Source organism: Leptodactylus fuscus, chromosome 4 (assembly GCF_031893055.1).
Source record: "Leptodactylus fuscus isolate aLepFus1 chromosome 4, aLepFus1.hap2, whole genome shotgun sequence".
In the NCBI taxonomy this organism is placed as follows: domain Eukaryota; kingdom Metazoa; phylum Chordata; class Amphibia; order Anura; family Leptodactylidae; genus Leptodactylus; species Leptodactylus fuscus.
This window is the reverse complement of record NC_134268.1, coordinates 2,317,598-2,389,686: the sequence shown is the minus strand read 5'-3', so window position 1 is coordinate 2,389,686 and position 72,089 is coordinate 2,317,598. Positions and strand designations below refer to the sequence as shown.

Genomic DNA, 72,089 nt, shown 5'->3' with positions numbered 1-72,089 from the left:
ACTTTGCAGTGCAGATGACAATGTGAGGACCGTGCAGTGTATAGGACAGTGGAGCTGACAAACTGAGGACTGTGCAGTGCAGATGCCAATGTGAAGACCGTGCAGTGTATAGTACAGTGTAGCTGAAAAACTGAGGACTGTGCGGTTAAGATGACAATGTGAGGACCGCGCAGTGTATAGGACAGTGGAGCTGACAAACTGAGGACTGTGTGGTGCAGATGACAATGTGAGGACAGCGCAGTGTATAGGACAGTGGATCTGACAAACAGAGGACTGTGCAGTGCAGATGACAATGTGAGGACAGCGCAGTCTATAGGACAGTGGAGCTGACAAACTGAGGACTGTGCAGTGCAGATGACAATGTGAGGACCGTGCAGTGTATAGGACAGTGGAGCTGACAAACTGAGGACTGTGCAGTGCAAATGACAATGTGAGGACAGCGCAGTGTATAGGACAGTGGAGCTGACAAACTGAGGACTGTGCAGTGCAGATGACAATGTGAGGACCGTGCAGTGTATAGGACAGTGGAGCTGACAAACTGAGGACTGTGGAGTGCAGATGACAATGTGAGGACCGTGCAGTGTATAGGACAGTGGAGCTGACAAACTGAGGACTGTGCAGTGCAGATGACAATGTGAAGACCGTGCAGTGTATAGTACAGTGTAGCTGAAAAACTGAGGACTGTGCGGTTAAGATGACAATGTGAGGACCGCGCAGTGTATAGGACAGTGGAGCTGACAAACTGAGGACTGTGTGGTGCAGATGACAATGTAAGGACAGCGCAATGTATAGGACAGTGGAGCTGACGAACTGAGGACTGGGCAGTGCAGATGACAATGTGAGGACCGTGCAGTGTATAGGACAGTGGAGCTGACAAACAGAGGACTGTGCAGTGCAGATGACAATGTGAGGACCGTGCAGTGTATAGGACAGTGGAGCTGACAAACTGAGGACTGTGCAGTGCAGATGACAATGTGAGGACAGCGCAGTGTATAGGACAGTGTAGCTGACAAACTGAGGACTGTGCGGTGAAGATGACAATGTGAGGACCGCGCAGTGTATAGGACAGTGGAGCTGACAAACTGAGGACTGTACAGTACAGATGACAATGTGAGGACCATGCAGTGTATAGGATAGTGGAGTTGACAGACTGAATACTGTGAAGTGGAGATGACAATGTGAGGACCGTGCAGTGTATAGGACAGTGGAGCTGAAAAACTGAGGACTGTGCAGTGCTGATGACAATGTGAATACCGTGCAGTGTATAGGACTGTGGTGCTGACAAACTGAGGACTGTGCAGTGCAGATGACAATGTGAGGACCGTGCAGTGTATAGGACAGTGAAGCTGACCAACTGAGGACTGTGCAGTGGAGATGACAATATGAGGACGGTGCAGTGTATAGGACAGTGGAGCTGAAAAACTGAGGACTGTGCAGTGCAGATGACAATGTGAAGACCGTGCAGTGTATAGGACAGTGGAGCTGAAAAACTGAGGACTGTGCAGTGCAGATGACAATGTGAGGACCGTGCAGTGTATAGGACAGTGGAGCTGACAAACAGAGGACTGTGCAGTGCAGATGACAATGTGAGGACTGTGCAGTGTATAGGACAGTGGAGCTGACAAACAGAGGACTGTGCAGTGCAGATGACAATGTGAGGAACATGCAGTGTATAGGACAGTGGAGCTGACAAACTGAGGACTGTGCAGTGCAGATGACAATGTGAGGACAGCGCAGTGTATAGGACAGTGGAGCTGACAAACTGAGGACTGTGCAGTGCAGATGACAATGTGAGGACCGTGCAGTGTAAAGGACAGTGGAGCTGACAAACTGAGGACTGTGCAGTGCAGATGACAATGTGAGGACCGTGCAGTGTATAGGACAGTGGAGCTGACAAACTGAGGACTGTGCAGTGGAAATGACAAGGTGAGGACCGTGCAGTGTATAGGACAGTGGTGCTGACAAACTGAGGACTGTGCAGTGGAGATGACAATGTGAAGACCGTGCAGTGTATAGGACAGTGGAGCTGACAAACTGTGGACTGTGCAGTGGAGATGACAATGTGAGGACCGTGCAGTGTATAGGACAGTGGAGCTGACAAACTGTGGACTGTGCAGTGGAGATGACAATGTGAAGACCGTGCAGTGTATAGGACAGTGGTGCTGACAAACTGAGGACTGTGCAGTGCAGATGACAATGTGAGGACCGTGCAGTGTATAGGACAGTGAAGCTGACAAACTGAGGACTGTGCAGTGGAGATGACAATATGAGGACGGTGCAGTGTATAGGACAGTGGAGCTGACAAACTGAGGACTGTGCAGTGGAGATGACAATGTGAGGAACGTGCAGTGTATAGGACAGTGGAGCTGACAAACTGAGGACTGTGCAGTGGAGATGACAATGTGAGGACCGTGCAGTGTATAGGACAGTGGAGCTCAAAAACTGAGGACTGTGCAGTGCAGATGACAATGTGAAGACCTTGCAGTGTATAGGACAGTGGAGCTGAAAAACTGAGGACTGGGCAGTGCAGATGACAATGTGAGGACCGTGCAGTGTATAGGACAGTGGAGCTGACAAACAGAGGACTGTGCAGTGCAGATGACAATGTGAGGACCGTGCAGTGTATAGGACAGTGGAGCTGACAAACTGAGGACTGTGGAGTGCAGATGACAATGTGAGGACCGTGCAGTGTATAGGACAGTGGAGCTGACAAACTGAGGACTGTGCAGTGCAGATGACAATGTGAAGACCGTGCAGTGTATAGTACAGTGTAGCTGAAAAACTGAGGACTGTGCGGTTAAGATGACAATGTGAGGACCGCGCAGTGTATAGGACAGTGGAGCTGACAAACTGAGGACTGTGTGGTGCAGATGACAATGTAAGGACAGCGCAATGTATAGGACAGTGGAGCTGACAAACTGAGGACTGGGCAGTGCAGATGACAATGTGAGGACCGTGCAGTGTATAGGACAGTGTAGCTGACAAACTGAGGACTGTGTGGTGCAGATGACAATGTGAGGACAGCGCAGTGTATAGGACAGTGGAGCTGACAAACTGAGGACTGTGTGGTGCAGATGACAATGTAAGGACAGCGCAATGTATAGGACAGTGGAGCTGACAAACTGAGGACTGGGCAGTGCAGATGACAATGTGAGGACCGTGCAGTGTATAGGACAGTGGAGCTGACAAACTGAGGACTGTGCAGTGCAGATGACAATGTGAGGAACATGCAGTGTATAGGACAGTGGAGCTGACAAACTGAGGACTGTGCAGTGCAGATGACAATGTGAGGACAGCGCAGTGTATAGGACAGTGGAGCTGACAAACTGAGGACTGTGCAGTGCAGATGACAATGTGAGGACCGTGCAGTGTATAGGACAGTGGAGCTGACAAACTGAGGACTGTGCAGTGCAGATGACAATGTGAGGACCGTGCAGTGTATAGGACAGTGGAGCTGACAAACTGAGGACTGTGCAGTGGAAATGACAAGGTGAGGACCGTGCAGTGTATAGGACAGTGGTGCTGACAAACTGAGGACTGTGCAGTGGAGATGACAATGTGAAGACCGTGCAGTGTATAGGACAGTGGAGCTGACAAACTGTGGACTGTGCAGTGGAGATGACAATGTGAGGACCGTGCAGTGTATAGGACAGTGGAGCTGACAAACTGTGGACTGTGCAGTGGAGATGACAATGTGAAGACCGTGCAGTGTATAGAACAGTGGTGCTGACAAACTGAGGACTGTGCAGTGCAGATGACAATGTGAGGACCGTGCAGTGTATAGGACAGTGAAGCTGACAAACTGAGGACTGTGCAGTGCAGATGACAATGTGAGGACCGTGCAGTGTATAGGACAGTGGAGCTTAAAAACTGAGGACTGTGGAGTGCAGATGACAATGTGAAGACCGTGCAGTGTATAGGACAGTGGTGCTGACAAACTGAGGACTGTGCAGTGCAGATGACAATGTGAGGACCGTGCAGTGTATAGGACAGTGAAGCTGACAAACTGAGGACTGTGCAGTGGAGATGACAATATGAGGACAGTGCAGTGTATAGGACATTGGAGCTCAAAAACTGAGGACTGTGCAGTGCAGATGACATTGTGAGGACCGTGCAGTGTAAAGGACAGTGGAGCTGACAAACAGAGGACTGTGCAGTGCAGCTGACAATGTGAGGACCGTGCAGTGTATAGGACAGTGGAGCTGACAAACTGAGGACTGTGCAGTGCAGATGACAATGTGAGGACAGCGCAGTGTATAGGACAGTGGAGCTGACAAACTGAGGACTGTGCAGTGCAGATGACAATGTGAGGACCGTGCAGTGTATAGGACAGTGGAGCTGACAAACTGAGGACTGTGCAGTGCAGATGACAATGTGAGGACCGTGCAGTGTGTAGGACAGTGGAGCTGACAAACTGAGGACTGTGCGGTGCAGATGACAATGTGAAGACCGTGCAATGTATAGTACAGTGTAGCTGAAAAACTGAGGACTGTGCGGTTAAGATGACAATGTGAGGACCGCGCAGTGTATAGGACAGTGGAGCTGAGAAACTGAGGACTGTGCGGTGCAGATGACAATGTGAGGACAGCGCAGTGTATAGGACAGTGGATCTGACAAACTGAGGACTGTGCAGTGCAGATGACAATGTGAGGACCATGCAGTGTATAGGACAGTGGAGCTGACAGACTGAGGACTGTGCAGTGCAGATGACAATGTGAGGACCATGCAGTGTATAGGACAGTGGAGCTTACAAACTGAGGACTGTGCAGTGCAGATGACAATGTGAGGACCGTGCAGTGTATAGGACAGTGGAGCTGACAGACTGAGGACTGTGCAGTGCGGATGACAATGTGAGGACCATGCAGTGTATAGGACAGTGGAGCTTACAAACTGAGGACTGTGCAGTGCAGATGACAATGTGAGGACAGCGCAGTGTATAGGACAGTGGAGCTGACAAACTGAGGACTGTGCAGTGCAGATGACAATGTGAGGACCGTGCAGTGTATAGGACAGTGGAGCTGACAAACTGAGGACTGTGCAGTGCAGATGACAATGTGAGGACAGCGCAGTGTATAGGACAGTGGAGCTGACAAACTGAGGACTGTGCAGTGCAGATGACAATGTGAGGACCGTGCAGTGTATAGGACAGTGGAGCTGACAAACTGAGGACTGTGGAGTGCAGATGACAATGTGAGGACCGTGCAGTGTATAGGACAGTGGAGCTGACAAACTGAGGACTGTGCGGTGCAGATGACAATGTGAAGACCGTGCAGTGTATAGTACAGTGTAGCTGAAAAACTGAGGACTGTGCGGTTAAGATGACAATGTGAGGACCGCGCAGTGTATAGGACAGTGGAGCTGACAAACTGAGGACTGTGCGGTGTAGATGACAATGTAAGGACAGCGCAATGTATAGGACAGTGGAGCTGACAAACTGAGGACTGTGTGGTGCAGATGACAATGTGAGGACAGCGCAGTGTATAGGACAGTGGATCTGACAAACTGAGGACTGTGCAGTGCAGATGACAATGTGAGGACCATGCAGTGTATAGGACAGTGGAGCTGACAGACTGAGGACTGTGCAGTGCAGATGACAATGTGAGGACCATGCAGTGTATAGGACAGTGGAGCTTACAAACTGAGGACTGTGCAGTGCAGATGACAAAGTGAGGACCGTGCAGTGTATAGGACAGTGGAGCTGACAGACTGAGGACTGTGCAGTGCAGATGACAATGTGAGGACCATGCAGTGTATAGGACAGTGGAGCTTACAAACTGAGGACTGTGCAGTGCAGATGACAATGTGAGGACAGCGCAGTGTATAGGACAGTGGAGCTGACAAACTGAGGACTGTGCAGTGCAGATGACAATGTGAGGACCGTGCAGTGTATAGGACAGTGGAGCTGACAAACTGAGGACTGTGCAGTGCAAATGACAATGTGAGGACAGCGCAGTGTATAGGACAGTGGAGCTGACAAACTGAGGACTGTGCAGTGCAGATGACAATGTGAGGACCGTGCAGTGTATAGGACAGTGGAGCTGACAAACTGAGGACTGTGGAGTGCAGATGACAATGTGAGGACCGTGCAGTGTATAGGACAGTGCAGCTGACAAACTGAGGACTGTGCAGTGCAGATGACAATGTGAAGACCGTGCAGTGTATAGTACAGTGTAGCTGAAAAACTGAGGACTGTGCGGTTAAGATGACAATGTGAGGACCGCGCAGTGTATAGGACAGTGGAGCTGACAAACTGAGGACTGTGCAGTGCAAATGACAATGTGAGGACCGTACAGTGTATAGGACAGTGGAGCTGACAAACAGAGGACTGTGCAGTGCAGATGACAATGTGAGGACCGTGCAGTGTATAGGACAGTGGAGCTGACAAACTGAGGACTGTGGAGTGCAGATGACAATGTGAGGACCGTGCAGTGTATAGGACAGTGGAGCTGACAAACAGAGGACTGTGCAGTGCAGATGACAATGTGAGGACCGTGCAGTGTATAGGACAGTGGAGCTGACAAACTGAGGACTGTGTGGTGCAGATGACAATGTAAGGACAGCGCAATGTATAGGACAGTGGAGCTGACAAACTGAGGACTGGGCAGTGCAGATGACAATGTGAGGACCGTGCAGTGTATAGGACAGTGGAGCTGACAAACAGAGGACTGTGCAGTGCAGATGACAATGTGAGGACCGTGCAGTGTATAGGACAGTGGAGCTGACAAACTGAGGACTGTGGAGTGCAGATGACAATGTGAGGACCGTGCAGTGTATAGGACAGTGGAGCTGACAAACAGAGGACTGTGCAGTGCAGATGACAATGTGAGGACCGTGCAGTGTATAGGACAGTGGAACTGACAAACAGAGGACTGTGCAGTGCAGATGACAATGTGAGGACCGTGCAGTGTATAGGACAGTGGAGCTGACAAACTGAGGACTGTGTGGTGCAGATGACAATGTGAGGACAGCGCAGTGTATAGGACAGTGTAGCTGACAAACTGAGGACTGTGCGGTGAAGATGACAATGTGAGGACCGCGCAGTGTATAGGACAGTGGAGCTGACAAACTGAGGACTGTACAGTACAGATGACAATGTGAGGACCATGCAGTCTATAGGATAGTGGAGTTGACAGACTGAGGACTGTGAAGTGGAGATGACATTGTGAGGACCGTGCAGTGTATAGGACAGTGGAGCTGAAAAACTGAGGACTGTGCAGTGCAGATGACAATGTGAATACCGTGCAGTGTATAGGACTGTGGTGCTGACAAACTGAGGACTGTGCAGTGCAGATGACAATGTGAGGACCGTGCAGTGTATAGGACAGTGAAGCTGACAAACTGAGGACTGTGCAGTGGAGATGACAATATGAGGACGGTGCAGTGTATAGGACAGTGGAGCTGAAAAACTGAGGACTGTGCAGTGCAGATGACAATGTGAAGACCGTGCAGTGTATAGGACAGTGGAGCTGACAAACTGAGGACTGTGCAGTGCAGATGACAATGTGAGGACTGTGCAGTGTATAGGACAGTGGAGCTGACAAACAGAGGACTGTGCAGTGCAGATGACAATGTGAGGAAAATGCAGTGTATAGGACAGTGGAGCTGACAAACTGAGGACTGTGCAGTGCAGATGACAATGTGAGGACCGTGCAGTGTATAGGACAGTGGAGCTGACAAACTGAGGACTGTGCAGTGCAGATGACAATGTGAGGACCGTGCAGTGTATAGGACAGTGGAGCTGACAAACTGAGGACTGTGCAGTGCAGATGACAATGTGAGGACAGCGCAGTGTATAGGACAGTGGAGCTGACAAACTGAGGACTGTGCAGTGCAGATGACAATGTGAGGACCGTGCAGTGTATAGGACAGTGGAGCTGACAAACTGAGGACTGTGCAGTGGAGATGACAATGTGAGGACCGTGCAGTGTATAGGACAGTGGAGCTGACAAACTGTGGACTGTGCAGTGGAGATGACAATGTGAAGACCGTGCAGTGTATAGGACAGTGGTGCTGACAAACTGAGGACTGTGCAGTGCAGATGACAATGTGAAGACCGTGCAGTGTATAGGACAGTGAAGCTGACAAACTGAGGACTGTGCAGTGGAGATGACAATATGAGGACGGTGCAGTGTATAGGACAGTGGAGCTCAAAAACTGAGGACTGTGCAGTGCAGATGACAATGTGAAGACCGTGCAGTGTATAGGACAGTGGAGCTGAAAAACTGAGGACTGGGCAGTGCAGATGACAATGTGAGGACCGTGCAGTGTATAGGACATTGGAGCTGACAAACAGAGGAATGTGCAGTGCAGATGACAATGTGAGGACCGTGCAGTGTATAGGACAGTGGAGCTGACAAACAGTGGACTGTGCAGTGCAGGTGACAATGTGAGGACCGTGCAGAGTATAGGACAGTGGAGCTGACAAACTGAGGACTGTGCAGTGCAGAAGACAATGTGAGGACAGTGCAGTGTATAGGACAGTGGAGCTTGCAAACTGAGGACTGTGCGGTGAAGATTACAATGTGAGGACCGCGCAGTGTATAGGACAGTGGAGCTGACAAACTGAGGACTGTGCGGTGAAGATGACAATGTGAGGACCGCGCAGTGTATAGGACAGTGGAGCTGACAAACTGAGGACTGTGCGGTGCAGATGACAATGTGAGGACTGCGCAGTGTATAGGACAGTGGAGCTGACAAACTGAGGACTGTGCGGTGCAGATGACAATGTGAGGACATCGCAGTGTATAGGACAGTGGAGCTGACAAACTGAGGACTGTGTGGTGCAGGTGACAATGTGAGGACAGCGCAGTGTATAGGACAGTGGAGCTGACAAACTGAGGACTGTGCAGTGCAGATGACAATGTGAGGACCATGCAGTGTATAGGACAGTGGAGCTTACAAACTGAGGACTGTGCAGTGCAGATGACAATGTGAGGACAGCGCAGTGTATAGGACAGTGGAGCTGACAAACTGAGGACTGTGCAGTGCAGATGACAATGTGAGGACCGTGCAGTGTATAGGACAGTGGAGCTGACAAACTGAGGACTGTGCAGTGCAAATGACAATGTGAGGACAGCGCAGTGTATAGGACAGTGGAGCTGACAAACTGAGGACTGTGCAGTGCAGATGACAATGTGAGGACCGTGCAGTGTATAGGACAGTGGAGCTGACAAACTGAGGACTGTGGAGTGCAGATGACAATGTGAGGACCGTGCAGTGTATAGGACAGTGGAGCTGACAAACTGAGGACTGTGCAGTGCAGATGACAATGTGAAGACCGTGCAGTGTATAGTACAGTGTAGCTGAAAAACTGAGGACTGTGCGGTTAAGATGACAATGTGAGGACCGCGCAGTGTATAGGACAGTGGAGCTGACAAACTGAGGACTGTGTGGTGCAGATGACAATGTAAGGACAGCGCAATGTATAGGACAGTGGAGCTGACAAACTGAGGACTGGGCAGTGCAGATGACAATGTGAGGACCGTGCAGTGTATAGGACAATGGAGCTGACAAACAGAGGACTGTGCAGTGCAGATGACAATGTGAGGACCGTGCAGTGTATAGGACAGTGGAACTGACAAACAGAGGACTGTGCAGTGCAGATGACAATGTGAGGACCGTGCAGTGTATAGGACAGTGGAGCTGACAAACTGAGGACTGTGCAGTGCAGATGACAATGTGAGGACAGCGCAGTGTATAGGACAGTGTAGCTGACAAACTGAGGACTGTGCGGTGAAGATGACAATGTGAGGACCGCGCAGTGTATAGGACAGTGGAGCTGACAAACTGAGGACTGTACAGTACAGATGACAATGTGAGGACCATGCAGTGTATAGGATAGTGGAGTTGACAGACTGAGGACTGTGAAGTGGAGATGACAATGTGAGGACCGTGCAGTGTATAGGACAGTGGAGCTGAAAAACTGAGGACTGTGCAGTGCAGATGACAATGTGAATACCGTGCAGTGTATAGGACTGTGGTGCTGACAAACTGAGGACTGTGCAGTGCAGATGACAATGTGAGGACCGTGCAGTGTATAGGACAGTGAAGCTGACCAACTGAGGACTGTGCAGTGGAGATGACAATATGAGGACGGTGCAGTGTATAGGACAGTGGAGCTGAAAAACTGAGGACTGTGCAGTGCAGATGACAATGTGAAGACCGTGCAGTGTATAGGACAGTGGAGCTGAAAAACTGAGGACTGTACAGTGCAGATGACAATGTGAGGACCGTGCAGTGTATAGGACAGTGGAGCTGACAAACTGAGGACTGTGCAGTGCAGATGACAATGTGAGGACAGCGCAGTGTATAGGACAGTGGAGCTGACAAACTGAGGACTGTGCAGTGCAGATGACAATGTGAGGACCGTGCAGTGTATAGGACAGTGGAGCTGACAAACTGAGGACTGTGGAGTGCAGATGACAATGTGAGGACCGTGCAGTGTATAGGACAGTGGAGCTGACAAACTGAGGACTGTGCGGTGCAGATGACAATGTGAAGACCGTGCAGTGTATAGTACAGTGTAGCTGAAAAACTGAGGACTGTGCGGTTAAGATGACAATGTGAGGACCGCGCAGTGTATAGGACAGTGGAGCTGACAAACTGAGGACTGTGCGGTGTAGATGACAATGTAAGGACAGCGCAATGTATAGGACAGTGGAGCTGACAAACTGAGGACTGTGTGGTGCAGATGACAATGTGAGGACAGCGCAGTGTATAGGACAGTGGATCTGACAAACTGAGGACTGTGCAGTGCAGATGACAATGTGAGGACCATGCAGTGTATAGGACAGTGGAGCTGACAGACTGAGGACTGTGCAGTGCAGATGACAATGTGAGGACCATGCAGTGTATAGGACAGTGGAGCTTACAAACTGAGGACTGTGCAGTGCAGATGACAAAGTGAGGACCGTGCAGTGTATAGGACAGTGGAGCTGACAGACTGAGGACTGTGCAGTGCAGATGACAATGTGAGGACCATGCAGTGTATAGGACAGTGGAGCTTACAAACTGAGGACTGTGCAGTGCAGATGACAATGTGAGGACAGCGCAGTGTATAGGACAGTGGAGCTGACAAACTGAGGACTGTGCAGTGCAGATGACAATGTGAGGACCGTGCAGTGTATAGGACAGTGGAGCTGACAAACTGAGGACTGTGCAGTGCAAATGACAATGTGAGGACAGCGCAGTGTATAGGACAGTGGAGCTGACAAACTGAGGACTGTGCAGTGCAGATGACAATGTGAGGACCGTGCAGTGTATAGGACAGTGGAGCTGACAAACTGAGGACTGTGGAGTGCAGATGACAATGTGAGGACCGTGCAGTGTATAGGACAGTGCAGCTGACAAACTGAGGACTGTGCAGTGCAGATGACAATGTGAAGACCGTGCAGTGTATAGTACAGTGTAGCTGAAAAACTGAGGACTGTGCGGTTAAGATGACAATGTGAGGACCGCGCAGTGTATAGGACAGTGGAGCTGACAAACTGAGGACTGTGCAGTGCAAATGACAATGTGAGGACCGTACAGTGTATAGGACAGTGGAGCTGACAAACAGAGGACTGTGCAGTGCAGATGACAATGTGAGGACCGTGCAGTGTATAGGACAGTGGAGCTGACAAACTGAGGACTGTGGAGTGCAGATGACAATGTGAGGACCGTGCAGTGTATAGGACAGTGGAGCTGACAAACAGAGGACTGTGCAGTGCAGATGACAATGTGAGGACCGTGCAGTGTATAGGACAGTGGAGCTGACAAACTGAGGACTGTGTGGTGCAGATGACAATGTAAGGACAGCGCAATGTATAGGACAGTGGAGCTGACAAACTGAGGACTGGGCAGTGCAGATGACAATGTGAGGACCGTGCAGTGTATAGGACAGTGGAGCTGACAAACAGAGGACTGTGCAGTGCAGATGACAATGTGAGGACCGTGCAGTGTATAGGACAGTGGAGCTGACAAACTGAGGACTGTGGAGTGCAGATGACAATGTGAGGACCGTGCAGTGTATAGGACAGTGGAGCTGACAAACAGAGGACTGTGCAGTGCAGATGACAATGTGAGGACCGTGCAGTGTATAGGACAGTGGAACTGACAAACAGAGGACTGTGCAGTGCAGATGACAATGTGAGGACCGTGCAGTGTATAGGACAGTGGAGCTGACAAACTGAGGACTGTGTGGTGCAGATGACAATGTGAGGACAGCGCAGTGTATAGGACAGTGTAGCTGACAAACTGAGGACTGTGCGGTGAAGATGACAATGTGAGGACCGCGCAGTGTATAGGACAGTGGAGCTGACAAACTGAGGACTGTACAGTACAGATGACAATGTGAGGACCATGCAGTCTATAGGATAGTGGAGTTGACAGACTGAGGACTGTGAAGTGGAGATGACATTGTGAGGACCGTGCAGTGTATAGGACAGTGGAGCTGAAAAACTGAGGACTGTGCAGTGCAGATGACAATGTGAATACCGTGCAGTGTATAGGACTGTGGTGCTGACAAACTGAGGACTGTGCAGTGCAGATGACAATGTGAGGACCGTGCAGTGTATAGGACAGTGAAGCTGACAAACTGAGGACTGTGCAGTGGAGATGACAATATGAGGACGGTGCAGTGTATAGGACAGTGGAGCTGAAAAACTGAGGACTGTGCAGTGCAGATGACAATGTGAAGACCGTGCAGTGTATAGGACAGTGGAGCTGACAAACTGAGGACTGTGCAGTGCAGATGACAATGTGAGGACTGTGCAGTGTATAGGACAGTGGAGCTGACAAACAGAGGACTGTGCAGTGCAGATGACAATGTGAGGAAAATGCAGTGTATAGGACAGTGGAGCTGACAAACTGAGGACTGTGCAGTGCAGATGACAATGTGAGGACCGTGCAGTGTATAGGACAGTGGAGCTGACAAACTGAGGACTGTGCAGTGCAGATGACAATGTGAGGACCGTGCAGTGTATAGGACAGTGGAGCTGACAAACTGAGGACTGTGCAGTGCAGATGACAATGTGAGGACAGCGCAGTGTATAGGACAGTGGAGCTGACAAACTGAGGACTGTGCAGTGCAGATGACAATGTGAGGACCGTGCAGTGTATAGGACAGTGGAGCTGACAAACTGAGGACTGTGCAGTGGAGATGACAATGTGAGGACCGTGCAGTGTATAGGACAGTGGAGCTGACAAACTGTGGACTGTGCAGTGGAGATGACAATGTGAAGACCGTGCAGTGTATAGGACAGTGGTGCTGACAAACTGAGGACTGTGCAGTGCAGATGACAATGTGAAGACCGTGCAGTGTATAGGACAGTGAAGCTGACAAACTGAGGACTGTGCAGTGGAGATGACAATATGAGGACGGTGCAGTGTATAGGACAGTGGAGCTCAAAAACTGAGGACTGTGCAGTGCAGATGACAATGTGAAGACCGTGCAGTGTATAGGACAGTGGAGCTGAAAAACTGAGGACTGGGCAGTGCAGATGACAATGTGAGGACCGTGCAGTGTATAGGACATTGGAGCTGACAAACAGAGGAATGTGCAGTGCAGATGACAATGTGAGGACCGTGCAGTGTATAGGACAGTGGAGCTGACAAACAGTGGACTGTGCAGTGCAGGTGACAATGTGAGGACCGTGCAGAGTATAGGACAGTGGAGCTGACAAACTGAGGACTGTGCAGTGCAGAAGACAATGTGAGGACAGTGCAGTGTATAGGACAGTGGAGCTTGCAAACTGAGGACTGTGCGGTGAAGATTACAATGTGAGGACCGCGCAGTGTATAGGACAGTGGAGCTGACAAACTGAGGACTGTGCGGTGAAGATGACAATGTGAGGACCGCGCAGTGTATAGGACAGTGGAGCTGACAAACTGAGGACTGTGCGGTGCAGATGACAATGTGAGGACTGCGCAGTGTATAGGACAGTGGAGCTGACAAACTGAGGACTGTGCGGTGCAGATGACAATGTGAGGACATCGCAGTGTATAGGACAGTGGAGCTGACAAACTGAGGACTGTGTGGTGCAGGTGACAATGTGAGGACAGCGCAGTGTATAGGACAGTGGAGCTGACAAACTGAGGACTGTGCAGTGCAGATGACAATGTGAGGACCATGCAGTGTATAGGACAGTGGAGCTTACAAACTGAGGACTGTGCAGTGCAGATGACAATGTGAGGACAGCGCAGTGTATAGGACAGTGGAGCTGACAAACTGAGGACTGTGCAGTGCAGATGACAATGTGAGGACCGTGCAGTGTATAGGACAGTGGAGCTGACAAACTGAGGACTGTGCAGTGCAAATGACAATGTGAGGACAGCGCAGTGTATAGGACAGTGGAGCTGACAAACTGAGGACTGTGCAGTGCAGATGACAATGTGAGGACCGTGCAGTGTATAGGACAGTGGAGCTGACAAACTGAGGACTGTGGAGTGCAGATGACAATGTGAGGACCGTGCAGTGTATAGGACAGTGGAGCTGACAAACTGAGGACTGTGCAGTGCAGATGACAATGTGAAGACCGTGCAGTGTATAGTACAGTGTAGCTGAAAAACTGAGGACTGTGCGGTTAAGATGACAATGTGAGGACCGCGCAGTGTATAGGACAGTGGAGCTGACAAACTGAGGACTGTGTGGTGCAGATGACAATGTAAGGACAGCGCAATGTATAGGACAGTGGAGCTGACAAACTGAGGACTGGGCAGTGCAGATGACAATGTGAGGACCGTGCAGTGTATAGGACAATGGAGCTGACAAACAGAGGACTGTGCAGTGCAGATGACAATGTGAGGACCGTGCAGTGTATAGGACAGTGGAACTGACAAACAGAGGACTGTGCAGTGCAGATGACAATGTGAGGACCGTGCAGTGTATAGGACAGTGGAGCTGACAAACTGAGGACTGTGCAGTGCAGATGACAATGTGAGGACAGCGCAGTGTATAGGACAGTGTAGCTGACAAACTGAGGACTGTGCGGTGAAGATGACAATGTGAGGACCGCGCAGTGTATAGGACAGTGGAGCTGACAAACTGAGGACTGTACAGTACAGATGACAATGTGAGGACCATGCAGTGTATAGGATAGTGGAGTTGACAGACTGAGGACTGTGAAGTGGAGATGACAATGTGAGGACCGTGCAGTGTATAGGACAGTGGAGCTGAAAAACTGAGGACTGTGCAGTGCAGATGACAATGTGAATACCGTGCAGTGTATAGGACTGTGGTGCTGACAAACTGAGGACTGTGCAGTGCAGATGACAATGTGAGGACCGTGCAGTGTATAGGACAGTGAAGCTGACCAACTGAGGACTGTGCAGTGGAGATGACAATATGAGGACGGTGCAGTGTATAGGACAGTGGAGCTGAAAAACTGAGGACTGTGCAGTGCAGATGACAATGTGAAGACCGTGCAGTGTATAGGACAGTGGAGCTGAAAAACTGAGGACTGTACAGTGCAGATGACAATGTGAGGACCGTGCAGTGTATAGGACAGTGGAGCTGACAAACAGAGGACTGTGCAGTGCAGATGACAATGTGAGGACTGTGCAGTGTATAGGACAGTGGAGCTGACAAACAGAGGACTGTGCAGTGCAGATGACAATGTGAGGAACATGCAGTGTATAGGACAGTGGAGCTGACAAACTGAGGACTGTGCAGTGCAGATGACAATGTGAGGACAGCGCAGTGTTAGGACAGTGGAGCTGACAAACTGAGGACTGTGCAGTGCAGATGACAATGTGAGGACCGTGCAGTGTATAGGACAGTGGAGCTGACAAACTGAGGACTGTGCAGTGCAGATGACAATGTGAGGACCGTGCAGTGTATAGGACAGTGGAGCTGACAAACTGAGGACTGTGCAGTGGAAATGACAAGGTGAGGACCGTGCAGTGTATAGGACAGTGGTGCTGACAAACTGAGGACTGTGCAGTGGAGATGACAATGTGAAGACCGTGCAGTGTATAGGACAGTGGAGCTGACAAACTGTGGACTGTGCAGTGGAGATGACAATGTGAGGACCGTGCAGTGTATAGGACAGTGGAGCTGACAAACTGTGGACTGTGCAGTGGAGATGACAATGTGAAGACCGTGCAGTGTATAGGACAGTGGTGCTGACAAACTGAGGACTGTGCAGTGCAGATGACAATGTGAGGACCGTGCAGTGTATAGGACAGTGAAGCTGACAAACTGAGGACTGTGCAGTGGAGATGACAATATGAGGACGGTGCAGTGTATAGGACAGTGGAGCTCAAAAACTGAGGACTGTGCAGTGCAGATGACAATGTGAAGACCGTGCAGTGTATAGGACAGTGGAGCTGACAAACAGAGGACTGTGCAGTGCAGATGACAATGTGAGGACAGCGCAGTGTATAGGACAGTGGAGCTGACAAACAGAGGACTGTGCAGTGCAGCTGACAATGTGAGGACCGTGCAGTGTATAGGACAGTGGAGCTGACAAACTGAGGACTGTGCAGTGCAGATGACAATGTGAGGACAGCGCAGTGTATAGGACAGTGGAGCTGACAAACTGAGGACTGTGCAGTGCAGATGACAATGTGAGGACCGTGCAGTGTATAGGACAGTGGAGCTGACAAACTGAGGACTGTGCAGTGCAGATGACAATGTGAGGACCGTGCAGTGTGTAGGACAGTGGAGCTGACAAACTGAGGACTGTGCGGTGCAGATGACAATGTGAAGACCGTGCAATGTATAGTACAGTGTAGCTGAAAAACTGAGGACTGTGCGGTTAAGATGACAATGTGAGGACCGCGCAGTGTATAGGACAGTGGAGCTGAGAAACTGAGGACTGTGCGGTGCAGATGACAATGTGAGGACAGCGCAGTGTATAGGACAGTGGATCTGACAAACTGAGGACTGTGCAGTGCAGATGACAATGTGAGGACCATGCAGTGTATAGGACAGTGGAGCTGACAGACTGAGGACTGTGCAGTGCAGATGACAATGTGAGGACCATGCAGTGTATAGGACAGTGGAGCTTACAAACTGAGGACTGTGCAGTGCAGATGACAATGTGAGGACCGTGCAGTGTATAGGACAGTGGAGCTGACAGACTGAGGACTGTGCAGTGCGGATGACAATGTGAGGACCATGCAGTGTATAGGACAGTGGAGCTTACAAACTGAGGACTGTGCAGTGCAGATGACAATGTGAGGACAGCGCAGTGTATAGGACAGTGGAGCTGACAAACTGAGGACTGTGCAGTGCAGATGACAATGTGAGGACCGTGCAGTGTATAGGACAGTGGAGCTGAAAAACTGAGGACTGTGCAGTGCAGATGACAATGTGAGGACAGCGCAGTGTATAGGACAGTGGAGCTGACAAACTGAGGACTGTGCAGTGCAGATGACAATGTGAGGACCGTGCAGTGTATAGGACAGTGGAGCTGACAAACTGAGGACTGTGGAGTGCAGATGACAATGTGAGGACCGTGCAGTGTATAGGACAGTGGAGCTGACAAACTGAGGACTGTGCAGTGCAGATGACAATGTGAGGACCGTGCAGTGTATAGGACAGTGGAGCTGACAAACTGAGGACTGTGCAGTGGAAATGACAAGGTGAGGACCGTGCAGTGTATAGGACAGTGGTGCTGACAAACTGAGGACTGTGCAGTGGAGATGACAATGTGAAGACCGTGCAGTGTATAGGACAGTGGAGCTGACAAACTGTGGACTGTGCAGTGGAGATGACAATGTGAGGACCGTGCAGTGTATAGGACAGTGGAGCTGACAAACTGTGGACTGTGCAGTGGAGATGACAATGTGAAGACCGTGCAGTGTATAGGACAGTGGTGCTGACAAACTGAGGACTGTGCAGTGCAGATGACAATGTGAGGACCGTGCAGTGTATAGGACAGTGAAGCTGACAAACTGAGGACTGTGCAGTGGAGATGACAATATGAGGACGGTGCAGTGTATAGGACAGTGGAGCTCAAAAACTGAGGACTGTGCAGTGCAGATGACAATGTGAAGACCGTGCAGTGTATAGGACAGTGGAGCTGAAAAACTGAGGACTGGGCAGTGCAGATGACAATGTGAGGACCGTGCAGTGTATAGGACAGTGGAGCTGACAAACAGAGGACTGTGCAGTGCAGATGACAATGTGAGGACCGTGCAGTGTATAGGACAGTGGAGCTGACAAACTGAGGACTGTGGAGTGCAGATGACAATGTGAGGACCGTGCAGTGTATAGGACAGTGGAGCTGACAAACTGAGGACTGTGCAGTGCAGATGACAATGTGAGGACCGTGCAGTGTATAGGACAGTGAAGCTGACAAACTGAGGACTGTGCAGTGGAGATGACAATATGAGGACAGTGCAGTGTATAGGACATTGGAGCTCAAAAACTGAGGACTGTGCAGTGCAGATGACATTGTGAGGACCGTGCAGTGTAAAGGACAGTGGAGCTGACAAACAGAGGACTGTGCAGTGCAGCTGACACTGTGAGGACCGTGCAGTGTATAGGACAGTGGAGCTGACAAACTGAGGACTGTGCAGTGCAGATGACAATGTGAGGACAGCGCAGTGTATAGGACAGTGGAGCTGACAAACTGAGGACTGTGCAGTGCAGATGACAATGTGAGGACCGTGCAGTGTATAGGACAGTGGAGCTGACAAACTGAGGACTGTGCAGTGCAGATGACAATGTGAGGACCGTGCAGTGTGTAGGACAGTGGAGCTGACAAACTGAGGACTGTGCGGTGCAGATGACAATGTGAAGACCGTGCAATGTATAGTACAGTGTAGCTGAAAAACTGAGGACTGTGCGGTTAAGATGACAATGTGAGGACCGCGCAGTGTATAGGACAGTGGAGCTGAGAAACTGAGGACTGTGCGGTGCAGATGACAATGTGAGGACAGCGCAGTGTATAGGACAGTGGATCTGACAAACTGAGGACTGTGCAGTGCAGATGACAATGTGAGGACCATGCAGTGTATAGGACAGTGGAGCTGACAGACTGAGGACTGTGCAGTGCAGATGACAATGTGAGGACCATGCAGTGTATAGGACAGTGGAGCTTACAAACTGAGGACTGTGCAGTGCAGATGACAATGTGAGGACCGTGCAGTGTATAGGACAGTGGAGCTGACAGACTGAGGACTGTGCAGTGCGGATGACAATGTGAGGACCATGCAGTGTATAGGACAGTGGAGCTTACAAACTGAGGACTGTGCAGTGCAGATGACAATGTGAGGACAGCGCAGTGTATAGGACAGTGGAGCTGACAAACTGAGGACTGTGCAGTGCAGATGACAATGTGAGGACCGTGCAGTGTATAGGACAGTGGAGCTGAAAAACTGAGGACTGTGCAGTGCAGATGACAATGTGAGGACAGCGCAGTGTATAGGACAGTGGAGCTGACAAACTGAGGACTGTGCAGTGCAGATGACAATGTGAGGACCGTGCAGTGTATAGGACAGTGGAGCTGACAAACTGAGGACTGTGGAGTGCAGATGACAATGTGAGGACCGTGCAGTGTATAGGACAGTGGAGCTGACAAACTGAGGACTGTGCGGTGCAGATGACAATGTGAAGACCGTGCAGTGTATAGTACAGTGTAGCTGAAAAACTGAGGACTGTGCGGTTAAGATGACAATGTGAGGACCACGCAGTGTATAGGACAGTGGAGCTGACAAACTGAGGACTGTGCGGTGTAGATGACAATGTAAGGACAGCGCAATGTATAGGACAGTGGAGCTGACAAACTGAGGACTGTGTGGTGCAGATGACAATGTGAGGACAGCGCAGTGTATAGGACAGTGGATCTGACATACTGAGGACTGTGCAGTGCAGATGACAATGTGAGGACCATGCAGTGTATAGGACAGTGGAGCTGACAGACTGAGGACTGTGCAGTGCAGATGACAATGTGAGGACCATGCAGTGTATAGGACAGTGGAGCTTACAAACTGAGGACTGTGCAGTGCAGATGACAATGTGAGGACCGTGCAGTGTATAGGACAGTGGAGCTGACAGACTGAGGACTGTGCAGTGCAGATGACAATGTGAGGACCATGCAGTGTATAGGACAGTGGAGCTTACAAACTGAGGACTGTGCATTGCAGATGACAATGTGAGGACCATGCAGTGTATAGGACAGTGGAGCTGACAAACTGAGGACTGTGCAGTGCAAATGACAATGTGAGGACAGCGCAGTGTATAGGACAGTGGAGCTGACAAACTGAGGACTGTGCAGTGCAGATGACAATGTGAGGATTGTGCAGTTTATAGGACAGTGGAGCTGACAAACTGAGGACTGTGCAGTGCAGATGACAATGTGAGGACCGTGCAGTGTATAGGACAGTGGAGCTGACAAACTGAGGACTGTGCAGTGCAGATGACAATGTGAAGACCGTGCAGTGTATAGTACAGTGTAGCTGAAAAACTGAGGACTGTGCGGTTAAGATGACAATGTGAGGACCGCGCAGTGTATACGACAGTGGAGCTGACAAACTGAGGACTGTGTGGTGCAGATGACAATGTAAGGACAGCGCAATGTATAGGACAGTGGAGCTGACAAACTGAGGACTGGGCAGTGCAGATGACAATGTGAGGACCGTGCAGTGTATAGGACAGTGTAGCTGACAAACTGAGGACTGTGTGGTGCAGATGACAATGTGAGGACAGCGCAGTGTATAGGACAGTGGATCTGACAAACTGAGGACTGTGCAGTGCAGATGACAATGTGAGCACCATGCAGTGTATAGGACAGTGGAGCTGACAGACTGAGGACTGTGCAGTGCAGATGACAATGTGAGGACCATGCAGTGTATAGGACAGTGGAGCTTACAAACTGAGGACTGTGCAGTGCAGATGACAATGTGAGGACCGTGCAGTGTATAGGACAGTGGAGCTGACAAACTGAGGACTGTGCAGTGCAGATGACAATGTGAGGACAGCGCAGTGTATAGGACAGTGGAGCTGACAAACTGAGGACTGTGCAGTGCAGATGACAATGTGAGGACCGTGCAGTGTATAGGACAGTGGAGCTGACAAACTGAGGACTGTGGAGTGCAGATGACAATGTGAGGACCATGCAGTGTATAGGACAGTGGAGCTGACAAACTGAGGACTGTGCGGTGCAGATGACAATGTGAAGACCGTGCAGTGTATAGTACAGTGTAGCTGAAAAACTGAGGACTGTGCGGTTAAGATGACAATGTGAGGACCGCGCAGTGTATAGGACAGTGGAGCTGACAAACTGAGGACTGTGCGGTGTAGATGACAATGTAAGGACAGCGCAATGTATAGGACAGTGGAGCTGACAAACTGAGGACTGTGAGGTGCAGATGACAATGTGAGGACATCGCAGTGTATAGGACAGTGGATCTGACAAACTGAGGACTGTGCAGTGCAGATGACAATGTGAGGACCATGCAGTGTATAGGACAGTGGAGCTGACAGACTGAGGACTGTGCAGTGCAGATGACAATGTGAGGACCATGCAGTGTATAGGACAGTGGAGCTTACAAACTGAGGACTGTGCAGTGCAGATGACAATGTGAGGACCGTGCAGTGTATAGGACAGTGGAGCTGACAGACTGAGGACTGTGCAGTGCAGATGACAATGTGAGGACCATGCAGTGTATAGGACAGTGGAGCTTACAAACTGAGGACTGTGCAGTGCAGATGACAATGTGAGGACAGCGCAGTGTATAGGACAGTGGAGCTGACAAACTGAGGACTGTGCAGTGCAGATGACAATGTGAGGACCGTGCAGTGTATAGGACAGTGGAGCTGACAAACTGAGGACTGTGCAGTGCAAATGACAATGTGAGGACAGCGCAGTGTATAGGACAGTGGAGCTGACAAACTGAGGACTGTGCAGTGCAGATGACAATGTGAGGACCGTGCAGTGTATAGGACAGTGGAGCTGACAAACTGAGGACTGTGCAGTGCAGATGACAATGTGAGGACCGTGCAGTGTATAGGACAGTGGAGCTGACAAACTGAGGACTGTGCAGTGCAGATGACAATGTGAAGACCGTGCAGTGTATAGTACAGTGTAGCTGAAAAACTGAGGACTGTGCGGTTAAGATGACAATGTGAGGACCGCGCAGTGTATACGACAGTGGAGCTGACAAACTGAGGACTGTGTGGTGCAGATGACAATGTAAGGACAGCGCAATGTATAGGACAGTGTAGCTGACAAACTGAGGACTGTGTGGTGCAGATGACAATGTGAGGACAGCGCAGTGTATAGGACAGTGGATCTGACAAACTGAGGACTGTGCAGTGCAGATGACAATGTGAGGACCATGCAGTGTATAGAACAGTGGAGCTGACAGACTGAGGACTGTGCAGTGCAGATGACAATGTGAGGACCATGCAGTGTATAGGACAGTGGAGCTTACAAACTGAGGACTGTGCAGTGCAGATGACAATGTGAGGACCGTGCAGTGTATAGGACAGTGGAGCTGACAGACTGAGGACTGTGCAGTGCAGATGACAATGTGAGGACCATGCAGTGTATAGGACAGTGGAGCTTACAAACTGAGGACTGTGCAGTGCAGATGACAATGTGAGGACAGCGCAGTGTATAGGACAGTGGAGCTGACAAACTGAGGACTGTGCAGTGCAGATGACAATGTGAGGACCGTGCAGTGTATAGGACAGTGGAGCTGACAAACTGAGGACTGTGCAGTGCAAATGACAATGTGAGGACAGCGCAGTGTATAGGACAGTGGAGCTGACAAACTGAGGACTGTGCAGTGCAGATGACAATGTGAGGACCGTGCAGTGTATAGGACAGTGGAGCTGACAAACTGAGGACTGTGGAGTGCAGATGACAATGTGAGGACCGTGCAGTGTATAGGACAGTGCAGCTGACAAACTGAGGACTGTGCAGTGCAGATGACAATGTGAAGACCGTGCAGTGTATAGTACAGTGTAGCTGAAAAACTGAGGACTGTGCGGTTAAGATGACAATGTGAGGACCGCGCAGTGTATAGGACAGTGGAGCTGACAAACTGAGGACTGTGCAGTGCAAATGACAATGTGAGGACCGTGCAGTGTATAGGACAGTGGAGCTGACAAACAGAGGACTGTGCAGTGCAGATGACAATGTGAGGACCGTGCAGTGTATAGGACAGTGGAGCTGACAAACTGAGGACTGTGGAGTGCAGATGACAATGTGAGGACCGTGCAGTGTATAGGACAGTGGAGCTGACAAACAGAGGACTGTGCAGTGCAGATGACAATGTGAGGACCGTGCAGTGTATAGGACAGTGGAGCTGACAAACTGAGGACTGTGTGGTGCAGATGACAATGTAAGGACAGCGCAATGTATAGGACAGTGGAGCTGACAAACTGAGGACTGGGCAGTGCAGATGACAATGTGAGGACCGTGCAGTGTATAGGACAGTGGAGCTGACAAACAGAGGACTGTGCAGTGCAGATGACAATGTGAGGACCGTGCAGTGTATAGGACAGTGGAGCTGACAAACTGAGGACTGTGGAGTGCAGATGACAATGTGAGGACCGTGCAGTGTATAGGACAGTGGAGCTGACAAACAGAGGACTGTGCAGTGCAGATGACAATGTGAGGACCGTGCAGTGTATAGGACAGTGGAACTGACAAACAGAGGACTGTGCAGTGCAGATGACAATGTGAGGACCGTGCAGTGTATAGGACAGTGGAGCTGACAAACTGAGGACTGTGTGGTGCAGATGACAATGTGAGGACAGCGCAGTGTATAGGACAGTGTAGCTGACAAACTGAGGACTGTGCGGTGAAGATGACAATGTGAGGACCGCGCAGTGTATAGGACAGTGGAGCTGACAAACTGAGGACTGTACAGTACAGATGACAATGTGAGGACCATGCAGTCTATAGGATAGTGGAGTTGACAGACTGAGGACTGTGAAGTGGAGATGACATTGTGAGGACCGTGCAGTGTATAGGACAGTGGAGCTGAAAAACTGAGGACTGTGCAGTGCAGATGACAATGTGAATACCGTGCAGTGTATAGGACTGTGGTGCTGACAAACTGAGGACTGTGCAGTGCAGATGACAATGTGAGGACCGTGCAGTGTATAGGACAGTGAAGCTGACAAACTGAGGACTGTGCAGTGGAGATGACAATATGAGGACGGTGCAGTGTATAGGACAGTGGAGCTGAAAAACTGAGGACTGTGCAGTGCAGATGACAATGTGAAGACCGTGCAGTGTATAGGACAGTGGAGCTGAAAAACTGAGGACTGTGCGGTGCAGATGACAATGTGAGGACCGTGTAGTGTATAGGACAGTGGAGCTGACAAACTGAGGACTGTGCAGTGCAGATGACAATGTGAGGACTGTGCAGTGTATAGGACAGTGGAGCTGACAAACAGAGGACTGTGCAGTGCAGATGACAATGTGAGGAAAATGCAGTGTATAGGACAGTGGAGCTGACAAACTGAGGACTGTGCAGTGCAGATGACAATGTGAGGACCGTGCAGTGTATAGGACAGTGGAGCTGACAAACTGAGGACTGTGCAGTGCAGATGACAATGTGAGGACCGTGCAGTGTATAGGACAGTGGAGCTGACAAACTGAGGACTGTGCAGTGCAGATGACAATGTGAGGACAGCGCAGTGTATAGGACAGTGGAGCTGACAAACTGAGGACTGTGCAGTGCAGATGACAATGTGAGGACCGTGCAGTGTATAGGACAGTGGAGCTGACAAACTGAGGACTGTGCAGTGGAGATGACAATGTGAGGACCGTGCAGTGTATAGGACAGTGGAGCTGACAAACTGTGGACTGTGCAGTGGAGATGACAATGTGAAGACCGTGCAGTGTATAGGACAGTGGTGCTGACAAACTGAGGACTGTGCAGTGCAGATGACAATGTGAAGACCGTGCAGTGTATAGGACAGTGAAGCTGACAAACTGAGGACTGTGCAGTGGAGATGACAATATGAGGACGGTGCAGTGTATAGGACAGTGGAGCTCAAAAACTGAGGACTGTGCAGTGCAGATGACAATGTGAAGACCGTGCAGTGTATAGGACAGTGGAGCTGAAAAACTGAGGACTGGGCAGTGCAGATGACAATGTGAGGACCGTGCAGTGTATAGGACATTGGAGCTGACAAACAGAGGAATGTGCAGTGCAGATGACAATGTGAGGACCGTGCAGTGTATAGGACAGTGGAGCTGACAAACAGTGGACTGTGCAGTGCAGGTGACAATGTGAGGACCGTGCAGAGTATAGGACAGTGGAGCTGACAAACTGAGGACTGTGCAGTGCAGAAGACAATGTGAGGACAGTGCAGTGTATAGGACAGTGGAGCTTGCAAACTGAGGACTGTGCGGTGAAGATTACAATGTGAGGACCGCGCAGTGTATAGGACAGTGGAGCTGACAAACTGAGGACTGTGCGGTGAAGATGACAATGTGAGGACCGCGCAGTGTATAGGACAGTGGAGCTGACAAACTGAGGACTGTGCGGTGCAGATGACAATGTGAGGACTGCGCAGTGTATAGGACAGTGGAGCTGACAAACTGAGGACTGTGCGGTGCAGATGACAATGTGAGGACATCGCAGTGTATAGGACAGTGGAGCTGACAAACTGAGGACTGTGTGGTGCAGGTGACAATGTGAGGACAGCGCAGTGTATAGGACAGTGGAGCTGACAAACTGAGGACTGTGCAGTGCAGATGACAATGTGAGGACCATGCAGTGTATAGGACAGTGGAGCTTACAAACTGAGGACTGTGCAGTGCAGATGACAATGTGAGGACAGCGCAGTGTATAGGACAGTGGAGCTGACAAACTGAGGACTGTGCAGTGCAGATGACAATGTGAGGACCGTGCAGTGTATAGGACAGTGGAGCTGACAAACTGAGGACTGTGCAGTGCAAATGACAATGTGAGGACAGCGCAGTGTATAGGACAGTGGAGCTGACAAACTGAGGACTGTGCAGTGCAGATGACAATGTGAGGACCGTGCAGTGTATAGGACAGTGGAGCTGACAAACTGAGGACTGTGGAGTGCAGATGACAATGTGAGGACCGTGCAGTGTATAGGACAGTGGAGCTGACAAACTGAGGACTGTGCAGTGCAGATGACAATGTGAAGACCGTGCAGTGTATAGTACAGTGTAGCTGAAAAACTGAGGACTGTGCGGTTAAGATGACAATGTGAGGACCGCGCAGTGTATAGGACAGTGGAGCTGACAAACTGAGGACTGTGTGGTGCAGATGACAATGTAAGGACAGCGCAATGTATAGGACAGTGGAGCTGACAAACTGAGGACTGGGCAGTGCAGATGACAATGTGAGGACCGTGCAGTGTATAGGACAATGGAGCTGACAAACAGAGGACTGTGCAGTGCAGATGACAATGTGAGGACCGTGCAGTGTATAGGACAGTGGAACTGACAAACAGAGGACTGTGCAGTGCAGATGACAATGTGAGGACCGTGCAGTGTATAGGACAGTGGAGCTGACAAACTGAGGACTGTGCAGTGCAGATGACAATGTGAGGACAGCGCAGTGTATAGGACAGTGTAGCTGACAAACTGAGGACTGTGCGGTGAAGATGACAATGTGAGGACCGCGCAGTGTATAGGACAGTGGAGCTGACAAACTGAGGACTGTACAGTACAGATGACAATGTGAGGACCATGCAGTGTATAGGATAGTGGAGTTGACAGACTGAGGACTTTGAAGTGGAGATGACAATGTGAGGACCGTGCAGTGTATAGGACAGTGGAGCTGAAAAACTGAGGACTGTGCAGTGCAGATGACAATGTGAATACCGTGCAGTGTATAGGACTGTGGTGCTGACAAACTGAGGACTGTGCAGTGCAGATGACAATGTGAGGACCGTGCAGTGTATAGGACAGTGAAGCTGACCAACTGAGGACTGTGCAGTGGAGATGACAATATGAGGACGGTGCAGTGTATAGGACAGTGGAGCTGAAAAACTGAGGACTGTGCAGTGCAGATGACAATGTGAAGACCGTGCAGTGTATAGGACAGTGGAGCTGAAAAACTGAGGACTGTACAGTGCAGATGACAATGTGAGGACCGTGCAGTGTATAGGACAGTGGAGCTGACAAACAGAGGACTGTGCAGTGCAGATGACAATGTGAGGACTGTGCAGTGTATAGGACAGTGGAGCTGACAAACAGAGGACTGTGCAGTGCAGATGACAATGTGAGGAACATGCAGTGTATAGGACAGTGGAGCTGACAAACTGAGGACTGTGCAGTGCAGATGACAATGTGAGGACAGCGCAGTGTTAGGACAGTGGAGCTGACAAACTGAGGACTGTGCAGTGCAGATGACAATGTGAGGACCGTGCAGTGTATAGGACAGTGGAGCTGACAAACTGAGGACTGTGCAGTGCAGATGACAATGTGAGGACCGTGCAGTGTATAGGACAGTGGAGCTGACAAACTGAGGACTGTGCAGTGGAAATGACAAGGTGAGGACCGTGCAGTGTATAGGACAGTGGTGCTGACAAACTGAGGACTGTGCAGTGGAGATGACAATGTGAAGACCGTGCAGTGTATAGGACAGTGGAGCTGACAAACTGTGGACTGTGCAGTGGAGATGACAATGTGAGGACCGTGCAGTGTATAGGACAGTGGAGCTGACAAACTGTGGACTGTGCAGTGGAGATGACAATGTGAAGACCGTGCAGTGTATAGGACAGTGGTGCTGACAAACTGAGGACTGTGCAGTGCAGATGACAATGTGAGGACCGTGCAGTGTATAGGACAGTGAAGCTGACAAACTGAGGACTGTGCAGTGGAGATGACAATATGAGGACGGTGCAGTGTATAGGACAGTGGAGCTCAAAAACTGAGGACTGTGCAGTGCAGATGACAATGTGAAGACCGTGCAGTGTGTAGGACAGTGGAGCTGACAAACTGAGGACTGGGCAGTGCAGATGACAATGTGAGGACCGTGCAGTGTATAGGACAGTGGAGCTGACAAACAGAGGACTGTGCAGTGCAGATGACAATGTGAGGACCGTGCAGTGTATAGGACAGTGGAGCTGACAAACTGAGGACTGTGGAGTGCAGATGACAATGTGAGGACCGTGCAGTGTATAGGACAGTGGAGCTGACAAACTGAGGACTGTGCAGTGCAGATGACAATGTGAGGACCGTGCAGTGTATAGGACAGTGAAGCTGACAAACTGAGGACTGTGCAGTGGAGATGACAATATGAGGACAGTGCAGTGTATAGGACATTGGAGCTCAAAAACTGAGGACTGTGCAGTGCAGATGACATTGTGAGGACCGTGCAGTGTAAAGGACAGTGGAGCTGACAAACAGAGGACTGTGCAGTGCAGCTGACAATGTGAGGACCGTGCAGTGTATAGGACAGTGGAGCTGACAAACTGAGGACTGTGCAGTGCAGATGACAATGTGAGGACAGCGCAGTGTATAGGACAGTGGAGCTGACAAACTGAGGACTGTGCAGTGCAGATGACAATGTGAGGACCGTGCAGTGTATAGGACAGTGGAGCTGACAAACTGAGGACTGTGCAGTGCAGATGACAATGTGAGGACCGTGCAGTGTGTAGGACAGTGGAGCTGACAAACTGAGGACTGTGCGGTGCAGATGACAATGTGAAGACCGTGCAATGTATAGTACAGTGTAGCTGAAAAACTGAGGACTGTGCGGTTAAGATGACAATGTGAGGACCGCGCAGTGTATAGGACAGTGGAGCTGAGAAACTGAGGACTGTGCGGTGCAGATGACAATGTGAGGACAGCGCAGTGTATAGGACAGTGGATCTGACAAACTGAGGACTGTGCAGTGCAGATGACAATGTGAGGACCATGCAGTGTATAGGACAGTGGAGCTGACAGACTGAGGACTGTGCAGTGCAGATGACAATGTGAGGACCATGCAGTGTATAGGACAGTGGAGCTTACAAACTGAGGACTGTGCAGTGCAGATGACAATGTGAGGACCGTGCAGTGTATAGGACAGTGGAGCTGACAGACTGAGGACTGTGCAGTGCGGATGACAATGTGAGGACCATGCAGTGTATAGGACAGTGGAGCTTACAAACTGAGGACTGTGCAGTGCAGATGACAATGTGAGGACAGCGCAGTGTATAGGACAGTGGAGCTGACAAACTGAGGACTGTGCAGTGCAGATGACAATGTGAGGACCGTGCAGTGTATAGGACAGTGGAGCTGAAAAACTGAGGACTGTGCAGTGCAGATGACAATGTGAGGACAGCGCAGTGTATAGGACAGTGGAGCTGACAAACTGAGGACTGTGCAGTGCAGATGACAATGTGAGGACCGTGCAGTGTATAGGACAGTGGAGCTGACAAACTGAGGACTGTGGAGTGCAGATGACAATGTGAGGACCGTGCAGTGTATAGGACAGTGGAGCTGACAAACTGAGGACTGTGCAGTGCAGATGACAATGTGAGGACCGTGCAGTGTATAGGACAGTGGAGCTGACAAACTGAGGACTGTGCAGTGGAAATGACAAGGTGAGGACCGTGCAGTGTATAGGACAGTGGTGCTGACAAACTGAGGACTGTGCAGTGGAGATGACAATGTGAAGACCGTGCAGTGTATAGGACAGTGGAGCTGACAAACTGTGGACTGTGCAGTGGAGATGACAATGTGAGGACCGTGCAGTGTATAGGACAGTGGAGCTGACAAACTGTGGACTGTGCAGTGGAGATGACAATGTGAAGACCGTGCAGTGTATAGGACAGTGGTGCTGACAAACTGAGGACTGTGCAGTGCAGATGACAATGTGAGGACCGTGCAGTGTATAGGACAGTGAAGCTGACAAACTGAGGACTGTGCAGTGGAGATGACAATATGAGGACGGTGCAGTGTATAGGACAGTGGAGCTCAAAAACTGAGGACTGTGCAGTGCAGATGACAATGTGAAGACCGTGCAGTGTATAGGACAGTGGAGCTGAAAAACTGAGGACTGGGCAGTGCAGATGACAATGTGAGGACCGTGCAGTGTATAGGACAGTGGAGCTGACAAACAGAGGACTGTGCAGTGCAGATGACAATGTGAGGACCGTGCAGTGTATAGGACAGTGGAGCTGACAAACTGAGGACTGTGGAGTGCAGATGACAATGTGAGGACAGTGCAGTGTATAGGACAGTGGAGCTGACAAACTGAGGACTGTGCAGTGCAGATGACAATGTGAGGACCGTGCAGTGTATAGGACAGTGAAGCTGACAAACTGAGGACTGTGCAGTGGAGATGACAATATGAGGACAGTGCAGTGTATAGGACATTGGAGCTCAAAAACTGAGGACTGTGCAGTGCAGATGACATTGTGAGGACCGTGCAGTGTAAAGGACAGTGGAGCTGACAAACAGAGGACTGTGCAGTGCAGCTGACAATGTGAGGACCGTGCAGTGTATAGGACAGTGGAGCTGACAAACTGAGGACTGTGCAGTGCAGATGACAATGTGAGGACAGCGCAGTGTATAGGACAGTGGAGCTGACAAACTGAGGACTGTGCAGTGCAGATGACAATGTGAGGACCGTGCAGTGTATAGGACAGTGGAGCTGACAAACTGAGGACTGTGCAGTGCAGATGACAATGTGAGGACCGTGCAGTGTGTAGGACAGTGGAGCTGACAAACTGAGGACTGTGCGGTGCAGATGACAATGTGAAGACCGTGCAATGTATAGTACAGTGTAGCTGAAAAACTGAGGACTGTGCGGTTAAGATGACAATGTGAGGACCGCGCAGTGTATAGGACAGTGGAGCTGAGAAACTGAGGACTGTGCGGTGCAGATGACAATGTGAGGACAGCGCAGTGTATAGGACAGTGGATCTGACAAACTGAGGACTGTGCAGTGCAGATGACAATGTGAGGACCATGCAGTGTATAGGACAGTGGAGCTGACAGACTGAGGACTGTGCAGTGCAGATGACAATGTGAGGACCATGCAGTGTATAGGACAGTGGAGCTTACAAACTGAGGACTGTGCAGTGCAGATGACAATGTGAGGACCGTGCAGTGTATAGGACAGTGGAGCTGACAGACTGAGGACTGTGCAGTGCGGATGACAATGTGAGGACCATGCAGTGTATAGGACAGTGGAGCTTACAAACTGAGGACTGTGCAGTGCAGATGACAATGTGAGGACAGCGCAGTGTATAGGACAGTGGAGCTGACAAACTGAGGACTGTGCAGTGCAGATGACAATGTGAGGACCGTGCAGTGTATAGGACAGTGGAGCTGAAAAACTGAGGACTGTGCAGTGCAGATGACAATGTGAGGACAGCGCAGTGTATAGGACAGTGGAGCTGACAAACTGAGGACTGTGCAGTGCAGATGACAATGTGAGGACCGTGCAGTGTATAGGACAGTGGAGCTGACAAACTGAGGACTGTGGAGTGCAGATGACAATGTGAGGACCGTGCAGTGTATAGGACAGTGGAGCTGACAAACTGAGGACTGTGCGGTGCAGATGACAATGTGAAGACCGTGCAGTGTATAGTACAGTGTAGCTGAAAAACTGAGGACTGTGCGATTAAGATGACAATGTGAGGACCACGCAGTGTATAGGGCAGTGGAGCTGACAAACTGAGGACTGTGCGGTGTAGATGACAATGTAAGGACAGCGCAATGTATAGGACAGTGGAGCTGACAAACTGAGGACTGTGTGGTGCAGATGACAATGTGAGGACAGCGCAGTGTATAGGACAGTGGATCTGACATACTGAGGACTGTGCAGTGCAGATGACAATGTGAGGACCATGCAGTGTATAGGACAGTGGAGCTGACAGACTGAGGACTGTGCAGTGCAGATGACAATGTGAGGACCATGCAGTGTATAGGACAGTGGAGCTTACAAACTGAGGACTGTGCAGTGCAGATGACAATGTGAGGACCGTGCAGTGTATAGGACAGTGGAGCTGACAGACTGAGGACTGTGCAGTGCAGATGACAATGTGAGGACCATGCAGTGTATAGGACAGTGTAGCTTACAAACTGAGGACTGTGCAGTGCAGATGACAATGTGAGGACCATGCAGTGTATAGGACAGTGGAGCTGACAAACTGAGGACTGTGCAGTGCAAATGACAATGTGAGGACAGCGCAGTGTATAGGACAGTGGAGCTGACAAACTGAGGACTGTGCAGTGCAGATGACAATGTGAGGATTGTGCAGTGTATAGGACAGTGGAGCTGACAAACTGAGGACTGTGCAGTGCAGATGACAATGTGAGGACCGTGCAGTGTATAGGACAGTGGAGCTGACAAACTGAGGACTGTGCAGTGCAGATGACAATGTGAAGACCGTGCAGTGTATAGTACAGTGTAGCTGAAAAACTGAGGACTGTGCGGTTAAGATGACAATGTGAGGACCGCGCAGTGTATACGACAGTGGAGCTGACAAACTGAGGACTGTGTGGTGCAGATGACAATGTAAGGACAGCGCAATGTATAGGACAGTGGAGCTGACAAACTGAGGACTGGGCAGTGCAGATGACAATGTGAGGACCGTGCAGTGTATAGGACAGTGTAGCTGACAAACTGAGGACTGTGTGGTGCAGATGACAATGTGAGGACAGCGCAGTGTATAGGACAGTGGATCTGACAAACTGAGGACTGTGCAGTGCAGATGACAATGTGAGCACCATGCAGTGTATAGGACAGTGGAGCTGACAGACTGAGGACTGTGCAGTGCAGATGACAATGTGAGGACCATGCAGTGTATAGGACAGTGGAGCTTACAAACTGAGGACTGTGCAGTGCAGATGACAATGTGAGGACCGTGCAGTGTATAGGACAGTGGAGCTGACAGACTGAGGACTGTGCAGTGCAGATGACAATGTGAGGACCATGCAGTGTATAGGACAGTGGAGCTTACAAACTGAGGACTGTGCAGTGCAGATGACAATGTGAGGACAGCGCAGTGTATAGGACAGTGGAGCTGACAAACTGAGGACTGTGCAGTGCAGATGACAATGTGAGGACCGTGCAGTGTATAGGACAGTGCAGCTGACAAACTGAGGACTGTGCAGTGCAAATGACAATGTGAGGACAGCGCAGTGTATAGGACAGTGGAGCTGACAAACTGAGGACTGTGCAGTGCAGATGACAATGTGAGGACCGTGCAGTGTATAGGACAGTGGAGCTGACAAACTGAGGACTGTGGAGTGCATATGACAATGTGAGGACCGTGCAGTGTATAGGACAGTGCAGCTGACAAACTGAGGACTGTGCAGTGCAGATGACAATGTGAAGACCGTGCAGTGTATAGGACAGTGGAGCTGACAAACTGAGGACTGTGTGGTGCAGATGACAATGTAAGGACAGCGCAATGTATAGGACAGTGGAGCTGACAAACTGAGGACTGTGCGGTTAAGATGACAATGTGAGGACCGCGCAGTGTATAGGACAGTGGAGCTGACAAACTGAGGACTGTGTGGTGCAGATGACAATGTAAGGACAGCGCAATGTATAGGACAGTGGAGCTGACAAACTGAGGACTGGGCAGTGCAGATGACAATGTGAGGACCGTGCAGTGTATAGGACAGTGGAGCTGACAAACAGAGGACTGTGCAGTGCAGATGACAATGTGAGGACCGTGCAGTGTATAGGACAGTGGAGCTGACAAACTGAGGACTGTGGAGTGCAGATGACAATGTGAGGACCGTGCAGTGTATAGGACAGTGGAGCTGACAAACAGAGGACTGTGCAGTGCAGATGACAATGTGAGGACCGTGCAGTGTATAGGACAGTGGAACTGACAAACAGAGGACTGTGCAGTGCAGATGACAATGTGAGGACCGTGCAGTGTATAGGACAGTGGAGCTGACAAACTGAGGACTGTGTGGTGCAGATGACAATGTGAGGACAGCGCAGTGTATAGGACAGTGTAGCTGACAAACTGAGGACTGTGCGGTGAAGATGACAATGTGAGGACCGCGCAGTGTATAGGACAGTGGAGCTGACAAACTGAGGACTGTACAGTACAGATGATAATGTGAGGACCATGCAGTCTATAGGATAGTCGAGTTGACAAACTGAGGACTGTGCAGTGCAGATGACAATGTGAGGACCGTGCAGTGTATAGGACAGTGAAGCTGACAAACTGAGGACTGTGCAGTGGAGATGACAATATGAGGACGGTGCAGTGTATAGGACAGTGGAGCTGAAAAACTGAGGACTGTGCAGTGCAGATGACAATGTGAAGACCGTGCAGTGTATAGGACAGTGGAGCTGAAAAACTGAGGACTGTGCGGTGCAGATGACAATGTGAGGACCGTGCAGTGTATAGGACAGTGGAGCTGACAAACAGAGGACTGTGCAGTGCAGATGACAATGTGAGGACTGTGCAGTGTATAGGACAGTGGAGCTGACAAACAGAGGACTGTGCAGTGCAGATGACAATGTGAGGAAAATGCAGTCTATAGGACAGTGGAGCTGACAAACTGAGGACTGTGCAGTGCAGATGACAATGTGAGGACAGCGCAGTGTATAGGACAGTGGAGCTGACAAACTGAGGACTGTGCAGTGCAGATGACAATGTGAGGACCGTGCAGTGTATAGGACAGTGGAGCTGACAAACTGAGGACTGTGCAGTGCAGATGACAATGTGAGGACCGTGCAGTGTATAGGACAGTGGAGCTGACAAACTGAGGACTGTGCAGTGGAAATGACAAGGTGAGGACCGTGCAGTGTATAGGACAGTGGTGCTGACAAACTGAGGACTGTGCAGTGGAGATGACAATGTGAAGACCGTGCAGTGTACAGGACAGTGGAGCTGACAAACTGTGGACTGTGCAGTGGAGATGACAATGTGAGGTCCGTGCAGTGTATAGGACAGTGGAGCTGACAAACTGTGGACTGTGCAGTGGAGATGACAATGTGAAGACCGTGCAGTGTATAGGACAGTGGTGCTGACAAACTGAGGACTGTGCAGTGCAGATGACAATGTGAAGACCGTGCAGTGTATAGGACAGTGAAGCTGACAAACTGAGGACTGTGCAGTGGAGATGACAATATGAGGACGGTGCAGTGTATAGGACAGTGGAGCTCAAAAACTGAGGACTGTGCAGTGCAGATGACAATGTGAAGACCGTGCAGTGTATAGGACAGTGGAGCTGAAAAACTGAGGACTGGGCAGTGCAGATGACAATGTGAGGACCGTGCAGTGTATAGGACATTGGAGCTGACAAACAGAGGACTGTGCAGTGCAGATGACAATGTGAGGACCGTGCAGTGTATAGGACAGTGGAGCTGACAAACAGTGGACTGTGCAGTGCAGGTGACAATGTGAGGACCGTGCAGAGTATAGGACAGTGGAGCTGACAAACTGAGGACTGTGCAGTGCAGAAGACAATGTGAGGACAGTGCAGTGTATAGGACAGTGGAGCTTGCAAACTGAGGACTGTGCGTTGAAGATTACAATGTGAGGACCGCGCAGTGTATAGGACAGCGGAGCTGACAAACTGAGGACTGTGCGGTGAAGATGACAATGTGAGGACCGCGCAGTGTATAGGACAGTGGAGCTGACAAACTGAGGACTGTGCGGTGCAGATGACAATGTGAGGACTGCGCAGTGTATAGGACAGTGGAGCTGACAAACTGAGGACTGTGCGGTGCAGATGACAATGTGAGGACAGCGCAGTGTATAGGACAGTGGAGCTGACAAACTGAGGACTGTGTGGTGCAGGTGACAATGTGAGGACAGCGCAGTGTATAGGACAGTGGAGCTGACAAACTGAGGACTGTGCAGTGCAGATGACAATGTGAGGACCATGCAGTGTATAGGACAGTGGAGCTGACAAACTGAGGACTGTGCAGTGCAAATGACAATGTGAGGACAGCGCAGTGTATAGGACAGTGGAGCTGACAAACTGAGGACTGTGCAGTGCAGATGACAATGTGAGGACCGTGCAGTGTATAGGACAGTGGAGCTTACAAACTGAGGACTGTGCAGTGCAGATGACAATGTGAGGACAGCGCAGTGTATAGGACAGTGGAGCTGACAAACTGAGGACTGTGCAGTGCAGATGACAATGTGAGGACCGTGCAGTGTATAGGACAGTGGAGCTGACAAACTGAGGACTGTGCAGTGCAAATGACAATGTGAGGACAGCGCAGTGTATAGGACAGTGGAGCTGACAAACTGAGGACTGTGCAGTGCAGATGACAATGTGAGGACCGTGCAGTGTATAGGACAGTGGAGCTGACAAACTGAGGACTGTGGAGTGCAGATGACAATGTGAGGACCGTGCAGTGTATAGGACAGTGGAGCTGACAAACTGAGGACTGTGCAGTGCAGATGACAATGTGAAGACCGTGCAGTGTATAGTACAGTGTAGCTGAAAAACAGAGGACTGTGCGGTTAAGATGACAATGTGAGGACCGCGCAGTGTATAGGACAGTGGAGCTGACAAACTGTGGACTGTGCAGTGGAGATGACAATGTGAAGACCGTGCAGTGTATAGGACAGTGGTGCTGACAAACTGAGGACTGTGCAGTGCAGATGACAATGTGAGGACCGTGCAGTGTATAGGACAGTGAAGCTGACAAACTGAGGACTGTGCAGTGGAGATGACAATATGAGGACGGTGCAGTGTATAGGACAGTGGAGCTGAAAAACTGAGGACTGTGCAGTGCAGATGACAATGTGAAGACCGTGCAGTGTATAGGACAGTGGAGCTGAAAAACTGAGGACTGTGCAGTGCAGATGACAATGTGAGGACCGTGCAGTGTATAGGACAGTGGAGCTGACAAACAGAGGACTGTGCAGTGCAGATGACAATGTGAGGACTGTGCAGTGTATAGGACAGTGGAGCTGACAAACAGAGGACTGTGCAGTGCAGATGACAATGTGAGGAACATGCAGTGTATAGGACAGTGGAGCTGACAAACTGAGGACTGTGCAGTGCAGATGACAATGTGAGGACAGCGCAGTGTATAGGACAGTGGAGCTGACAAACTGAGGACTGTGCAGTGCAGATGACAATGTGAGGACCGTGCAGTGTATAGGACAGTGGAGCTGACAAACTGAGGACTGTGCAGTGCAGATGACAATGTGAGGACCGTGCAGTGTATAGGACAGTGGAGTTGACAAACTGAGGACTGTGCAGTGGAAATGACAAGGTGAGGACCGTGCAGTGTATAGGACAGTGGTGCTGACAAACTGAGGACTGTGCAGTGGAGATGACAATGTGAAGACCGTGCAGTGTATAGGACAGTGGAGCTGACAAACTGTGGACTGTGCAGTGGAGATGACAATGTGAGGACCGTGCAGTGTATAGGACAGTGGAGCTGACAAACTGTGGACTGTGCAGTGGAGATGACAATGTGAAGACCGTGCAGTGTATAGGACAGTGGTGCTGACAAACTGAGGACTGTGCAGTGCAGATGACAATGTGAGGACCGTGCAGTGTATAGGACAGTGAAGCTGACAAACTGAGGACTGTGCAGTGGAGATGACAATATGAGGACGGTGCAGTGTATAGGACAGTGGAGCTCAAAAACTGAGGACTGTGCAGTGCAGATGACAATGTGAAGACCGTGCAGTATATAGGACAGTGGAGCTGAAAAACTGAGGACTGGGCAGTGCAGATGACAATGTGAGGACCGTGCAGTGTATAGGACAGTGGAGCTGACAAACAGAGGACTGTGCAGTGCAGATGACAATGTGAGGACCGTGCAGTGTATAGGACAGTGGAGCTGACAAACTGAGGACTGTGGAGTGCAGATGACAATGTGAGGACCGTGCAGTGTATAGGACAGTGGAGCTGACAAACTGAGGACTGTGCAGTGCAGATGACAATGTGAAGACCGTGCAGTGTATAGTACAGTGTAGCTGAAAAACTGAGGACTGTGCGGTTAAGATGACAATGTGAGGACCGCGCAGTGTATAGGACAGTGGAGCTGACAAACTGAGGACTGTGTGGTGCAGATGACAATGTAAGGACAGCGCAATGTATAGGACAGTGGAGCTGACAAACTGAGGACTGGGCAGTGCAGATGACAATGTGAGGACCGTGCAGTGTATAGGACAGTGTAGCTGACAAACTGAGGACTGTGTGGTGCAGATGACAATGTGAGGACAGCGCAGTGTATAGGACAGTGGATCTGACAAACTGAGGACTGTGCAGTGCAGATGACAATGTGAGGACCATGCAGTGTATAGGACAGTGGAGCTGACAGACTGAGGACTGTGCAGTGCAGATGACAATGTGAGGACCGTGCAGTGTATAGGACAGTGAAGCTGACAAACTGAGGACTGTGCAGTGGAGATGACAATATGAGGACGGTGCAGTTTATAGGACAGTGGAGCTCAAAAACTGAGGACTGTGCAGTGCAGATGACAATGTGAAGACCGTGCAGTGTATAGGACAGTGGAGCTGAAAAACTGAGGACTGGGCAGTGCAGATGACAATGTGAGGACCGTGCAGTGTATAGGACAGTGGAGCTGACAAACAGAGGACTGTGCAGTGCAGATGACAATGTGAGGACCGTGCAGTGTATAGGACAGTGGAGCTGACAAACTGAGGACTGTGGAGTGCAGATGACAATGTGAGGACCGTGCAGTGTATAGGACAGTGGAGCTGACGAACTGAGGACTGTGCAGTGCAGATGACAATGTGAAGACCGTGCAGTGTATAGTACAGTGTAGCTGAAAAACTGAGGACTGTGCGGTTAAGATGACAATGTGAGGACCGCGCAGTGTATAGGACAGTGGAGCTGACAAACTGAGGACTGTGTGGTGCAGATGACAATGTAAGGACAGCGCAATGTATAGGACAGTGGAGCTGACAAACTGAGGACTGGGCAGTGCAGATGACAATGTGAGGACCGTGCAGTGTATAGGACAGTGTAGCTGACAAACTGAGGACTGTGTGGTGCAGATGACAATGTGAGGACAGCGCAGTGTATAGGACAGTGGATCTGACAAACTGAGGACTGTGCAGTGCAGATGACAATGTGAGGACCATGCAGTGTATAGGACAGTGGAGCTGACAGACTGAGGACTGTGCAGTGCAGATGACAATGTGAGGACCATGCAGTGTATAGGACAGTGGAGCTTACAAACTGAGGACTGTGCAGTGCAGATGACAATGTGAGGACCGTGCAGTGTATAGGACAGTGGAGCTGACAGACTTAGGACTGTGCAGTGCAGATGACAATGTGAGGACCATGCAGTGTATAGGACAGTGGAGCTTACAAACTGAGGACTGTGCAGTGCAGATGACAATGTGAGGACAGCGCAGTGTATAGGACAGTGGAGCTGACAAACTGAGGACTGTGCAGTGCAGATGACAATGTGAGGACCGTGCAGTGTATAGGACAGTGGAGCTGACAAACTGAGGACTGTGCAGTGCAAATGACAATGTGAGGACAGCGCAGTGTATAGGACAGTGGAGCTGACAAACTGAGGACTGTGCAGTGCAGATGACAATGTGAGGACCGTGCAGTGTATAGGACAGTGGAGCTGACAAACTGAGGACTGTGGAGTGCAGATGACAATGTGAGGACCGTGCAGTGTATAGGACAGTGGAGCTGACAAACTGAGGACTGTGCAGTGCAGATGACAATGTGAAGACCGTGCAGTGTATAGTACAGTGTAGCTGAAAAACTGAGGACTGTGCGGTTAAGATGACAATGTGAGGACCGCGCAGTGTATAGGACAGTGGAGCTGACAAACTGAGGACTGTGTGGTGCAGATGACAATGTAAGGACAGCGCAATGTATAGGACAGTGGAGCTGACAAACTGAGGACTGGGCAGTGCAGATGACAATGTGAGGACCGTGCAGTGTATAGGACAGTGGAGCTGACAAACAGAGGACTGTGCAGTGCAGATGACAATGTGAGGACCGTGCAGTGTATAGGACAGTGGAACTGACAAACAGAGGACTGTGCAGTGCAGATGACAATGTGAGGACCGTGCAGTGTATAGGACAGTGGAGCTGACAAACTGAGGACTGTGCAGTGCAGATGACAATGTGAGGAACATGCAGTGTATAGGACAGTGGAGCTGACAAACTGAGGACTGTGCAGTGCAGATGACAATGTGAGGACAGCGCAGTGTATAGGACAGTGGAGCTGACAAACTGAGGACTGTGCAGTGCAGATGACAATGTGAGGACCGTGCAGTGTATAGGACAGCGGAGCTGACAAACTGAGGACTGTGCAGTGCAGATGACAATGTGAGGACCGTGCAGTGTATAGGACAGTGGAGCTGACAAACTGAGGACTGTGCAGTGGAAATGACAAGGTGAGGACCGTGCAGTGTATAGGACAGTGGTGCTGACAAACTGAGGACTGTGCAGTGGAGATGACAATGTGAAGACCGTGCAGTGTATAGGACAGTGGAGCTGACAAACTGTGGACTGTGCAGTGGAGATGACAATGTGAGGACCGTGCAGTGTATAGGACAGTGGAGCTGACAAACTGTGGACTGTGCAGTGGAGATGACAATGTGAAGACCGTGCAGTGTATAGGACAGTGGTGCTGACAAACTGAGGACTGTGCAGTGCAGATGACAATGTGAGGACCGTGCAGTGTAAAGGACAGTGAAGCTGACAAACTGAGGACTGTGCAGTGGAGATGACAATATGAGGACGGTGCAGTGTATAGGACAGTGGAGCTCAAAAACTGAGGACTGTGCAGTGCAGATGACAATGTGAAGACCGTGCAGTGTATAGGACAGTGGAGCTGAAAAACTGAGGACTGGGCAGTGCAGATGACAATGTGAGGACCGTGCAGTGTATAGGACAGTGGAGCTGACAAACAGAGGACTGTGCAGTGCAGATGACAATGTGAGGACCGTGCAGTGTATAGGACAGTGGAGCTGACAAACAGTGGACTGTGCAGTGCAGATGACAATGTGAGGACCGTGCAGAGTATAGGACAGTGGAGCTGACAAACTGAGGACTGTGCAGTGCAGATGACAATGTGAGGACAGTGCAGTGTATAGGACAGTGGAGCTTGCAAACTGAGGACTGTGCGGTGAAGATGACAATGTGAGGACCGCGCAGTGTATAGGACAGTGGAGCTGACAAACTGAGGACTGTGCGGTGCAGATGACAATGTGAGGACAGCGCAGTGTATAGGACAGTGGAGCTGACAAACTGAGGACTGTGCGGTGCAGATGACAATGTGAGGACTGCGCAGTGTATAGGACAGTGGAGCTGACAAACTGAGGACTGTGCGGTGCAGATGACAATGTGAGGACAGCGCAGTGTATAGGACAGTGGAGCTGACAAACTGAGGACTGTGTGGTGCAGGTGACAATGTGAGGACAGCGCAGTGTATAGGACAGTGGAGCTGACAAACTGAGGACTGTGCAGTGCAGATGACAATGTGAGGACCATGCAGTGTATAGGATAGTGGAGCTGACAGACTGAGGACTGTGCAGTGCAGATGACAATGTGAGGACCGTGCAGTGTATAGGACAGTGGAGCTGACAAACTGAGGACTGTGCAGTGCAGATGACAATGTGAGGACCGTGCAGTGTATAGGACAGTGGAGCTGACAAACTGAGGACTGTGCAGTGGAGATGAAAATGTGAGGACCGTGCAGTGTATAGGACAGTGGAGCTGACAAACTGAGGACTGTGCAGTGGAGATGACAATGTTAAGACCGTGCAGTGTATAGGACAGTGGAGCTGACAAACTGAGGACTGTGCAGTGGAGATGACAATGTGAGGACCGTGCAGTGTATAGGACAGTGGAGCTGAAAAACTGAGGACTGTGGAGTGCAGATGACAATGTGAAGACCGTGCAGTGTATAGGACAGTGGAGCTGACAAACAGAGGACTGTGCAGTGCAGATGACAATGTGAGGACCGTGCAGTGTATAGGACAGTGGAGCTGACAAACTGAGGACTGTGCAGTGCAGATGACAATGTGAGGACCGTGCAGTGTATAGGACAGTGGAGCTGACAAACTGAGGACTGTGCAGTGCAGATGACAATGTGAGGACAGCGCAGTGTATAGGACAGTGGAGCTGACAACCTGAGGACTGTGCGGTGAAGATGACAATGTGAGGACCACGCAGTGTATAGGACAGTGGAGCTGACAAACTGAGAACTGTGCAGTGTAGATGACAATGTGAGGATCGTGCAGTGTATAGGACAGTGGAGCTGACAAACTGAGGACTGTGCAGTGGAGATGACAATGTGAGTACCGTGCAGTGTATAGGACAGTGGAGCTGAAAAACTGAGGACTGTGCAGTGGAGATGACAATGTGAAGACCGTGCAGTGTATAGGACAGTGGAGCTTAAAAACTGAGGACTGTGCAGTGCAGATGACAATGTCAAGACCGTGCATTGTATAGGACAGTGGAGCTGAAAAACTGAGGACTGTGCAGTGCAGATGACAATGTGAGGACCGTGCAGTGTATAGGACAGTGGAGCTGACAAACTGAGGACTGTGCAGTGCAGATGACAATGTGAGGACCGTGCAGTGTATAGAACAGTGGAGCTGACAAACTGAGAACCGTGCAGTGTATAGGACAGTGAAGCTAACAAACTGAGGACTGTGCAATGCAGATGACAATCTGAGGACCATGCAGTGTATAAGACAGTGGAGCTGAAAAACTGAGGACTGTGCAGTGCAGATGACAATGTGAAGACCGTGCAGTGTACAGGACAGTGGAGCTGACAGATTGAGGACTGTGCAGTGCAGATGAGAATGTGAGGACCGTGCAGTGTATAGGATAGTGGAGCTGACAAACTGAGGACTGTGCAGTGCAGATGACAATGTGAGGACAGTGCAGTGTATAGGACAGTGGAGCTGACAAACTGAGGACTGTGCAGTGCAGATGACAATGTGAGGACCGTCTAGTGTATAGGACAGTGGAGCTGACAATCTAAGGACTGTGCAGTGCAGATGACAATGTGAGGACCGTGCAGTGTATAGGACAGTGGAGCTGACAAACTGAGGACTGTGCAGTGCAGATGACAATGTGAGGACAGCGCAGTGTATAGGACAGTGGAGCTGACAAACTGAGGACTGTGCAGTGCAGATGACAATGTGAGGACAGCGCAGTGTATAGAACAGTGGAGCTGACAAACTGAGAACTGTGCAGTGCAGATGACAATGTGAGGACTGTGCAGTGTATAGGACAGTGGAGCTGACAAACTGAGAACTGTGCAGTGCAGATGACAATGTGAGGACTGTGCAGTGTATAGGACAGTGGAGCTGACAGACTGAGGACTGTGCAGTGCAGATGACAATGTGAGGACCGTGCAGTGTATAGGACAGTGGAGCTGACAGACTGAGGACTGTGCAGTGCAGATGACAATGTGAGGACTGTGCAGTGTATAGGACAGTGGAGCTAACAAACTGAGGACTGTGCAGTGCAGATGAGAATGTGAGGACAGCGCAGTGTATAGGACAGTGGAGCTGACAAACTGAGGACTGTGCAGTGCAGATGACAATGTGAGGACAGCGCAGTGTATAGAACAGTGCAAATGACAATGTTGGCCAGAAATCAGAAACAAGAGCAATTTTGTTTTACAGATTTTAATAGTGCTATTTATTGCAGTTACTATAACATTTGTTCTCGGTCCCAGACCAGATACTGGATGAAGAGTCAGAAGGCAGCGATTTAGTGGCAGTAGACCTGCGCCCAATGATGATGGATCCTCCCATGATAAGTACTGTTTCTGCATTTAGTCAGTCACACACCCATCCCTTCTGTCCAGGAATCTCACACCATAGTACAGTATCATTTACTGAGTCCCTGGTATAAAGAGTGCAGCTGGAGGTCACTGACTGCACCTCTGGTATAAATAGTGCACTCCGCTAGGCTGGAGATCACTGACTGCGCCCCTGTATAAATAGTGCAGCTGGAGGTCATTGACTGTGCCCCTCGTATAGAGAGTGCACTCCGCTAGGTTGGAGGGGACAATGTGTGAGTCCATTTATTGCCAGAAGACAGAGGCGCTGTCAGAGACTAGCTGTTACTATTACATGGTAATAACATTGTCACTACTATAGGGCATTCTGGCTGTCACTCTGATTTGGCTGTCAGTTCTCTGGCTGTCATCACTGTAGCTCCACCATGATGGGGTTCTCTGGCTATCATTACTGTAGCTCCACCATGATGGGGGTTCTCTGGCTGTCATCACTGTAGCTCCACCATTATGGGAGTTCTCTGGCTATCATTACTGTAGCTCCACCATGATGGGAGTTCTCTGGCTGTCATTACTGTAGCGCCACCATGATGGGGTTCTCTGGCTGTCATCACTGTAGCTCCACCATGATGGGGGTTCTCTGGCTGTCATCACTGTAGCTCCACCATGATGGGGGTTCTCTGGCTGTCATCACTGTAGCTCCACCATGATGGGGGTTCTCTGGCTGTCATCACTGTAGCTCCACCATGATGGGAGTTCTCTGGCTGTCATTACTGTAGCGCCACCATGATGGGGTTCTCTGGCTATCATTACTGTAGCTCCACCATGATGGGGGTTCTCTGGCTGTCATCACTGTAGCTCCACCATGATGGGGGTTCTCTGGCTGTCATCACTGTAGCTCCACCATGATGGGGGTTCTCTGGCTGTCATCACTGTAGCTCCACCATGATGGGGGTTCTCTGGCTGTCATCACTGTAGCTCCACCATTATGGGGGTTCTCTGGCTATCATTACTGTAGCTCCACCATGATGGGAGTTCTCTGGCTGTCATTACTGTAGCGCCACCATGATGGGGGTTCTCTGGCTGTCATCACTGTAGCTCCACCATGATGGGGGTTCTCTGGCTGTCATCACTGTAGCTCCACCATGATGGGGTTCTCTGGCTGTCATCACTGTAGCGCCACCATGATGGGGGTTCTCTGGCGGCTTTGTTATGAGGGCTCTGACATGGAAGCTCCCTGGCCATTCCTGTTATGGGACCTTTATCTATTTATGGGCTGCCTAACACTATGCGGGTTCTTCTCTTGGGGCTTTAGCTGGCTATGAGTCCTCTTATGGGGACACTTTATCTGGCACTATTATGGGAGACTGACCAGTATATAGAAGGTGGGCTGTGTGTTCTTAGCTGTATACACTCATAGTTATCATCATCACATAATTATTCATTACATAGCTTGGTAATAAATATTGAGTTGTCATCTTCTCTTTAAAGAGGACCGTCCACCACCTCCAGTTCTTCTCATCCTTTAATACGCGCGCCCCATTGGTTGCGGCACATTTGGAATCTTTTCTCTAGGCCCCACCGTTCCTGAGTAATTTGCTTTGGTGTCTCATATCCTGTCTAGACTCTCTAATATCAAGTGGGTGTCGTCCGGCAGGAGCACGAGAGTGGGCGTGTCTTAGAGCTCCAATCATAGGCAGCCAGTGTCAGAGTCCCGCCCCTCTTGCCTACTCGTGCAGGACACCGCCCACTAGATATTAGAGAGTCTAGATAAGATATGAAACACCCAAACTACTCCGGAACAGTGCGAGAGAGAGAAAAAATACCGATTGCTCTAGAATCAGCGGAGAGCCAACTATTACAAGGTGGAAAGAACTGAAGGTGGTGAAAAGTCCTCTCTATATAATACATAGAATATTTAGTCCATAGGAGACGGATTTATATCCATGTAGCGCTGATTCCGGCACTGCCGATTGGCGAGTGCACACACATCACAGTATATTAAGTGGCTCCCAGTCTTATAACGTATAAATATTCAAAGCATTGCGACTCCGGTTTGGGGAGCGCGGCCTTCTGGGGTCATAGCTTTCCAGTCATTGCCACATTACTATAAGTGGTACCGAAATTCCTAATAAGATGATCCCCAATGTCATGCTGGATTTGTCTGCTGCGTAGCTCGTGGTGGCATTAAGTCCTCGGTTATTACACAGTTCCACGTTGCAGCAGAAGACTTTTCGGATATTTCCGAGCTCATCTTCTTCAGTGGGGTCACAGTCACGAATTGTGGAGCAGCCGCGGATCACAACCTCATTCCCTTGGAATGGGAAAGCTGAAATGTAACATATAAAAGATTATTTCATTTCTGACAATGATTTCTTTATCTATTCTTTTCTACTTATGTCCAGCAGTCTGTAGGTATGGGCGGCGCAGTGTCAGTATATACTGCACACTGACCTGATATTCAACAGAACAAACAAACAAAAGAGCATGTTACCTGGGAAATCCATGGACATGTGACGGACACAGCTGTGTGGATTGTTGCACCGACAGCTCACTAATCAGAACTCTGTATTGTAACAAGCTGTGCACCTACATGACCATAGACTGTCCATCACATGACCATAGACTGTCCATCACATGACCATAGACTGTCCATCACATGACCATAGACTGTCCATCACATGACCGTACACTGTCCATCACATGACCGTAGACTGTCCATCACATGACCGTAGACTGTCCATCACATGACCGTACACTGTCCATCACAGGACCATAGACTGTCCATCACATGACCGTAGACTGTCCATCACATGACCGTACACTGTCCATCACATGATCATATACTGTCTTTTTCCACTGTAGGTATACAATGGATGACATCAGGCAGAGATCTAGAAACCTGTGAGGTATTGGGTAACATGTCCGCCCCACTTTTGTTAATCTAGTACAAGGCTCTCTATTCAGGGTGACAATGTTGCACCTTAGGGACGTGACTATGGACGTACTCACGTATATCTGGGCTCAGCACGGTGGTCTTGCACATACTGTCAGAGGCCGTGCAGTTCTTCTGGTCGGTGCACTCCGAGCTCAGCGTTTCATCCGGACAGTAGTAACAAACGAGTGATTCACCTTAGATATGCAAAATAGGGTTAAAATATTATTATTGTTATTACTTATTTATATAGCAACATTAATTCCATAGTGCTGTACATTATTATATTAATCCCATGATGCTCTGTACATTATTATATTAATCCCATGGTGCTCTGTACATTATTATATTAATCCCATGGTGCTCTGTACATTATTATATTACTCCCATGGTGCTCTGTACATTATTATATTAATTCCATGGTGCTCTGTACATTATTATATTAATCCCATGGTGCTCTGTACATTATTATATTACTCCCATGGTGCTCTGTACATTATTATATTACTCCCATGGTGCTCTGTACATTATTATATTAATTCCATGGTGCTCTGTACATTATTATATTAATCCCATGGTGCTCTGTACATTATTATATTAATCCCATGGTGCTCTGTACATTATTATATTACTCCCATGGTGCTCTGTACATTATTATATTACTCCCATGGTGCTCTGTACATTATTATATTAATTCCATGGTGCTCTGTACATTATTATATTCATCCCATGGTGCTCTGTACATTATTATATTATTCCCATGGTGCTCTGTACATTATTATATTAATTCCATGGTGCTCTGTACATTATTATATTAATCCCATGGTGCTCTGTACATTATTATATTAATCCCATGGTGCTCTGTACATTATTATATTATTCCCATGGTGCTCTGTACATTATTATATTAATTCCATGGTGCTCTGTACATTATTATATTATTCCCATGGTGCTCTGTACATTATTATATTAATCCCATGGTGGTCTGTACATTATTATATTAATCCCATGGTGCTGTACATTATTATAGTAATCCCATGGTGCTCTGTACATTATTATATTAATCCCATGGCGCTCTGTACATTATTATATTAATCCCATGGTGCTCTGTACATTATTATATTATTCCCATGGTGCTCTGTACATTATTATATTAATTCCATGGTGCTCTGTACATTATTATATTAATCCCATGGTGCAGTGTACATTATTATATTAATCCCATGGTGCTCTGTACATTATTATATTAATCCCATGGTGCTCTGTACATTATTATATTACTCCCATGGTGCTCTGTACATTATTATATTAATCTCATGGTGCTCTGTACATTATTATATTAATCCCATGGTGCTCTGTACATTATTATATTAATCTCATGGTGCTCTGTACATTATTATATTAATCCCATGGTGCTCTGTACATTATTATATTAATCCCATGGTGCTCTGTACATTATTATATTAATCCCATGGTGCTGTACTTTATTATATTAATCTCATGGTGCTCTGTACATTATTATATTAATCCCATGGTGCTCTGTACATTATTATATTAATCCCATGGTGCTGTACATTATTATATTAATGCCATGGTGCTCTGTACATTATTATATCAATCCCATGGTGCTCTGTACATTATTATATTAATCCCATGATGCTCTGTACATTATTACATTAATCCCATGGTGCTCTGTACATTATTATATTAATCCCATGGTGCTCTGTACATTATTATATTAATCCCATGGTGGTCTGTACATTATTATATTAATCCCATGGTGCTCTGTACATTATTTTATATTATTCCCATGGTGCTCTGTACATTATTATATTAATCCCATGGTGCTCTGTACATTATTATATTAATCCCATTGTGCTCTGTACATTATTATATTAATCCCATGGTGCTCTGTACATTATTATATTAATCCCATGGTGCTGTACATTATTATATTAATCCCATGGTGCTCTGTACATTATTATATTAATCCCATGGTGCTCTGTACATTATTATATTAATCTCATGGTGCTCTGTACATTATTATATTAATCCCATGGTGCTCTGTACATTATTATATTAATCCCATGGTGCTCTGTACATTATTATATTAATCCCATGGTGCTCTGTACATTATTATATTAATCCCATGGTGCTCTGTACATTATTATATTAATCCCATGGTGCTCTGTACATTATTATATTAATCCCATGGTGCTCTGTACATTATTATATTAATCTCATGGTGCTCTGTACATTATTATATTAATCCCATGGTGCTCTGTACATTATTATATTAATCCCATGGTGCTCTGTACATTATTATATTAATCTCATGGTGCTCTGTACATTATTATATTAATCCCATAGTGCTCTGTACATTATTATATTAATCCCATGGTGCTCTGTACATTATTATATTAATCTCATGGTGCTCTGTACATTATTATATTAATCCCATGGTGCTGTACATTATTATATTAATTCCATGGTGCTGTACATTATTATATTAATTCCATGGTGCTGTACATTATTATATTAATTCCATGGTGCTCTGTTACATTATTATATTAATCCCATGGTGCTGTACATTATTATATTAATTCCATGGTGCTCTGTACATTATTATATTATTCCCATGGTGCTCTGTACATTATTATATTAATCCCATGGTGCTCTGTACATTATTATATTAATCCCCATGGTGCTCTGTACATTATTATATTAATCCCATGGTGGTCTGTACATTATTATATTAATCCCATGGTGCTCTGTACATTATTATATTAATCTCATGGTGCTCTGTACATTATTATATTAATCCCATGGTGCTCTGTACATTATTATATTAATCCCATGGCGCTCTGTACATTATTATTAGAGATGAGCGAACAGTGTTCTATGGAACTCATGTTTGATCGGATATTAGGCTGTTCGGCATGTTCGAATCGAATCGAACACCGCGTGGTAAAGTGCGCCATTACTCGATTCCCCTCCCACCTTCCCTGGCGCCTTTTTTGCTCCAATAACAGCGCAGGGTAGGTGGGACAGGAACTACGACACCGGTGACGTTGAAAAAAGTAGGCAAAACCCATTGGCTGCCGAAAACATGTGACCTCTAATTTAAAAGAACAGCGCCGCCCAGGTTCGCGTCATTCTGAGCTTGCAATTCACCGAGGACGGAGGTTTCCGTCCAGTTAGCTAGGGCTTAGATTCTGGGTAGGCAGGGACAGGCTAGGATAGGAAGGAGAAGACAACCACAACAGCTCTTGTAAGAGCTAAATTCCAGGGAGAAGCTTGTCAGTGTAACGTGGCACTGACGGGCTCAATCGCCGCAACCCAGCTTTCCCAGGATCCTGAATGGAATACACTGTCAGTGTATTCCCGTATACCCGATATATACCCCCGATACCCGTTCCAACGGTGTGCCCCCCCCACCTTCACCCCAGAAATACCCTGCAAGTCCCCTAGCAATAGAATTGGGGCTATATACACCCACAATTTTTACTACTGGTATATAGTGCCATTGTCTGACTGGGAATTCAAAGAATATATTGGGGTTACAAATACCCTCATTTCTTGCTACTGGTATATAGTGCCATTGTCTGACTGGGAATTCAAAGAATATATTGGGGTTATAAATACCCTCATTTCTTGCTACTGCCATATAGTGCCATTGTCTGACTGGGAATTCAAAGAATATATTGGGGTTACGTGCACCCACAATTTTTGCTACTGGTATATAGTGCCAATTTCTAACTGGGAATTCAAAATGCGCAAGGCTCCCGGAAAGGGACGTGGACGAGGCCGTGGGCGAGGTCGGGGGAATGGTTCTGGGGAGCAAGGTAGCAGTGAAGCCACAGGGCGTCCCGTGCCTACTCCTGTGGGGCAGCAAGCATTGCGCCACTCCACAGTGCCAGGGTTGCTTGCCACATTAACTAAACTGCAGGGTACAAACCTTAGTAGGCCCGAGAACCAGGAACAGGTCTTGCAATGGCTGTCAGAGAACGCTTACAGCACATTGTCCAGCAGCCAGTCAGACTCTGCCTCCTCTCCTCCTATTACCCAACAGTCTTGTCCTCCTTCCTCCCAAAATTCCCAAGCTTTACAGAACAATAACCCAAACTGTCCCCTGCTCCCCAGAGCTGTTCTCCGCTCCTTTCATTGTCCCTCAACCTGCCCCTCCACGTCACGATTCCACGAACCTAACAGAGGAGCATCTGTGTCCAGATGCTCAAACACTAGAGTCTCCTCCATCTCCGTTCGATTTGGTGGTGGATGACCAGCAACCCACCCTCATCGACGATGATGTGACGCAGTTGCCGTCAGGGCATCCAGTTGACCGGCGCATTGCGGGAGGAGGAGATGAGACAGGAGTTGGAAGAGGAAGTGGTGGATGATGAGGACACTGACCCGACCTGGACAGGGGGGATGTCAAGCGGGGAAAGTAGTGTGGATGTTGAGGCAGGTGCAGCACCAAAAAGGGTAGCTAGAGGCAGAGGCAGAGGTCAGCAGCTTAGGCGAAGCCAGGCCACACCCGGAATCTCCCAAGATGTTCCAGTTCGTACCCAGCCCCGAAAAACTCCCACCTCGAGGGCACGTTTCTCGAAGGTGTGGAGTTTTTTCAAGGAATGCGCCGAGGACAGATATAGTGTTGTCTGCACAATTTGCCTCTTGAAATTGATTAGGGGCTCTGAGAAGAGCAACCTGTCCACCACTTCAATGCGCCGTCATTTGGAATCCAAGCACTGGAATCAGTGGCAGGCAGCAACGGCAGGACAAAGGCCGCCTGCCGTTCACGCCCCTGCCACTGCCTCTGCCTCTGCCACTGCCACTGCTGACTGTGCTGGCGATGCACTCCAGAGGACGAGCCAGGACACCACTTCATCTGCCTCCGCCACTTTGTTGACTTCTCCCTCATCCTCCCCTGTTCCTGTCTTATCTCCTTCTCCTGCACCATCAAAGGCACCATCAGGCGCTTCTTTACAACAACCCACCATCTCTCAGACATTGGAGCGGCGGCAGAAATACACTGCTAACCACCCCACACAGCGCAAGCCTTGAACGCCAACATCGCTAAACTGCTGGCCCAGGAGATGTTGGCGTTCCGGCTTGTTGAAACTCCCGCCTTCCTGGACCTGATGGCAACTGCGGCACCTCGCTATGCCGTCCCTAGCCATCACTACTTCTCCCGGTGTGCCGTCCCCGCCTTGCACCAGCACGTGTCACTCAACATCAGGCGGGCCCTTAGTTCCGCGCTTTGCACAAAGGTCCACTTGACCACCGACGCGTGGACAAGTGCATGCGGACAGGGACGCTACATTTCACTGACGGCGCACTGGGTGAATGTAGTTGAGGCTGGGACTGCTTCCCAAACTGGCCCGGTGTACCTCGTCTCCCCGCCTAACATTCCTGGCAGGGACACGAGAAGAACACCCCCCTCCTCCTCCCTCCTCTACCGCCTCCTCCTCCGCCACCGCCTCCTCCTCCGCCACCGCCTCCTCCTCCGCTGTTAGATTGACCCCAGCTACGAGTTGGAAACGTTGCAGCACTGGCGTTGGTAGACGTCAGCAGGCTGTGCTGAAGCTGATCAGCTTGGGGGACAGACAGCACACTGCCTCCGAGGTGAGGGATGCCCTCCTCGATGAGACGGCAATATGGTTTGAGCCGCTGCACCTGGGCCCAGGCATGGTCGTTTGTGATAACGGCCGGAACCTGGTAGCAGCTCTGGAGCTTGCCGGACTCCAACATGTTCCATGCCTGGCCCACGTCTTCAACCTAGTGGTGCAACGTTTCCTAAAGAGCTACCCCAATGTTCCAGAGCTACTGGTGAAAGTGCGGCGCATGTGCGCCCACTTTCGCAAGTCGACAGTAGCCGCTGCTAGCTTAAAATCTCTCCAGCAACGCCTGCATGTGCCACAACACCCGGCTTTTGTGCGACGTCCCCACACGCTGGAACTCAACGTTTCAGATGTTGAATAGAGTGGTTGAGCAGCAGAGACCTTTGATGGAATACCAGCTACAAAACCCTAGGGTGCCACAAAGTCAGCTGCCTCAGTTTCTCAGCCATGAGTGGCCATGGATGAGAGACCTTTGTGACATCCTACGGGTCTTTGAGGAGTCCACAAGGAGGGTGAGCTCTGAGGATGCGATGGTGAGCCTTACAATCCTGCTCTTGTGTGTTCTGAGAGAATCCCTGATTGACATCAGGGATAACTCAGATCACACAGAGGAGTTAGGGATAGCATCCGATCCGTCACAGCTGGAGAGTAGGTCCACACATCTGTCCACTTCATCGCGTTTAATGGAGGAGGAGGAGGAGGAGGAGGAGGAAGAAGAAGAGTTGTCCGATGATGTGATGGTGATACAGGAGGCTTCTGGGCAACTTCGAATCGTCCCATTGTTGCAGCGCGGATGGGTAGACATGGAGGATGAGGAGGAAATGGAGATTGAACTTTCCGGTGGGGCCAGAGGAGTCATGCCAACTAACACTGTGGCAGACATGGCTGAGTTCATGTTGGGGTGCTTTACAACCGACAAGCGTATTGTCAAAATCATGGAGGACAACCAGTACTGGATCTTTGCTATCCTTGACCCCCGGTATAAAAACAACATCTCGTCTTTTATTCCGGTAGAGGGGAGGGCCAATCGCATCAATGCTTGCCACAGGCAATTGGTGCAGAATATGATGGAGATGTTTCCAGCATGTGACGTTGGCGGCAGGGAGGGGCAGTTCCTCCAGTAGGCAACCAAGTTCTCACCGGTCCAGACAAACGAGGGGCACACTGTCTAAGGTCTGGGACACCTTCATGGCACCCCCTCGCCAAAGTGCCGCCACGGAGGGGTCCTAGTGTCACCAGGCGTGAGAAATATAGGCGCATGTTGCGGGAATACCTTTCCGACCACAGCCCTGTCCTCTCCGACCCCTCTGCGCCCTACACGTATTGGGTGTCGAAGTTGGACCTGTGGCTTGAACTTGCCCTATATGCCTTGGAGGTGCTGTCCTGTCCTGCCGCCAGCGTCCTATCTGAGAGGGTGTTCAGTGCAGCCGGTGGCATCATCACTGACAAGCGCACCCGTCTGTCAGCTGAGAGTGCCGACCGGCTCACTTTGATAAAAATGAACCACCACTGGATAGAGCCTTCATTTTTGTGCCCACCTGTGTAAAGCACCCCAACATGAAACTCCATGTCTGTACTCAACCTCTCCCAATTCCTCCGCATCCTCATACTCATCCACCATAAGCGTTGCACAATTCTGCTAATACTAGGCTCCCCTCCACCCTGATTTCCCCCAACTCTGCTGGTTAGAGGCTCCCTCCACCCTGATTTCCACCATCTCTGCTGGTTAGAGGCTCCCTCCACCCTGTTTTCCCACAACTCTGCTGGTTAGAGGCTCCCTCCACCCTGAATTTTCACCAACTCTGCTGGTTAGAGGCTCCCTCCACCATGCTTTCCCACAACTCTGCTGGTTAGAGGCTCCCTCCACCCTGCTTTCCCACAACTCTGCTGGTTAGAGGTTCCCTCCACCCTGATTTCCACCAACTCTGCTGGTTAGAGGCTCCCTCCACCATGAATTGGTCCAAACTGGGCTGTTTAGAGGCTCCCCTCCACCATGAATTGGTCCAAACTGGGGTTTTTAGACCCTCCACCATGAATTGGTCCAAACTGGGCTGTTTAGAGGCTCCCTCCACCATGAATTGGTCCAAACTGGGGTTTTTAGAGGCTCCCTCCACCATGAATTGGTCCAAACTGGGCTGTTTAGAGGCTCCCTCCACCATGAATTGGTCCAAAATGGGTTTTTAGAGACTCCCTCCACCATGAATTTGCCCAAACTGGGCTGGTTAGAGGCTCCCTCCACCATGAATTTGCCCAAACTGGGCTGTTTAGAGGCTCCCTCCACCATGAATTGGTCCAAACTGGGCTGTTTAGAGGCTCCCTCCACCATGAATTGGTCCAAACTGGGGTTTTTAGAGGCTCCCTCCACCATGAATTGGTCCAAACTGGGCTGTTTAGAGGCTCCCTCCACCATGAATTGGTCCAAACTGGGCTGGTTAGAGGCTCCCTCCACCATGAATTGGTCCAAACTGGGTTTTTCTAGAGGCTCCCTCCACCATGAATTGGTCCAAACTGGGCTGGTTAGAGGCTCCCTCCACCATGAATTGGTCCAAACTGGGCTGGTTAGAGGCTCCCTCCACCATGAATTTGCCCAAACTGGGCTGGTTAGAGGCTCCCTCCACCATGAATTTGCCCAAACTGGGCTGGTTAGAGGCTCCCTCCACCATGAATTTGCCCAAACTGGGCTGTTTAGAGGCTCCCTCCACCATGAATTGGTCCAAACTGGGCTGTTTAGAGGCTCCCTCCACCATGAATTGGTCCAAACTGGGGTTTTTAGAGGCTCCCTCCACCATGAATTGGTCCAAACTGGGGTTTTTAGAGGCTCCCTGCACCATGAATTTCCCAAAACTTGGCTGTTTAGAGGCTCCCTCCACCATGAATTTGCCCAAACTGGGCTGTTTAGAGGCTCCCTCCATCATGAATTGGTCCAAACTGGGCTGGTTAGAGGCTCCCTCCACCATGAATTTGCCCAAACTGGGCTGTTTAGAGGCTCCCTCCATCATGAATTGGTCCAAACTGGGGTTTTAGAGGCTCCCTCCACCATGAATTGGTCCAAACTGGGCTGTTTAGAGGCTCCCTCCACCATGAATTGGTCCAAACTGGGCTGGTTAGAGGCTCCCTCCACCATGAATTGGTCCAAACTGGGGTTTTTAGAGGCTCCCTCCACCATGAATTGGTCCAAACTGGGGTTTTTAGAGGCTCCCTCCACCATGAATTGGTCCAAACTGGGCTGGTTAGAGGCTCCCTCCACCATGAATTGGTCCAAACTGGGCTGGTTAGAGGCTCCCTCCACCATGAATTTGCCCAAACTGGGCTGGTTAGAGGCTCCCTCCACCATGAATTTGCCCAAACTGGGCTGTTTAGAGGCTCCCTCCATCATGAATTGGTCCAAACTGGGCTGTTTAGAGGCTCCCTCCACCATGAATTGGTCCAAACTGGGCTGTTTAGAGGCTCCCTCCACCATGAATTGGTCCAAACTGGGGTTTTTAGAGGCTCCCTCCACCATGAATTGGTCCAAACTGGGCTGTTTAGAGGCTCCCTCCACCATGAATTGGTCCAAAATGGGTTTTTTAGAGACTCCCTCCACCATGAATTTGCCCAAACTGGGCTGGTTAGAGGCTCCCTCCACCATGAATTTGCCCAAACTGGGCTGTTTAGAGGCTCCCTCCACCATGAATTGGTCCAAACTGGGCTGTTTAGAGGCTCCCTCCACCATGAATTGGTCCAAACTGGGGTTTTTAGAGGCTCCCTCCACCATGAATTGGTCCAAACTGGGCTGTTTAGAGGCTCCCTCCACCATGAATTGGTCCAAACTGGGCTGGTTAGAGGCTCCCTCCACCATGAATTGGTCCAAACTGGTTTTCTAGAGGCTCCCTCCACCATGAATTGGTCCAAACTGGGCTGGTTAGAGGCTCCCTCCACCATGAATTGGTCCAAACTGGGCTGGTTAGAGGCTCCCTCCACCATGAATTTGCCCAAACTGGGCTGGTTAGAGGCTCCCTCCACCATGAATTTGCCCAAACTGGGCTGGTTAGAGGCTCCCTCCACCATGAATTTGCCCAAACTGGGCTGTTTAGAGGCTCCCTCCATCATGAATTGGTCCAAACTGGGGTTTTTAGAGGCTCCCTCCACCATGAATTGGTCCAAACTGGGCTGTTTAGAGGCTCCCTCCACCATGAATTGGTCCAAACTGGGGTTTTTAGAGGCTCCCTCCACCATGAATTGGTCCAAACTGGGCTGTTTAGAGGCTCCCTCCACCATGAATTGGTCCAAACTGGGGTTTTTAGAGGCTCCCTCCACCATGAATTGGTCCAAACTGGGCTGTTTAGAGGCTCCCTCCACCATGAATTGGTCCAAAATGGGTTTTTTAGAGACTCCCTCCACCATGAATTTGCCCAAACTGGGCTGGTTAGAGGCTCCCTCCACCATGAATTTGCCCAAACTGGGCTGTTTAGAGGCTCCCTCCACCATGAATTGGTCCAAACTGGGCTGTTTAGAGGCTCCCTCCACCATGAATTTGCCCAAACTGGGCTGTTTAGAGGCTCCCTCCATCATGAATTGGTCCAAACTGGGCTGGTTAGAGGCTCCCTCCACCATGAATTGGTCCAAACTGGGTTTTCTAGAGGCTCCCTCCACCATGAATTGGTCCAAACTGGGCTGGTTAGAGGCTCCCTCCACCATGAATTTGCCCAAACTGGGCTGTTTAGAGGCTCCCTCCATCATGAATTGGTCCAAACTGGGCTGTTTAGAGGCTCCCTCCACCATGAATTGGTCCAAACTGGGCTGGTTAGAGGCTCCCTCCACCATGAATTGGTCCAAACTGGGGTTTTTAGAGGCTCCCTCCACCATGAATTGGTCCAAACTGGGGTTTTTAGAGGCTCCCTGCACCATGAATTTCCCAAAACTTGGCTGTTTAGAGGCTCCCTCCACCATGAATTTGCCCAAACTGGGCTGTTTAGAGGCTCCCTCCATCATGAATTGGTCCAAACTGGGCTGGTTAGAGGCTCCCTCCACCATGAATTTGCCCAAACTGGGCTGTTTAGAGGCTCCCTCCATCATGAATTGGTCCAAACTGGGGTTTTAGAGGCTCCCTCCACCATGAATTGGTCCAAACTGGGCTGTTTAGAGGCTCCCTCCACCATGAATTGGTCCAAACTGGGCTGGTTAGAGGCTCCCTCCACCATGAATTGGTCCAAACTGGGGTTTTTAGAGGCTCCCTCCACCATGAATTGGTCCAAACTGGGGTTTTTAGAGGCTCCCTCCACCATGAATTGGTCCAAACTGGGCTGGTTAGAGGCTCCCTCCACCATGAATTGGTCCAAACTGGGCTGGTTAGAGGCTCCCTCCACCATGAATTGGTCCAAACTGGGCTGGTTAGAGGCTCCCTCCACCATGAATTTGCCCAAACTGGGCTGGTTAGAGGCTCCCTCCACCATGAATTTGCCCAAACTGGGCTGGTTAGAGGCTCCCTCCACCATGAATTTGCCCAAACTGGGCTGTTTAGAGGCTCCCTCCATCATGAATTGGTCCAAACTGGGGTTTTAGAGGCTCCTCCATCATGAATTGGTCCAAACTGGGCTGTTTAGAGGCTCCCTCCACCATGAATTGGTCCAAACTGGGCTGGTTAGAGGCTCCCTCCACCATGAATTGGTCCAAACTGGGGTTTTTAGAGGCTCCCTCCACCATGAATTGGTCCAAACTGGGGTTTTTAGAGGCTCCCTCCACCATGAATTGGTCCAAACTGGGGTTTTTAGGGGCTCCCTCCACCATGAATTTCCCAAAACTTGGCTGTTTAGAGGCTCCCTCCACCATGAATTTGCCCAAACTGGGCTGTTTAGAGGCTCCCTCCATCATGAATTGGTCCAAACTGGGCTGTTTAGAGGTTCCCTCCATCATGAATTGGTCCAAACTGGGCTGTTTAGAGGCTCCCTCCATCATGAATTGGTCCAAACTGGGTTTTTTAGAGGCTCCCTCCACCATGAATTGGTCCAAACTGGGCTGGTTAGAGGCTCCCTCCACCATGAATTGGTCCAAACTGGGCTGGTTAGAGGCTCCCTCCACCATGAATTGGTCCAAACTAGGCTGGTTAGAGGCTCCCTCCACCATGAATTGGTCCAAACTGGGTTGGTTAGAGGCTCCCTCCACCATGAATTGGTCCAAACTGGGCTGGTTAGAGGCTCCCTCCACCATGAATTGGTCCAAACTGGGGTTTTTAGAGGCTCCCTCCACCATGAATTTCCCAAAACTTGGCTGTTTAGAGGCTCCCTCCACCATGAATTTGCCCAAACTGGGCTGTATAGAGGCTCCGTCCATCATGAATTGGTCCAAACTGGGCTGTTTAGAGGCTCCCTCCATCATGAATTGGTCCAAACTGGGCTGTTTATAGGGCTCCCTCCATCATGAATTGGTCCAAACTGGGCTGTTTAGAGGCTCCCTCCACCATGAATTGGTCCAAACTGGGCTGGTTAGAGGCTCCCTCCACCATGAATTGGTCCAAACTGGGGTTTTTAGAGGCTCCCTCCACCATGAATTGGTCCAAACTGGGGTTTTTAGAGGCTCCCTCCACCATGAATTGGTCCAAACTGGGGTTTTTTAGGGGCTCCCTCCACCATGAATTTCCCAAAACTTGGCTGTTTAGAGGCTCCCTCCACCATGAATTTGCCCAAACTGGGCTGTTTAGAGGCTCCCTCCATCATGAATTGGTCCAAAACTGGGCTGTTTAGAGGTTCCCTCCATCATGAATTGGTCCAAACTGGGCTGTTTAGAGGCTCCCTCCATCATGAATTGGTCCAAACTGGGTTTTTTTAGAGGCTCCCTCCACCATGAATTGGTCCAAACTGGGCTGGTTAGAGGCTCCCTCCACCATGAATTGGTCCAAACTGGGCTGGTTAGAGGCTCCCTCCACCATGAATTGGTCCAAACTAGGCTGGTTAGAGGCTCCCTCCACCATGAATTGGTCCAAACTGGGTTGGTTAGAGGCTCCCTCCACCATGAATTGGTCCAAAACTGGGCTGGTTAGAGGCTCCCTCCACCATGAATTGGTCCAAACTGGGGTTTTTAGAGGCTCCCTCCACCATGAATTTCCCAAAACTTGGCTGTTTAGAGGCTCCCTCCACCATGAATTTGCCCAAACTGGGCTGTATAGAGGCTCCGTCCATCATGAATTGGTCCAAACTGGGCTGTTTAGAGGCTCCCTCCATCATGAATTGGTCCAAACTGGGCTGTTTATAGGCTCCCTCCATCATGAATTGGTCCAAACTGGGCTGTTTAGAGGCTCCCTCCACCATGAATTTGCCCAAACTGGGTGTTTAGAGGCTCCCTCCACCATGAATTGGTCCAAACTCTGCTGGTTAGAGGCTCAATCCACCCTGATTTTCAAAACAAATGTTGGTGCCAACCTCAACTTACTACAAGGGCCAAATTCACTGCTGGTGACAAGCTCTCCTCACTGCAAGTGCCAAATACACATGTTTCAAGGTGTTTTCCTACTGTCAGAGAGGTGGTATTGAGTGTGTAAAGTGTGTAGTTGTTAGGCTGTGATGTTGGGGTAATAGAGGGTCTTTGGTGTGTTAGATGCCCCCAGACATGCTTCCCCTGCTGTCCCAGTGTCATTCCAGAGGTGTTGGCATCATTTCCTGGGGTGTCATAGTGGACTTGGTGACCCTCCAGACACGGATTTGGGTTTCCCCCTTAACGAGTATCTGTTCCCCATAGACTATAATGGGGTTTGAAACCCGTTCGAACACACGAACATTGAGCGGCTGTTCGAATCGAATTTCGAACCTCGAACATTTTAGTGTTCGCTCATCTCTAATTATTATATTAATCCCATGGTGCTCTGTACATTATTATATTAATCCCATGGTGCTCTGTACATTATTATATTAATCCCATGGTGCTCTGTACATTATTATATTAATCCCATGGTGCTCTGTACATTATTATATTACTCCCATGGTGCTCTGTACATTATTATATTAATCTCATGGTGCTGTACATTATTATATTAATCCCATGATGCTCTGTACATTATTATATTAATCCTATGGTGCTCTGTACATTATTATATTAATCCCATGGTGCTCTGTACATTATTATATTAATCCCATGGTGCTCTGTACATTATTATATTAATCCTATGGTGCTCTGTACATTATTATATTAATCCCATGGTGCTCTGTACATTATTATATTAATCCCATGGTGCTCTGTACATTATTATATTAATCTCATGGTGCTCTGTACATTATTATATTAATCCCATGGTGCTCTGTACATTATTATATTAATCCCATGGTGCTCTGTACATTATTATATTAATCCCATGGTGCTCTGTACATTATTATATTAATCCCATGGTGCTCTGTACATTATTATATTAATCCCATGGTGCTCTGTACATTATTATATTAATCCCATGTTGCTCTGTACATTATTATATTAATCCCATGGTGCTCTGTACATTATTATATTAATCCTATGGTGCTCTGTACATTATTATATTAATCCCATGGTGCTCTGTACATTATTATATTAATCCCATGGTGCTCTGTACATTATTATATTAATCTCATGGTGCTCTGTACATTATTATATTAATCCCATGGTGCTCTGTACATTATTATATTAATCTCATGGTGCTCTGTACATTATTATATTAATCCCATGGTGCTCTGTACATTATTATATTAATCCCATGGTGCTCTGTACATTATTATATTAATCCCATGGTGCTCTGTACATTATTATATTAATCCCATGGTGCTCTGTACATTATTATATTAATTCCATGGTGCTCTGTACATTATTATATTAATCCCATGGTGCTGTACATTATTATATTACTCCCATGGTGCTCTGTACATTATTATATTAATCCCATGGTGCTCTGTACATTATTATATTAATCCCATGGTGCTCTGTACATTATTATATTAATCCCATGGTGTTCTGTACATTATTATATTAATCCCATGGTGCTGTACATTATTATATTAATTCCATGGTGCTCTGTACATTATTATATTAATCCCATGGTGCTCTGTACATTATTATATTAATTCCATGGTGATCTGTACATTATTATATTAATCCCATGGTGCTCTGTACATTATTATATTAATCCCATGGTGCTCTGTACATTATTATATTAATCCCATGGTGCTGTACATTATTATATTAATCCCATGGTGCTCTGTACATTATTATATTAATCCCATGGTGTTCTGTACATTATTATATTAATCCCATGGTGCTGTACATTATTATATTAATTCCATGGTGCTCTGTACATTATTATATTAATCCCATGGTGCTCTGTACATTATTATATTAATTCCATGGTGATCTGTACATTATTATATTAATCCCATGGTGCTCTGTACATTATTATATTAATCCCATGGTGCTCTGTACATTATTATATTAATCCCATGGTGCTGTACATTATTATATTAATTCCATGGTGCTCTGTACATTATTATATTAATCCCATGGTGCTCTGTACATTATTATATTAATTCCATGGTGATCTGTACATTATTATATTAATCCCATGGTGCTCTGTACATTATTATATTAATCCCATGGTGCTGTACATTATTATATTAATCTCATGGTGCTCTGTACATTATTATATTAATCCCATGGTGCTCTGTACATTATTATATTAATCCCATGGTGCTGTACATTATTATATTAATCCCATGGTGCTCTGTACATTATTATATTAATTCCATGGTGCTCTGTACATTATTATATTAATCCCATGGTGCTCTGTACATTATTATATTAATTCCATGGTGATCTGTACATTATTATATTAATCCCATGGTGCTCTGTACATTATTATATTAATCCCATGGTGCTGTACATTATTATATTAATCTCATGGTGCTCTGTACATTATTATATTAATCCCATGGTGCTCTGTACATTATTATATTAATCCCATGGTGCTGTACATTATTATATTAATCCCATGGTGCTCTGTACATTATTATATTAATCCCATCGTGCTGTACATTATTATATTAATCCCATGGTGCTCTGTACATTATTATATTAATCCCATGGTGCTGTACATTATTATATTAATCTCATGGTGCTCTGTACATTATTATATTAATCCCATGGTGCTCTGTACATTATTATATTAATCCCATGGTGCTCTGTACATTATTATATTAATTCCATGGTACTGTACATTATTATATTAATCCCATGGTGCTGTACATTATTATATTAATCTCATGGTGCTCTGTACATTATTATATTAATCCCATGCTGCTCTGTACATTATTATATTAATCCCATGGTGCTCTGTACATTATTATATTAATCTCATGGTGCTCTGTACATTATTATATTAATCCCATGGTGCTCTGTACATTATTATATTAATCCCATGGTGCTCTGTACATTATTATATTAATCCCATGGTGCTCTGTACATTATTATATTAATTCCATGGTGTTGTACATTATTATATTAATCCCATGGTGCTCTGTACATTATTATATTAATTCCATGGTGCTCTGTACATTATTGTATTAATCCCATGGTGCTGTACATTATTATATTAATTCCATGGTACTGTACATTATTATATTAATCCCATGGTGCTGTACATTATTATATTAATCCCATGGTGCTGTACATTATTATATTAATCTCATGGTGCTCTGTACATTATTATATTAATCCCATGCTGCTCTGTACATTATTATATTAATCCCATGGTGCTCTGTACATTATTATATTAATCCCATGGTGCTCTGTACATTATTATATTAATCCCATGGTGCTCTGTACATTATTGTATTAATCCCATGGTGCTCTGTACATTATTATATTAATTCCATGGTGCTCTGTACATTATTGTATTAATCCCATGGTGCTCTGTACATTATTGTATTAATCCCATGGTGCTCTGTACATTATTATATTAATTCCATGGTGCTCTGTACATTATTGTATTAATCCCATGGTGCTGTACATTATTATATTAATCCCATGGTGCTCTGTACATTATTGTATTAATCCCATGGTGCTCTGTACATTATTATATTAATTCCATGGTGCTCTGTACATTATTGTATTAATCCCATGGTGCTGTACATTATTATATTAATATGAATGTGGCGAGGTAGACCTGTCTTGCAGAGGTGAGTGTGAACAAGTGCGAAAATAAGAAACTCTCTCATGTAAACCCCACCCTCGACTCCTGCCTCATGCTGTATACGGGGACAGTAATATCCTTTGCTGAGCAGATCCTAAGTTACATAATGTCTTATACCTCAGCCACATCCAGAGCTGCAGTCACAATTTGGTAGTTGCCCTGAGACTCATTCTGCAGTCACATCTAGAGCTGTAGTTACACTGTGCCTTGTACTGCAATCACATCTAGAGCTGCATTCTCAGTAATTGTAAAACACATCCTATAATATAATGACATCCAGATCTGTATCTAAGACTCTGTAGTTTCATTGTGTTTTATACTCCGTTCACTTCCAGGACTGCGGTATCCATTAGGCTGTTACATAATGAGTTATACCTTAGTTACATTCAGAGCTGCAGTCACAATTTAGCAGTTTTACCATGTTTTATATAAGTCACATCCAGAGCTGCATTTAGAATTCAGCTGTCACAACATGTCTTGTACTCCGATCACATCCTGACCTGATTCTACATTTCTGTACTTTCATAACCTAGTTACATCTAGAGCTGCAGTTTCCTCGTGTGTTATACTCCAGTCACCTTCAGATCTGCAGTCACAATTCTGCAGTTATATCATCTTTTACACAACAAATCCAATTATCTTCCAATTAAATTAAATATTGTATGTTATATGACAAACCCAGAGCTGCATTCAGAGTTCTGCTGTTACTTTGCACACCCGGTTACATCCAGAGCTGCAATCAGTATTCTGCTGTTACATAGCACACCCGGTTACATCCACAGCTGCAATCAGTATTCTGCTGTTACATAGCACACCCGGTTACATCCAGAGCTGCATTCAGAATTCTGCTGTTACATTGAGCACCCAGTTACATCCAGTTACATCCAGAGCTGCATTCAGAATTCTACTGTTACATTGAGCACCCAGTTACATCCAGTTACATCCAGAGCTGCATTCAGAATTCTAGTGTTACATTGCACACCCAGTTACATCCAGAGCTGCAATCAGAATTCTACTGTTACATTGTACACCCAGTTACATCCAGAGCTGCAATCAGAATTCTACTGTTACATTGTACACCCAGTTACATCCAGAGCTGCAGTCAGAATTCTGCTTACATTGTACACCCAGTTACATCCAGAGCTGCAGTCAGAATTCTAGTGTTACATTGTGCACCCAGTTACATCCAGAGCTGCAATCAGAATTCTAGTGTTACATTGTACACCCAGTTACATCCAGAGCTGCAATCAGAATTCTAGTGTTACATTGCACACCCAGTTACATCCAGAGCTGCAGTCAGAATTCTGCTTACATTGTACACCCAGTTACATCCAGAGCTGCAGTCAGAATTCTAGTGTTACATTGTGCACCCAGTTACATCCAGAGCTGCAATCAGAATTCTAGTGTTACATTGTACACCCAGTTACATCCAGAGCTGCAGTCAGAATTCTAGTGTTACATTGTACACCCAGTTACATCCAGAGCTGCAGTCAGAATTCTAGTGTTACATTGCACACCCAGTTACATCCAGAGCTGCATTCAGAGTTCTGCTGTTACATTGTACACCCAGTTACATCCAGAGCTGCAGTCAGAATTCTGCTTACATTGTAAACCCATTTACAACCAGAGCTGCATTAAGAATTCTACTGTTACATTGCACACCCGGTTACATCCAGAGCTGCAGTCAGAATTCTAGTGTTACATTGCACACCCAGTTACATCCAGAGCTGCATTCAAAATTCTAGTTTTACAGTGTACATCCAGTTACATCCAGAGCTGCATTCACAATTCTGCTTACATTGTACACCCAGTTACATCCAGAGCTGCATTCAGAATTCTAGTGTTACATTGCACACCCAGTTACATCCAGAGCTGCATTCAGAATTCTGCTGTTACATTGTACACCCAGTTACATCCAGAGCTACATTCAGAGTTCTGCTGTTACATTGTACACCCAGTTACATCCAGAGCTGCATTAAGAATTCTGCTTACATTGTACACCCAGTTACAACCAGAGCTGCATTCAGTATTCTGCTGTTACATTGTACACCCAGTTACATCCAGAGCTGCAGTCAGAGTTCTGCTGTTACATTGCACACCCAGTTACATCCAGAGCTGCATTCAGAGTTCTGCTGTTACATTGTACACCCAGTTACATCCAGAGCTACATTCAGAGTTCTGCTGTTACATTGTACACCCAGTTACATCCAGAGCTACATTCAGAGTTCTGCTGTTACATTGTACACCCATTTACAACCAGAGCTGCATTAAGAATTCTGCTTACATTGTACACCCAGTTACAACCAGAGCTGCATTCAGTATTCTGCTGTTACATTGTACACCCAGTTACATCCAGAGCTGCATTCAGAGTTCTAGTGTTACATTGCACACCCGGTTACATCCAGAGCTGCAGTCAGAATTCTGCTGTTACATTGCACACCCAGTTACATCCAGAGCTGCATTCAGAATTCTGCTTACATTGTACACCCAGTTATAACCAGAGCTGCATTAAGAATTCTAGTGTTACATTGCACACCCAGTTACATCCAGAGCTGCATTCAGAGTTCTAGTGTTACATTGTGCACCCAGTTACATCCAGAGCTGCATTCAGAATTCTACTGTTACATTGTGCATCCAGTTACATCCAGAGCTGCATTCAGAGTTCTGCTGTTACATTGTGCATCCAGTTACATCCAGAGCTGCATTAAGAATTCTAGTGTTACATTGCACACCCGGTTACATACAGAGCTGCAGTCAGAATTCTACTGTTACATTGTGCATCCAGTTACATCCAGAGCTGCATTCAGAGTTCTGCTGTTACAGTGTGCATCCAGTTACATCCAGAGCTGCATTCAGAGTTCTAGTGTTACATTGTGCACCCAGTTACATCCAGAGCTGCAGTCAGAATTCTAGTGTTACATTGCACACCCAGTTACATCCAGAGCTGCAGTCAGTATTCTGCTGTTACATTGTACACCCAGTTACATCCAGAGCTGCATTCAGAGTTCTGCTGTTACATTGTACACCCAGTTACATCCAGAGCTGCATTCAGAGTTCTGCTGTTACATTGCACACCCATTTACAACCAGAGCTGCATTAAGAATTCTGCTTACATTGTACACCCAGTTACAACCAGAGCTGCATTCAGTATTCTGCTGTTACATTGTACACCCAGTTACATCCAGAGCTGCATTAAGAATTCTAGTGTTACATTGCACACCCGGTTACATACAGAGCTGCATTCAGAATTCTACTGTTACATTGTGCATCCAGTTACATCCAGAGCTGCATTCAGAGTTCTGCTGTTACATTGTGCATCCAGTTACATCCAGAGCTGCATTAAGAATTCTAGTGTTACATTGCACACCCGGTTACATACAGAGCTGCAGTCAGAATTCTACTGTTACATTGTGCATCCAGTTACATCCAGAGCTGCATTCAGAGTTCTGCTGTTACAGTGTGCATCCAGTTACATCCAGAGCTGCATTAAGAATTCTAGTGTTACATTGCACACCCAGTTACATCCAGAGCTGCATTCAGAGTTCTAGTGTTACATTGTGCACCCAGTTACATCCAGAGCTGCAGTCAGAATTCTAGTGTTACATTGCACACCCAGTTACATCCAGAGCTGCAGTCAGTATTCTGCTGTTACATTGTACACCCAGTTACATCCAGAGCTGCATTCAGAGTTCTGCTGTTACATTGTACACCCAGTTACATCCAGAGCTGCATTCAGAGTTCTGCTGTTACATTGTACACCCAGTTACATCCAGAGCTGCATTCAGAGTTCTGCTGTTACATTGTACACCCAGTTACATCCAGAGCTGCATTCAGAGTTCTGCTGTTACATTGCACACCCATTTACAACCAGAGCTGCATTAAGAATTCTGCTTACATTGTACACCCAGTTACATCCAGAGCTACATTCAGTATTCTGCTGTTACATTGTACACCCAGTTACATCCAGAGCTGCATTCAGTATTCTGCTGTTACATTGTACACCCAGTTACATCCAGAGCTGCATTAAGAATTCTAGTGTTACATTGCACACCCGGTTACATCCAGAGCTGCATTCAGAATTCTACTGTTACATTGCACACCCAGTTACATCCAGAGCTACATTCAGAATTCTACTGTTACATTGTACACCCAGTTACATCCAGAGCTGCATTAAGAATTCTAGTGTTACATTGCACACCCAGTTACATCCAGAGCTGCATTCAGAATTCTACTGTTACATTGTACACCCAGTTACATCCAGAGCTGCATTAAGAATTCTAGTGTTACATTGCACACCCGGTTACATCCAGAGCTGCAGTCAGAATTCTGCTGTTACATTGCACACCCAGTTACATCCAGAGCTGCATTCAGAGTTCTGCTGTTACATTGCACACCCAGTTACATCCAGAGCTGCATTCAGAATTCTGCTGTTACATTGCACACCCAGTTACAACCAGAGCTGCATTCAGTATTCTGCTGTTACATTGTACACCCAGTTACATCCAGAGCTGCATTCAGAGTTCTAGTGTTACATTGCACACCCGGTTACATCCAGAGCTGCAGTCAGAATTCTGCTGTTACATTGCACACCCAGTTACATCCAGAGCTGCATTCAGAATTCTGCTTACATTGTACACCCAGTTATAACCAGAGCTGCATTAAGAATTCTAGTGTTACATTGCACACCCAGTTACATCCAGAGCTGCATTCAGAGTTCTGCTGTTACATTGCACACCCGGTTACATCCAGAGCTACATTCAGAGTTCTAGTGTTACATTGTGCACCCAGTTACATCCAGAGCTGCATTCAGAATTCTACTGTTACATTGTGCATCCAGTTACATCCAGAGCTGCATTAAGAATTCTAGTGTTACATTGCACACCCAGTTACATCCAGAGCTGCATTCAGAGTTCTGCTGTTACATTGCACACCCAGTTACATCCAGAGCTGCATTCAGAATTCTGCTGTTACATTGCACACCCAGTTACATCCAGAGCTGCATTCAGAATTCTACTGTTACATTGCACACCCAGTTACATCCAGAGCTGCATTCAGAGTTCTGCTGTTACATTGTGCACCCAGTTACATCCAGTTACATCCAGAGCTACATTCAGAGTTCTGCTGTTACATTGTACACCCAGTTACATCCAGAGCTGCAATCCGTATTCTGCTGTTACATTGCACACCCAGTTACATCCAGAGCTGCATTCAGAGTTCTGCTGTTACATTGCACACCCAGTTACATCCAGAGCTGCATTCAGAGTTCTGCTGTTACATTGTACACCCAGTTACATCCAGAGCTGCATTTAGAATTCTGTGGTTAAACTTCAGTTGCAGCAACCACAATACGATAAATGATGTCTTCTACTGCAGTCACATCCGGAGCTGCATGCACAGTCAAGCGGTTACATTTACAAAAAATTGGTACAGAATGACACCCCATGGGTCATGAAAGAAAGGTTTGGAAATGATGACGGGAAAAAGTGGTGAGGACGAGCACCAGGGAGAAGAAGGATGGAGAGAAGTCTGAAGATCCAACCACAAGACGGAAGATTTCAGAGAAATACCGGCCATATGGTCATAAGAAAGATATAAGGATCTTACCGGGCAAGGAACACAAGGTCAGGACGACCAAAACAATCCCAAAAATATTCATACTGAAGTCCTAATGATGATGAGATCTTCTCTGCTCCTGAGATGCTCCTGAGATGCTCCTGAGACGTTCTGGTACTGGAGGACCTGCTGACGTGACTATAGAGACATCTCCTCCTTATATATAACAAGGAGCCGGTTCCTCCACATGTCACCAGAACTGATTGAGTCATTTGCATTCTTGTGGGCCGGTACCAGAATCGGCTTATTCAAAGGTAGGATGAGCAGCTCAGCACGCCCTCGGGTCACCGCCACCTCCTGGCACACAACGTCACGAAACACACTCAGGAATCTCAGGTTACTTTATATCAATCCCCCAGGGCTGAACATCTGAGGTCAATAACTCTGCTCTTCACAATTCATTTCTTATGAAACTTTGTTGAAACTGCAGCTAAATCTTTATTGATTGTGAAACTTTGTAACGTTTTTGGATTAACCCTTCACCGGGTTTCATTTTGTTTTTGAAAACAATCTTAGAAGTGTTTTTTGGGACCTTTGGATCAGACCTGACACACAACATATGAACCTCAATATAGAAGAGTGAATGAGGCCTCCTCATGACCTCCATGACAAAAACAGAAAACGAACCGTTTCATCACGACTGACCCAAATATTCCAAATTGTTCAGTTTCATTAGAAATGGCGATTCGTCTCACACATCTTCTTCGAGCTCCTACTGACCAAAAAATCAACAAAAAGAAGTGTGAGCCGTCAGAATGAGCAGAAAACGTCAGCAGGGGAAGACAAAAGGAGAAGACTGGTGCAAGTACTACCAATAGGAATCTGGAGTGTAACAAGCTCAGCAACACTACTTCCAGTCCTGACACCTCCTCCGTAGCCGCAATGTTGTCACACTTCCGGAGAATACAGACATCTTTGAAAGCAGTGAAACACAAATATTGACGCGGGGTTCACATTAGCATTCAAATTTGTGTTTGGGGGTCCCCTGAATGGAAATCTAGTCCGCTTAAAAAAAGTGGTTACCCTTGGAAAACCGTGAATAGACTATAATGGGGTCTGCCAGGATTTCACCGGAAAAGAACAGAAAAATGAGAGAAAAGCTCTGCTTGCAGGACCCCAGCGGAGAGCGGGCGCAGACGTGAGCCTGAGTCAGAGTTCTGTGGCTGGCATTTTCAGCTAGGAGACCGGGCACACACTGGCAGCGCGGCACAAATCATTCTTTAGTCTAATTCAGGGCCAGTTCAGATGTAGCAAGAACCACAAGCCATGAGGATGAGATTCGTCCAGGCCACTTTGTGAGGATCATCGGTCTGTGTGCAGGAAATCCTAGGGGCGTACCCAAGGGAACAGTTCACCAGCCTCGTGCTGACCATGGCCGCCCACTGCTTTGCTCAATAATATTACCCATCAGCACCAGGCAGAGGCGTAGCTGGAGGTTCAGCAACCCCTGTCTGTCATCCTTAGATGAATGGATCTGCCGCCTCTCCCGGCACCGCGCACAGGACGTCTGGGTCTCAGTGCAGGAGGTGGATGCTGTGACGTCATCGCGCCCACCAGTGCCGAGAGCAGAGAAATTCTATCTGTGGTCTCGGGGTCTTGTAGATCGCAGGACTCAGCTGGATTGTGATTGCAGGATGCAGACACCAATCTAGTTAGCAGTGTGTATTAGTGGCAGCCCATGGGAGGGCCCCACCATGTCATTGGGCCCGGGACAGCTGCCCCCTCCCCCCACTAGTAACATCACTGCCACCAGGACATCGGTAGCTCGTAGGCTACTGAGCCCTGCTGGTAACTAATGAGCAATTCCATTAATACCAACCAGCTGCGGATCTAGGGCCGAGCGAACCGGGCCCAGGTGTGGCCCCGACTCAGCACCGCACCTCTAATGAGGGTGGCAGCCCGGGCGATTTTTTTTTTCTTTATTTTACTTTTCTTTTTTCTTTGTACCAGCGCAGGAGAGGTGCCGCTCTGCGTGCGCTGGTTCAGACGTCTACGTATTAGTGTACGCTGATACTTAGACGTCTGACGAGAGAAGAGACTCGCAGAGGCAGCGGGAGCAGCAGCAGCGCGATCGGGAAGTATAATAACATTTTTTAGTTTTATTTACCAACCTCCCCGGACCTGATTACTGCCGCCCCCGCTTCCCCTTGTACTATAGGCCACGGAGGACGGCAGTGAATAGGCCCGGGCCAGGCCGCGATCCCACTGCCACTATTATTATACTCTTATACTCTTTTCAGACCCCCAAGTATAATAATCGGAGTCCCAGGGGAGGGGAGGGAACATAATAAACAGTGTTACTCACCCCTCTGGCATCCGATGTTACTCCTAGCATGCTTCGGCCGTATATGGTAATGCCCAGACGTCACGTGGTCTGGTATATTACAATATAGGCCCGAAGCCTGTGCTAGCAGTAACATATAGGTCCGAAGCCTGTGCTAGCAGTACCATATAGGCCCCGAAGCCTGTGCTAGTAGTACCATATAGGTCCGAAGCCTGTGCTAGCAGTACCATATAGGCCCCGAAGCCTGTGCTAGTAGTACCATATAGGCCCGAAGCCTGTGCTAGCAGTACCATATAGGCCCGAAGCCTGTGCTAGCAGTACCATATAGGCCCGAAGCCTGTGCTAGCAGTACCATATAGGCCCGAAGCCTGTGCTAGCAGTACCATATAGGCCCGAAGCCTGTGCTAGCGGTAACATATAGGCCCGAAGCCTGTGCTAGCAGTACCATATAGGTCCGAAGCCTGTGCTAGCAGTACCATATAGGCCCGAAGCCTGTGCTAGCAGTACCATATAGGCCCGAAGCCTGTGCTAGCAGTACCATATAGGCCCGAAGCCTGTGCTAGCAGTAACATATAGGTCCGAAGCCTGTGCTAGCAGTACCATATAGGCCCCGAAGCCTGTGCTAGTAGTACCATATAGGCCCGAAGCCTGTGCTAGCAGTACCATATAGGCCCCGAAGCCTGTGCTAGCAGTACCATATAGGCCCGAAGCCTGTGCTAGCAGTACCATATAGGCCCCGAAGCCTGTGCTAGCAGTACCATATAGGTCCGAAGCCTGTGCTAGCAGTACCATATAGGCCCCGAAGCCTGTGCTAGCAGTACCATATAGGTCCGAAGCCTGTGCTAGCAGTACCATATAGGCCCCGAAGCCTGTGCTAGCAGTACCAT

General features: G+C 48.4%; 1 protein-coding gene across 1 annotated transcript; it reads right to left on the bottom strand.

Moving 5' to 3' along the window:
• Positions 1-45,606: 45,606 nt before the first annotated feature.
• Positions 45,607-69,116, bottom strand: LOC142201219 (ly6/PLAUR domain-containing protein 2-like). The gene is made up of 3 exons (XM_075272043.1): positions 68,910-69,116; positions 46,586-46,705; positions 45,607-45,902 (listed from the first exon to the last, which is right to left on the bottom strand). Exons 1-3 carry the CDS (start codon positions 68,959-68,961, stop codon positions 45,667-45,669), a joined length of 408 nt encoding a protein of 135 aa, XP_075128144.1. The 5' UTR covers positions 68,962-69,116; the 3' UTR covers positions 45,607-45,666.
• Positions 69,117-72,089: the final 2,973 nt, after the last annotated feature.

Coding starts and splice junctions, on each gene's coding strand:
- LOC142201219 (XM_075272043.1), bottom strand. CDS start 68,961: ATGAATATTTTTGGGATTGTTTTGGTCGTCCTGACCTTGTGTTCCTTG. Junction 46,706..68,909: donor GACCTTGTGTTCCTTGCCCG/GTAAGATCCTTA, acceptor TGCATATCTAAG/GTGAATCACTCGTTTGTTAC. Junction 45,903..46,585: donor CGTGCTGAGCCCAGATATAC/GTGAGTACGTCC, acceptor GTTACATTTCAG/CTTTCCCATTCCAAGGGAAT.